This window comes from Eubalaena glacialis, chromosome 3 (genome assembly GCF_028564815.1).
Source record: "Eubalaena glacialis isolate mEubGla1 chromosome 3, mEubGla1.1.hap2.+ XY, whole genome shotgun sequence".
NCBI classification, from domain to species: domain Eukaryota; kingdom Metazoa; phylum Chordata; class Mammalia; order Artiodactyla; family Balaenidae; genus Eubalaena; species Eubalaena glacialis.
In genome coordinates this window covers 23507763-23579851 of record NC_083718.1, presented here as the reverse complement: position 1 = coordinate 23579851, position 72089 = coordinate 23507763, and the positions used below count along the sequence as shown (strand labels likewise).

Here is a 72089-nt window from a genome sequence, read left to right as displayed (position 1 = left end):
CCCTGATTCCCAGCAATTGTTAAATTAAAGAAACACCCCTGTGTATGATGGAGCATTGCTGACTTCTGATGGGTGTTCTGTTTGGTCCAAACTTTAGACTGTGTGGCACATTTCTAAGAGTGCCGGATTGGGTAACTGCTTTTCCTGTGTTCTTTTATGCACAATATATAGCTTTAATGAGAGTGAACATTTGTTTGGAGGACTTGCTGTATGTCAGGAGCTGTGCCGAGCGCTTAATGCATTACCCCTTTTTACCTTTTTAACAAGCCGTATGGGGTAAGTACTATCATTATCCCCATTTTACAGCTGAGGAAATGAGGCACACAGAGGCACTGACTTTCCCAAGGTCACGTGCCTGCCAGGTGAGAAGCTGGGAGTCTCAGTTCAGGAAATATGTCTCTGAAACTGATCCTCTTGCCCATTGTGCTATGCCCCTCCCCCAAATAAATACCTGGCCAATAGATTTTGCAGGGAAAACGCATCCAAACACACATTCTCCTAAGCAGCTGAATTTTGAAGTGTTTTTTCCCCCATTTTTTTTTTTTATTTTTTTAAAACTCTTTATTTCCATTCCATCCATTTGGCTGAACATTATGAGTACAATATCTGCCCTTCTTGTATTCCCCTCTCTTGTGGAAGGCATCACTATCCAGTAACCCAAGCCAAATCTCCTTTGTCATCCCACCACAAACAGTCATCAAATGCTAACAAGACAGCTTCCTAAATCTCTCTGGAATTGATCTCTTCCCCATTAGAGTTCCCTTTTGCAAGTCCATGTCTTCATCATAAGTCTGACATGTGAGCTCTTAATTGCTCTGCCACAGTTTTCTCTTCTTCAGTCAGTGGTAACAGCTTCAGGTCTGTTTGCTTTTGTAGTTCTTGTATCAAGGTCATAGTCTTATTGAAAGTAGCACACATGTGGCTCTTAGTCTCTTTATGCTCGACAGCGATTGGTTTAAAGCGTGCATGCAAAGTTTGATAGCGAGACTTTATTGCTGACAATTCCTTTAAGGGTGTAACAGGATTTTTCATCAGTTCCAGCTTATCGACCTCCGCCTCCATGTTGAATAGTTGACCTCCCCCATTTTTTAATTGTGGTAAAATATAAATAAAATTTACCATTTTAAGGGACTTCCCTGGCGGTCCAGTGGTTAGGACTCCGCGCTTTCCCTACTGGGGACGCGGGTTCAATCCCTGGCTTGGGAGCTAAGATCCCACAACCCTGTGCAGTGCGGCCAAAAAAAAAAATTTACCATTTTAACCATTTTAAGTGCACAGTTCAATGGCATTAAGTATATTGACGTTGTTGTGCAACCATCATAATCATCGTCCGTCTCCAGAACATTTCATCTCAAACTGAAACTGAACACTCACTAAACAACTCCCCATTCCCGCCTCCGCTGGCGTCTGGCAACCTCCATTCTACCTTCTGACTCTATGAATTTGACTAGACCCCTCGTCTAAGTGGGATCACACAGTAGTTGTCCTTTTGTGACTGGCATATTTCACTTGACCTAATATTCTCAAGGTTCATGCATGTTGAAGCATGTGTCAGAATTTCCTTCCTTTTTAAGGCTGAATCCTCTTCCCCTGTATGTATAGACCACATTTTGTTCATCCATCCATCTGTCCAGGGACAGTGGTTGCTTCCATGTTGCGGCTGTTGGGAATAATGCTGCTGTGAACATGGGAAACATGCTGTGAAGCATGTTTTTATGAAATTGATCAAGGAAATCAAGGCCTCAGTGGGGGTTCCCGAGGGCCGCGCTGATGGGGAGGAGGTGCTGTCACCTCACCTCACCTTGCCCCCCGGCTCCTCTGCCATCCACCACTGCCCTTGACCATCCCTTTAGGCATCTGCCTCTCCGCCTGGCTGTGAGGACGTATGCTGGGTTTTATTGTCTTATTCCACTGCTTTACTGCCTCTTCCTGGCACCTGAAAGCCCCCGTTCCCCCCGAATCCAGGCAGCAGGGACCCTAAGAGCAGCACAGGATCTGGGGGTTCCATGCTGAGAGGTACCTGCTCCGGGGCTTCTGAGTGGCTGCTGCTTAGGCTGCCGGGACGGCTGGCCCAGCCCTCCTCATCCCCAAGGGGGCGCCACTCAGGGAAGACAAAGAGGTCCACTTACCCCCGGTCCTCCATCCAAGCCACCCCTGTTTCCTTTCCTGGCCTCCGTTTTTGTCTTCTCCTCTCCCCAGAGCATGTCTGACAAGTGGGGACAAAGCAAGGGGAGTTTGAAGACTTCTGACAGGCACAGTTCCTAGAAACTTAAAAAAATATATAAAATAAATATTCCAGGAGGACTTCCCAGGTGGCGCAGTGGTTAAGAATCCGCCTGCCAATGCAGGGGACACGGGTTCAAGCCCTGGTCCGGGAAGATCCCACATGCTGCGGAGCAACTAAACCTGTGTGCCACAACTACTGAGCCCATGAGCTACAACTACTGAGCCTGCGCTCTAGAGCCCGTGAGCCACAACTACTGAGCCCGTGTGCCACAACTACTGAAGCCCATGCACCTAGAGCCCGTGCTCCGCAACAAGAGAAGCCACTGTGATGAGAAGCCCATGCACCACAACGAAGAGTAGCCCCCGCTCGCGGCAACTAGAGAAAGCCCGTGCGCAGCAACGAAGACCCAACGCAGCCAAATAAATAAATACAAAAAAAATTAGGAAAAAAAAAAAAAAGGTTCCAGGAGATACTGTTCTGCCCTAACAAAAGAGTGTCTCAGGTGCGGGTCTCCAAAAGGTCACCAGGTTACATTACTCAGCGCTGGGTGAGGAAGTAACTGAATGGCAGGGGACTGGCTGCAAAGGGCCACCAGTCCAGGAAGGGAGACTTTTCTTTCTCCACACTTGCTATTCACAGGGCATCTTATTACACCACCACCGCATCTGTCCTTGTGAAGAAAGGACGGCAAGCTGCCTCCCGCACCAGGGCAGTGTGTTCAGTCTTTCACTCCCTTAGCATTTGGGGAGCACCTGCTATGCCTTGTTCTAGGGCTGGGAAAACAGACAAACTCCCTGCCCTGCAGGAACGACTCTAGCTTGGAAAAACTGATGAATGGAGTGACACGGGCAGAAAGGGCTCTGGAGAAAAGGAAAGGAAGTATGGAGTGGTGGGGAGCTGTCATTTTCAACGGAGTGGTCAAGAAAGACCTCACTGGGAAAGTAACATTGGGGTAAGACCTGAAGAAGAGAGAGAGAGCACCCGGCAGTGCTGGAGAATGTTCAGGCAGAGAAGGCAGCATGTGCAAAGGCCCTGCGGTGGAAGCCAACAGCTAGGAAGCCAGGGTGGCTGGAGCTGAGTGGGCAGAGGGGGGATGTCAGGGGATGAGGCCAGTGAAGGGTGTGGGCGTGGCCTTCTGCACCACTGTGAAAGAAGGGAAGCCACCGGAAGGTTTGAAGCAGACACATGACATGAGCTCAAGTTTTAAGAAGAGAACATCAATTGGTGGCTGTGTGGAAAGCAGCCTGCAGGGCAAGGGCAGATGCAGGGGATCAGTTACAAGGCTGTTACAATAATTCAGGCAAGAGATGGTGGCAGTGAGGGTATGAGAAGTGGTCAGATTCTGGATATGCAGCATTTTGGAGGTAAAGCTAACAGGATTTCCTGACAGGTCAGATATTTCTATTTTAACACAGAATAGAAACAAATAAAAGAGCCCTGGATTCGATTTCAACAAGCCTGGCTTATAGTTCTGGCTCTGCCTCCTGCTAGCCATGAGACGACGATAAGCAAATCAGCCGCTTAGATCCCAGCTTCCTTATTTGTAAAAAGGAAGTGAGAAACATCTGCTCCTTTACCCAACAGGTTTTTTTGAGAGGATCAAAAGAGAAACTGAGGGTGACCACTCACTGAAAGCTACAGAGTGCCATGCTTCTGCCAAATAAAGAAACCTGATGATTTGTTTCAATGACAATTATATTTCTCTCCATCAGTGCAGTCTTTTACCTTGGGGAGGTGGTGCCAGAGGGATCAGCCCCCTCTCTCTGCCTCCTCTCTGGGTGCTGGTGTGCTGGGGTCGGGGACCTTCCCCTTCCTATAACCTACCAAAAGTGCCATGGACAACTCTGCAGGTTGTGCCCTGTCCAAGGGCTCCTGGGTGAGATGCGGTGGGTGCTGAAATCCAGCCTGTGTGTGCCCTGCTTCAGACCTTGTACCCTGATGGGGGGCTGCATCTGCCCCAGGAATGTTCCTTGTTTTGTTTTATTTTTTTTCTCTAATTTGCACAAGACAGAGGACCAGGCGGCCCCAGCTGCCCCTAATTCAGCAGCTGAGGCAGAGAAGGAAAGATGCAGGTAGGGGATGATGTGGTGAGCTCATATCTTCCCTGTTAGAGTAGTTTCTGTGGCCAGTCTTACAGGAGAAAACATGCTCTGGGGAAATCTTTTTTTTTTAAATAAATTTATTTATTTATTTTTGGCTGTGTTGGGTCTTTGTTGCTGCGTGCGGGCTTTCTCTAGTTGTGGCGAGCGGGGGCTACCCTTTGTTGCAGTGCGCGGGCTTCTCCTTGCGGTGTCTTCTCTTGTTGTGGAGCACGGGCTCTAGGCGCGCGGGCTTCAGTAGTTGTGGTGCACGGGCTTAGTTGCTCCGCGACATGTGGGATCTTCCCAGACCAGGGCTCGAACCCGTGTCCCCTGCATTGGCAGGTGGATCTTAACCACTGCGCCACCAGGGAAGCCCGGGAAGTCTTTTTAACTTGGATTGATGTGGGTTGCACAAGGCAAAATTGGGCCTCTGGAATCATTTGAATGCTAGAGAAGGAAAGGAAAAAAAAGCAACTGAGGGATCCTACCACTGGCCCCTTTCAAAGTGGTGCCACTGTAGAGAAAAGATGGAAACTTGAGATTTAGGCGGATGTGTTACACTACGTCCCACCCGATCGGGTGCTTAGGGTGCCGAGGGCCTGATCCCACCTTGTCCTGACCCCCTGCTTTGACCTCTCACCTTCTGACCCTGAAATTCAAGTGTGGCTCCCCTTTGGCATGATCTGTGCCCATCCTCTGGCTTGGTTAGCAGCTGGCTGCTCTAGCAGGCAGGCCTGGTGTCCCAGCCTGGCCTCAGGCCATGGTGAGAGGGCTGCACATTTTCAAGGTCATTGTCTCTCCTCCAGGTTCCCCAAACCAGGTGAGAACCAACTTTGGTAGAATGGGTTTTGTAATGTATTGTGTGTAGGGTGAGCCTCTGTTTTTCTCCATCTTTCCTCTGCACGCTTCCCCTGGAAGGAGTACCCTAATTACCCTCTGGAGTAGCACCCCTCCCCCACTCCTAGATCATGAACTTTGGGCGGGGGGTTAAATCCAGCTTAGCAACATGGCAGCCATGGGACTCGCGAGCTTCTCACTGGGGAGGGGTAAATGTCCCAGGCAGAGCAATGACATGAAATGAGCCTTTCCAGAGGATCTTTGGGTCAGACGTTCCCTACTGGACCTAACAACAGGAAGGATGGCCTGAATCTTGAGCTGCTGGGACCTGACAATGAAACCAACCTTCAGCAGAGATGGAGCCAAGAGCTGCCTCTCTCCTGATGGCATCACGTGAGCCGCTGGATCAAGCTCTACTGGAAGTACCAGATCTATCCCTGCCCTTCCCCAAAAGGCACCAATAATTTCCTTTTTTTTTTTTTTGCATAAGCCACTTTTTTTTCTCCTTGCAAATTACTGCAAAGGTCCTTATTGCATAGACCACAGTTCAGAGAGGGCCGCTGCCCATAGCGGTGTAGCAGAGTGAGGTTATATGGGCCACTGTGACCTTCCCCTGACATAAAGCCGAAGGCTTTGGCTGTGACAGTTGGTAAAGCTGGAGTTGCACTGGCTAATGGTGAGCTATGCCTCAGGAGCTTGTCCTGCCTCAGAGGGGACTGGCGGGTCAGACACAGGGGCTGCCTCTGCAGATGACCTGGGCTCTTCCCGGACCATCAGCCTCCCCTGAGGCCTGGCCTGCACTTCCTGTCTCTCCAACTCACCTCTCTGTGCCCTCTGCCCTCTTCCCACCTTTTCTACACCTGCTGAGATCCTGCCCACCCCTCAAGGCCCATCTCGAACGCCGCCTGCTCCTGTCACCCCAGCTGCTCCTGTCACCCCTGCTGGCGTGTCCTCAGCACAGGAGCCCTCTCACTGTGGTGGGGACAGCACTGCATAACAGGAGGGCCAGGCTCCCTTGAGGCAGGAGGGCTGAGGTCTGGCTCTGCAGCCTTCCAACTGTGTGAACCTGGGCACGTCGCTTGACCTCTTTGAATCTGATTGTCCTCATCTGTAAAATGGGAACGACACTCTCCCTTGATAGGACAGACCTTGAAGGACCTGGATGCAAGGTCCCAGAGAGGCAACGAGACTCCTGAGAGAGGTAGGGTGCAGGCAGAGGGGCCCAAATCACCGCTCACAGAGCCCTGTGCTCTAGCGTGGGATGCAGCTGCAGAATGATTCCCGCAGGCCCACCCTCCCCCGAAGTCCTCCACGGGGGCCTGGGGACAGCATGGAGGTGGGCCTAGGCGAGAAGGGTATCTGTGCCCTGAGCTACACACCCCCTGTGGTCGGGCACTTGCACCCCACATTTCCTCCTTCCTCCAGACCTCAGTCGAGAGGGCAGATTCCGTGGGGACAAGGGTGGATTCTTCCCCGTCCTGTGAGCTCGACAGGTGAGCCCAGCCCAGTGGCATACAGGTGCCTCTTTAACTGGATTGAGAAAGTGGAGTGTTTCCCCTCCCCATTAAAAAAAAAAAAAAAAAAAAAGGTTGAATTAAGCAGAGCTCCAGGCAAATGCAGAGGCTGAAAACAAGAAAGGTCACATTGTTTTTCCTCAGGTACAGCCCTGCAGTCTCAGCTCTCCACCCTGTTGTGGGTTCCTTCACTCATTCAGCTTTACAGAAAGGGTGTTTCTAGAATTCCTACTCTGAGGGAGGCTCCTGGGGCACAGAGTGAGGGGGCGCAGATCTGTTCTCAGGCTGGGCAAACAGCGGGCACCCAAGGCAGAAGGCCTCAGGCACCGTCCAGACAGACGGAGGGGCTGGACCCCAGAGGCCGGCCAGATGCCAGACCCTGCGAGGGCTGACCCTGGCCTCCCCCACTAAGCTGACTCTTCCTTTCCTCCCTAGAGTGGACAGACAAGCTGCAAACCAACTGGGTTGAGCTTCCTTCTCCTTAAATCTCTGGCAGGGACAGGATGGAAGGTGTGGGCTGGGAAGGAAGAGAAGCCAAGGTCTGGCTGCAAACCTCTGAGCACGGCGGCAGAGGGGCCAGACCCTGAGGGAGCAGGAGGGCAGTGCCCTTCACATGCTTATCCTGCTGTCGGATAATAGCCGAATGCTCAGGTCCAAGTGCCAGAGAATGAGAGGCTTTTGAGAACGGAGAGCTGTGAGAAATCTCCGAGTCAGATTTACACCAGGAGAATAAACTTCTGGGAGAATTGCAAGACCCTTAACCAGGACAGCTTTGCAAAAATCCCCCAAGCCTCGCATTCTCTGCTGTGTGCTTGGTTCAAGGTATAAATATTCACTGTGATTCAGTCAGATGAAGCAAAGAATAAATATTATTCTGGGCTAAAGGAATAAAAAGTCCAGAGGCAAATGACAGAGATGTGTCTAAGACGGCTGAATGTTTTCCTTGAACATTGTGGGTTTCCAAAGATCTCTTGATCCCAAAGAGATGCTTTTGGTCAATAAAATACTGAATAAAATGTATCATGTTTCCAGAACCAAGTCCAATTCCATTGGGAGGAAAAACGAAATCAGACCACATGGTGATGCTTTGAATACTGGGAAGAAGGCCCGTTATAGTGGGTACTGTTCCGAATCTTTGGATGAGAAGGGACAGAAAGACAGACTGACCAGCTGTGACTGCCCACCACTTCACCGTGGTGTGTGCTCAATTCCAGACCAGCCTCTAATCTGGAGAGGGAGGTCAAGGCCAGACCAGAGGGCAGCAGACGAGGGAGGGGCAGTGGAGATGCCTCACAGCCCCAGGGAGACCCTGGGTCCTGGGAGGGCAGGGATTAGTGTGGAAATGGGGTGACAAGGAAGGAAGGAAAAGGAGAGAAGGCAGAGAGAGGAAAGCGGCCTCTCCCTGTTCTAAATACCAAGTGCAGTAGGAATCCTTCACAGTTCAGTCCCGGCCCCCTCCATTCAGGGGGCTGCTTGCAAGGATGCCCTCCCTCCCACCCACCGCTTGCTGGGTCTGACTTGGATGCCCCCCTCTGGGCCCCATTGTCTGTCCCACTGGGCTGTGGCCTGGCCCTAGCACAGTGCTTGCAAACCGCAGGTGCTCCGGAGGTGATGTCTTGAATGAGTGAACATCTGTCCGCTATCAATCTGCAAGATGCCTGAAGCCCCTTCTCCAGCGTCCTGAGGCGGGTGTACCCTTTACTGCGGGCTCATGGTTCCAGGCACTGTGCAGAAGGCCTTCCAAGCAGTGCCTCAGGGGTGCCAACTATATCATTTTCTTTCTGGCAACAATATTTTGGATCATTAGAAGTGTCTTTGAAATGCAACTTTTTAATTACAGAACGAATACTGCCCCTGGGAAGGGGCCTTTTCCCAAACGCTCCAGGAACCACTTGGCAGGATGCCCTTCCAAGGGAAGCAGAGCCCAACCAGTGCCTGTGGCTGTGACAGACCCAATGTCCTGTCCAAACAGGAACCTGGGCCCAAAGAAGGGCTCCTAGGGGAAGAGCAGAGGCCCCCTGAGGCAGAAGCCCCCCTGCTCACCAGCTCCCTAGCATCCCCCCCACCCCAGGAGGTCCCTTCGGCCATATGCCAAAGGCTGGGAACTAGGGTCTCTGCAGACATAGTCCCCTCCACCTGTACCAAAATATTCCCTCCACTCCATGCAAAATGGCGCCATCTTCCTGGAGCCTTAGGGCCGGTGTGTGTTGACATCTGTCAGCCCAGCCAGCAATGGCTTTCCCATGTGTCTCAGGCCCGGTCACACACATAGTTCTTCTCTTTGTTCTCAGGAACCAAACAGAGCCAGGAGGGCCAAAGCTGGGAGAGAGCTTCCGGAAACATCTGCGGTGGCTGGACAGAGGTGAGCCGTGACCCCGGCTTGCTGCAGAGCTCTGTGTGGCCTTTGGAGGCCAGCCTGCCCCCAACCCCTGAGAACTCCACATCCTGGGGTTTTCCTGGGCTGACTCCCTGTCTTGGGAGCTGGGTATTTATATTCATATCCCAAATGCTAGTTAAGATCAAACTGACTCTGCTGTTCAGTCTGGGGGACCGCAGTCTGGACAGGTGACACAGCCTCTGCCAGCCCTCCAGGGGCACCAGCCTGCAAGGGCTTCTCTCGGGGGACTGCCAACGTCATAGCCTGCCTTGGGGGTGTGCTTGGAAATTAGTTAAAGGTGTCTAATCTTTAAGAATGGTGAGAAACTTGGGAGGAACTATGTTGACAGCTGACACTCAGACATTTCCTCAAATAAGCATGGTAGAACCACTCCCAGTCTTGCTTTTCCAGTCTTATTTACCTGCTGAGCTGGGGGTAGCAGGCGGCAGAGAGCCGCAGGGAGGCTGTTTTCTCTCCCCCTTGATGGGTCCCTGAAACCTTGGGAGCCAGGGAGGTTCACACTGCCTGTGCCCTCAGGATGCCTTTGATGTGACTGTCAGAGAGTATGTCTTCTTGTGGCTCCATCAGGATGTCCCATTTCATGAAACTCCAGTATTTCTATCCTTAATTGGCATATCCTCACTGAAACTCTGTGGTCTCTTCTCAAGCAATTTTCCGATAAAAAGTTTTCCTGGCTAGCCTGTAAGCAGTATTTTCCAGCATTTGTGTTAGCACCGATCCAGGTGGCAATTTTCAACCATCTGTGAGACTACCTGGCAGGTTTACAAGATCAAGCAAATCCACAGGCTTAAACAGGCAGGTTGGCTCAAGCCACTGAAACGCCCTGAGACATGGGGTGGGGAGGGACAGGGCACCCATGTCTCCTCCATCTCCTGTCACCACTGACCCATGTGCTTCTCACTCAAGTCAAACCATAAGGAGGGCTGTTAATTTTTAGAGAAAATCAAACTATTTTTTAAAAAATCAAATTGCATTCTTGTAAACACTCTTCTGACTATCCCATTCTGATGGGACAGGGTTACACTTTGGGGACTCTTTATCAGGTGCCAGGACCTGGGTGCTTCTCTGGAGGACAAAGACCCGCTCCCCTCCTAAGCTTCCAACAGTAAAGGCTCCGCTTCATTGCCGACTTTGACCCATCAGCCTCCTCTAAGATAAGCTTCCGGGTTTTCACGTTGCAACACACACCAAACCGCAGAGGTTATGACTTCTCTGTGTTTCTCCTCTCGTGAACCACCAGGCAGGGCAACAAGCCCTGCCCACTTCCTGCTCACGTGTTGGGTCTGCAACGACCTTTTATTCCATGAAATGAAGTCAAGAGCAAACCCTGGACAATAGCCAGGAGACTCTGTGAGGTGGACACTCCAGCCTGGTCACCAACTCAGAATTGCCTTATCTTCAGAACAAACTGCAATTACTTATGTAACAAATCCCAGACAATCTCATAAACTGCAGGCTTTAGGAATGAAATATGGATTAACTCTACTCTCATGCATAAAGATGTGATCTTCTATCTCTTGTATTTCTTTTTTTTCCCCCTTGGTGGTGCAGCTGAGGCTCCCAGGGGAGGTATAAAAGAAAGAGCTTCTGATAGAAGCAGATATGGAGAGTTTGGAGGCTGGGTTTTTGTGACATCAAATAGCCCTGCAGGGGGCTGGTTTTTTGCTGTTACAAAGAGCACAGCCTAAAAAGACAGCTGCGCAAACAGCAAGCAACTGATTGGGTGTGTTCACCACACTGTGCACAGCCCTGGTTGCCAGCAAAGGGGATGGATAATGAGGTCACATGACAAGTCCTAGCTTTCCTGGTGCCTACAGTTCATGAGCCAACACCCACATCAAGCCACCACTCTCACTGGGTATATAATTACTGGTTCTGAGGGGTGGGGCAGACTTACCACCAGGGACATCTTGTACCCCATCCCAACTCTCTGGGAACCAGCTGGGATTTCAGCTGCTCTTGCCTGGCCTCTCTTAGCCCCTTGTAGGTAACCATGGGCTCTGAGTCACTCTTGGTTTCTCTTCCCAGCTCTTCCCACTTACTCCTTGTGTCAACCTGGCAAGTCAGTCAGCCCTTTTTTTCAGTTTCTTCACCTGCAAAATGGGTATAATGTTCCCACCTCATTGGACTGTTGGAAGGATTAATAGAGCTATCTGCACACAAGATCCTGGCACTTAGTGGAGTTTTATTTTTATTTATTTTTATTTATTTATTTTTAAAATAAATGTATTTATTTATTTGGCTGTGTTGGGTCTTCGTTGCGGTGCATGCGCTTCTCATTGCGGTGGCTTCTCTTGTTGCGGAGCACAGGCTCTAGGCGCGTGGGCTCAGTAGTGGTGGCTCGCGGGCTCTAGAGCGCAGGCTCAGTAGTTGTGATGCACGGGCTTAGCTGCTCTGCGGCATGTGGGATCTTCCCGGGCCAGGGCTCGAACCCATGTCCCCTGCATTGGCAGGCGGATTCTTAACCACTGCACCACCAGGGAAGCCCTGGAGTTTTAATAAGTGTTAGGTAGATCATGCATCTTTGTATTCGCAGATATTGGCTGGCCTGCAGTGGGCTGCTGCATTACTGTGCGCAGGACAGAGGGCAGGTCCAAGCACTGGCCTAACTCTTCACATTTCCCTACTTTTTTCTCCCCTCCAGTGTATCCTTTAAAATAATCACGCCAGGATATACAACCCCAACTCCCACCGCTGAACACTTCTGTGGTGTGGCCCTGCATGCAGCCAGCAATCTGCCACCTCCCTCCCCAGGTGAGGGTACAGCACGCTGAGGGGCAGCGCCACTGGAGAGTGACTTGGGCAGATCCTGATAGTCAGGAAACTCTCCGAGCCAATAGGTCCACGTCACCATAGCAACCACGTCACCCCTCCAGGGTGGTACATTTTCTTCCTCTGTTCTTCTCATTCTTTCTTACCCTTTTTTTGTTCCCCCAAGTGTTTTTGTTTGTTTGTTTGTTTGTTTTGTTTTCTTATCCAGCCAACAAATCTTTATACCATGAGCCTATACCAAGGCTAGGACACAAAGACCACTAACATGATGAAACGGTGCACATCTTCAGTTTGGAGTTAGAGGCCAGCACACATATCACGCTCACTGACGTGTGGTGATACCAGTTACGAGGGGGGACATGCTGCATTAAGTCTTTGTTAGCCAAGACATTGCCCTTCTTCTGGCCTCATCCACACGTGACAGCCCTCCATCTACACCTGACAGCCCTCCCATCTATACTTGACAGCCCTCTGAGGGCTCTGGCCGGTCCAGGCAGGGCACTCTGCAGTGCTCCCAAAAACATTTTGATGGACGGCCTTTTCCTCCTCCTTGGGACAAAGATGGTGCCTCCAGGTCCTGTCATGCTGGAGTGATTCTCATGTGAATCAAGCCTTTTTTGTTCTTCCTATTTAGAAACTTGAAACAAAACAAAGAGGGTCAGATATTGTTTTATTCTCTCTGAACTCCTTAGGTGCATGACAAACAGAGAAGTTTCCAGCCCCTTTGCTTTCGGTTTCATCTGTTCACTGCGATAAGGTTCTAGAAGGGTTCCTGAGCTGTGCATCACTTACCCGTGGCAAGAACCACACAGACAATCCAGACTTCTGCCTTGAAAGTGAACCTGGCAGTCCATCAACTTCTAGCTACTTTTTAAACTTCCTCTGCTCCATCGTCTTGGTTTGTGGATTATAAATTGTTCTCTTCGTGGAAGAAGTAGAAGCAGAATTCTCCCCTGCCACAGCTGGCCGAGGCAGAGCCAGTAGAGGGAGCTCAGGGATGTCATTAATTATTAATTAAGTGTATTCAAAACTTCTAACACTTGGCACATGGGCAACGGGAAAAAACATCGAAAAATGATCCAAACCTTACCGACAGGGAGAGAAACTCGTCGTGAAACACAGCTGAGCTTGTGGCCAGACAAAGCAAGTTCATGTCAACATGGGCATCGATGGCCATGTGATTTTCAGGAGCCCCAAGTCGGATTGCCGACCCTGGTGTGTACCACGTCCCATGTCCTCCTCTCTCTACCTGAGGCGAGTGCTTTCTTTCTGGACCCAGATCATCAATCCTCAGTGAACACCGACCTGTTGGTAAGCTCTTAAAGGCCCTGGTGTGAACTCAGTGAGTATTCCTTGCCAAATCAACTTAAAGGCAGAGGACGAGGTAGAGGCCTTGGTTTGTATGTGGTGGGCAAAGAACATGCTCAAGTAATTTGAAAGACTTTCTTCATGGTCCCTGGCATTTTAGAATCACCTGGTGGTTGCAAAATCACCAGCAGTACAAGTATTTTGGGCAGGGGGAGGATATTTTTGGATTTGAGGTATTTCCAAACTCTAGGAAAGACATTTTTCCAATTTAGTTACTCTAAGCTGTTTTAGGGATGCCGAAGAACTTATCTGGTTATAAAGTAGTCAGTCCAGTGTCACTGGTATCAGGGATTGGGTGATGATCTTCCAGCCCAAAGTGTTAATTCAGGGAACTGGAACCTCAGTCTCCCTTCTTGTGGGAGGCTGTGTTCTGAACCATAGCTAGCTGGCTCCACTAACTTTTCCAGGCCGTCTAATTCCAGACTGCCATGTGGATCCTTGTTGGAAAGGCTTGTTCCTCAAAAGCAGTGTACTTCATCCCCCTTCCTGCTATGAACTTATATCTCATTTAGATAAACATAAAAATTCCAGGCACTGCTGGAATTTGTTGTAAAATTTGTTTTAAATTTTGTCTTCAAATTTCTTCCATCGTAAGAGTTTCATACATATTTGCTGAATGAATGGCTTAATAAATTAATGAATCAGAACTATTTAGTGATTGCTTATTGTTAAATTTAAACCTCACAACTGCGCTGTAAACGATGGGTATTATTTTCCCCATTTTATAGATAAACAGTCTGAAGATAACATTTAAGGGCCTAAGGTCTGAAGTGTAGGTGGGGAGGTGAGGATTCAAGTGCAGGTCTCCCCGTCTCTGAAATCCACATTCTCTGTGGGACTCCGTCCTGCCAAATCAGTAATCCTCTGACTCTTTTAATCATGGGTCTTTGGAACTGAAAGGAAACCATGCTGCCTCTTAGTTATCATTTCCCTGTGTATATTCCAAAGGGTGATGTAGCACTGGACTTTAAATGCTTATGTGTCCAAAAAGTTTACCCTGCAAAACATGTACAGCCAACATGCTTTTACACTTCTCTTCCCTCCTCGGAAACCGGGCTGGTTAACTGTCACTTCACCGGCCTCTACTGACACATTCACCAATGAAAAAATGTTTCCTTGCTTTGCAAAGGACAGTCCCATGAAAGAGGAAACATGCTGAAGCTCAATTCTCCTCCTCCTTGAATTAATTATCCTGAGATGAAAGTAACTTGAGGCAATAGGTTGCTTTTGTGTTAATTAACTCTTGTTAATATTTTATATTTTAGCTCTTCTCAAGTCATATTTTCCTAAGGAAATGGGAAGAGTTTGTCACTTACTTGCAAACATTTTTCTTGCCTTGGCCTAAAGAAGTTAGAAAAATTTTGATCTATACTATATACAACACTAACTGGTATTGTACTTAAAAAAATGCATGACACAAATACCTCTTAGTCTCTTAGCGCAATAATTTTTAATCTAACGGGCATATCCTGAATCAAAATTTCCAGGGTGCCTTGTGTGGCTTGACAAACCATATATGATATTATAAAAATATTTAAAAATCATAAATATTTTTAAAATTATTTATTTATTTATTTATCCCACGAGGTATGTGGGATCTTTGTTCCCGACCAGGGACCTTACCTGTGCCCCCTGCATTGGAAGCATGGAGTCTTAACCATTGGACTGCCAGAGATGCCCCCATAAATGTTTATTTTATTAAAACATTGATAGTACCACCTTACACCCCTTAGGATGGCTACCATCAAAAACAAACAAACCAAAAAACCCCAGAAAATAGCAAGCATTGGTGAGGATGTGGAGAAATTGGAACGCTTGTGCCCTGTGGGTGGTACACTGCGATGGAAAACAGTCTGGAGGTTTCTGAAAAAATTTAACATAGAATTACCATATGATCCAGCAATTTTACTTCTGGATATATACCCACCCCCCAAAATTGAAAACAGGAAGTCATATACCTCTACACCCGTATTCAGAGCAGCAATATTCACAATAGCCAAAAGATGGAAGCAACTCAGGCGTCCATCGATGGGTGAATGGGTAAACAAAGTGTGGTATATACATACAATGGAATATCATTCAGTCTTAAAAAGGTAGCAAATTCTGACATATGCTACAATGTGGATGAACCTTGAGGACATTATTCAAAGTGAACTAAGCCAGTCACAAAAGGACAAGTACTTTGTGAATCCACTTATATGAGGTATATAGAATAGTCAAATTAATAGAGACAGAAAGTAGAATGATGGTTGCCAGGGACTGGAGAAGGGGGAAATAATTATTTAATGGGTACAGAGTTTCAGTTTGGGAAGATGAAAAAAGTTCTGGAGATGAATGGCGATGACAGTTGTACAACAATGTGAATGTACTTAATGCCACTGAACTGCACACTTAAAGATGGTTAAGATGAAAAGTTTTACGTTATATGTATTTTACCCCAATTAGAAAAAGAAGCAAAAAAATTTGGTAGTATTTATAGATATTATTGAATATTATTAATGAGCAAAGGATTTTCAAAGTAACTGACAGGAATTTATATTGCCCTTTTGGATATAATAAAGAATAGGAATTCCCTAATTTGACTTTATGATTTGAGAACATAAAGAAGGGCATCCTGTTACATGCATGGTCAGCACTCTAGGACTATTTCACAAGCATATACATTGTCTAGTAGGCATATGGGAAGCAAAAGTGTGTTCAAAACATAGACCATTAAAAAAAAAAAGGAATGTAAAGGGACCTGAGTAGCCTGCGTTGGCCAGTGGAAGGAGACCCAAAGGAAACTGGGGCCTCTCTCCTCTGATCAGGATTGGTGTCTTGGCCTTGACTTGTGGAGCAATAGGAGTTCTCTCTAGGGCCAACAGAATGAACACAGAGAACATCATGGAAAGTAAAACAGGAAAAAGAAGTGGAAATTAAAATAAAAGGAGGGCTGTATATTTGTAGAAATGACATTTTTGATGGGTGCTGCTGTTATGCTATCTTGAAGGTTAATGCTATGGGAAGGCTTATAAATCTTGTACTTTTGGTACTTTACAAATGGAATCATTCTGAATGGTCCAAGATAAACTTTCCTTTGTTACAGTACATAGACAAAAGATTACTTTACTGAGATTTCAGAAATCTAAGTATGTAAAAACTGTACTCATACAGGCAAAAACGGCATTTTGTTCCACAGTGTGACTTACCCTGGAGAAGACTCCAGTTCAGAGTACCATGACCTGCTTTGCTATAGCAGAGGTTATCTCTGGGATCCTAGCCTTCTGTATCAAACATAAACAAGCAAAGAAATATCTTAAGTAACTTCGTATGAAGATGCAATTCTTTTCTGCCAAACTATTCATGTCAAATAATATTTAGAGTTGTTTAATGGCTATTCAAGCTGATTCTGTACAGCTTTCAAATACATCTGTATTGCAATTACATTTCATCTATTTTAATAGATATAATATCACATATATTGTTCGTCATTTATGTAGGTGTGTGTTCTGAATAAAAAAATACACTACTGTGCTCCGAATAGGTTTTAGGTTGTACAATCAGTTAGGATGCACTTGCTCAAGTAAAATGAAGAAATTTAAAAGAATTCTGCAAATCGGATTTTAAACATTCATCTCAAATATTTTATATCATCGCCCTCAAACATGTTTTATATCATCGCCCTCAAACATGTTTTAAGCAGATTTAATTGCACTGGATACTGTAGTAAATATACTACAAAGATTACAGTGACCCTGCTCTTGCTGTCTCAAAGTGAATTTTCTAAGACAGCCCCTTAGAAGAAGGAAGGAAGAGGAAGACATACAGGCAATTTTACGGAGTCCAGAATTAGGGCATCAGAATTAAGAGTCATGGTGGAAAGGATCAAAGTGGAGACCAGGGCAAGTTTGCACACCAGGTGTGCTCAGAGGAGCATAGTCACAGGGGTTCTGTGACCCCAAAATGTAGACAAAAAGCCCACGAGCCGTATTCTGATCAGCTTGTGAAGTGTCCAGCTGATATGACAGTGGGGTCATATAATAACTTGGAGTTAATGGCTGGGAGAACCAGGAGGCTGCCCCGGGGACCAGGGGGACTCAGGCGGTAGGAAGAGCAGATGCTCTGGAATCCTTAGACCTGGGTTAGAATTTCCGCTCCAGCACTTATTTGCTGGGTGTGACTTGGTGCAGGTTTGTTGACCTGAGTCTCAGTTTTGTCATCCTAAAAATGGGGATGATGATAACTATTTCACTGAGTTGATTTGAGCCATAAATAAGATAAGGAATGGAAGTGCTCTCCACACAGCAAGGTCTCATTAGACATTAGTCCCCTCCCCACGTTGTCCCTTTCTCCACCACCTGGATGCCAACTGCAGGTGCTCCCCAACTTTTCCTAGAGGGCGTGGAGCAGTTTTAGTGAGAGCGTCGGAGCAATCACTGAAAAGAAGTGTAAGTGGTGAACAGTACCACTGATGGCTAAGGCTTAGCTTTGGCTAGAAGCGAATCAACATGGCAATTACATATTACATAAACGAGTACGCTCTGTTCTACACTTGAGCCCCCAGTCTGCCTCAGACAGACTCTGGGTGGGAGGCAGGGGTGGAAGGCTACCCTCAGGGACTCACAGTTGTGCAACCCCACATGAAACAGTAGGTTCTTAATTGAAACATATTCTGGATTAAAAGAGATGAGGGCGCAGAGATCAAGACCAAGGCAGAGGGGAATTCCCTGGTGGTCCAGTGGTTAAGACTCTGCGCTTCCAATGCAGGGAGCACGGGTTCGATCCCTGGTCAGGGAACTAAGGTCCCGCATGCCACACAGTGTGGACAAAAATAACCCAACCAACCAAACAAAAAAAAGACCAAGGCAGAGGGAAGAGCAGCCAGCATAGTGGATGGCAATGGCGAGGAAGCAGGACCAGTGGCGGGGCAAGGGAGGCACAGAGGGGAGGGCAGTCAAGCTGTGCTCCCAAGGCAGAAAGCTTCCTCATCTACCCTAGTTAGTGGGAACAGTTAGTGCCAGCGAAAGTTCCATTGCTTCTTGCCTTAATGCAGCCTCGTAGAAGCTTAGTAACTAGACCAAGTGGGAGAGGATTTACTTAGTCCGGCTTTTAGAGGAGCATAGATGACACAGTTTCATAATTAACTAATCATTCATTTCTTTAATGGGGAGAGATGCAAAGAGGAATAAAATATGGTTCCTGCCTTCCAGGATGCCCATAGCATCACGTGTATGTGGGAAGTGCCATGCAGACAGAGAGACAGGGGAAGCTTTGCTGAGGATGAGCAAGAAGGCCATTCTCAGAAGAAGGGAGAAGGCATTCAAGCAACATGTCTGTGGCCCCATTAGAAATTCTGTAGAAATGGAGGGTGAAGTGAGTGGGAAAGGTAAGATAGGCATAAAAAGGAACAGAAGGAGCTCACACCGGCGAAGATCTATGAGGGCAAGAGTTTTTGAAGCCCTTTCCTGTATGTCATGCTATGAAGTATGAATTTTCTGCTGCAGAAAAATAATTCAGGACTCCCAACACATCGAAACAAATTTTACACTAATTTTTAAAAAGTTATTAAAAAAGTTATTAATCAGCAAATGTTAAAAACAAAATGTTTGAACAATAATTACTTTCTGAACAAAGGATCTTTAAGTTTTAAGATTAAATCTGGTGAGTGGGTTAGATTTTTTTCACTTAGAATAGTATAGACCAAAGACTGAAGGTACAGCAGTCTTATATTTAAAAAAGCACTACAGGAGGATTCAAAGGATTTAGATACTTAGATAAAAAACAACAAATGCATTAAAATTTTATTGACGCATATGATAGTCCAGATCCTCTGGAAAGCAGAGCCAAATAATGGGCACAACAGAAGACAGCACACTGCAGTTCTTGTATTTCATACGTAAGGTTGGTTTCCTGGCCCCATGTGTGTTTTTTGGCTGTTTTAGTGGCAGCGCCGATGGGCTTTGCTTCTCCACTACTCCTTTTCCTTGTAAGTGTAGAAGGGGACCGTGCCACTCATGGCCACTTTAACACCAATGCCAAGACACAGCTCTTCAAGTGACTTTTTATATATTCTGAAAATCCACAGTTGGCTAATTGCGGTTGACAAGCATCTCTCTGAGAACTAAACTGGGAAATTCTCCACTCTGAAATGTACATAATTTTTGGTAGTCTCTAAAAAAAAGAAAAAGAAGAGGAAAATACCAACAGTTCCTTTACTGAGAAAGTAGCCCAGATATTCATCTGATTTTTTGAAATATGCTCTAATCCACTAACTAGAAATAAACAATAATTATTGTTTAGTTTCTCTGATGTCAAAAGCAGTTCTGTTTTAAGAATGTCTTTTAAAATTTATAAGGTAGAATGTTAACTAAGCTAACTCTAGTGATTTACGATCTTTTAATTTCATTTTGTTATGATGAGACTTTATAAACCTGACCTTTAAAATGAAGTGTGTGTGTTTTTTAATGAATCTTCTTTTATTTCATAAGTGGAAAAATCCAGGAAATGTGTACCTCAAGGGAAATCCAGTGAAATCTTGGTTCTGTGTAGAAGATAGGAGAAAAGAATAATGAAGCACTTCATGGCTATTAGGAATAGTTACTATCTTAGGTCCCCACATACCCACTACAGTGTTTTCATTTCTGTGTCATTTGCTGCAAAAAATGAGGTAGCACTAATACTATCTCACCTTAAGGGCTAAGACAACTGAGGCTGAGGGCTTTGCCAAAAATCACAAAGGTTTTCTGACTTTGAAGTTCGGTGTGCATTCCTATAGCTCAGATTTCCACCCAGGGCAAATTTGATGACAATGACAATTTGATTTCAGAATTTGTTCTAGGGAAAGGCTCGGATGAACTCATTCACACTGGATGTGAATGACAGAGAAAGCTCAATGTATTTTTTTTTTTCTTATTTTTGTAGTAGTAAACCTGGGTGTTTTGTAGTTATATAAGTGTGAGAAAATGAGAGCTCTTGCACCCGAAGCTGGGCTATAAATGGTAACACCTACTTATTATAATTTAATGGATAGTGCTTCCAAAATAGAAATTCACTTAAATTTACCTAGTAAGTTAGGTTAACCTAGTAGTTGGGTTAAGAAATACTTTGATTAAAACCACGCTTTGATTAAAACCTCCATGGACTGCTTTAAACTCTTGACCTCAAAGGAAGGAAACAAACTAACCAATAATGATAACTTGGAGAGAAAAAAAAGCTTTAGGATCCATAACAGATTCGGAGTTAACAATGTAATGATTCAGCATTTTGGAGGCCAAGTAAAACCAGACTTGTGGGATGCACGTCAAGTGGCATCTCACTGTGTACGGCACAGAATTTTCTCTTCCACGCCGCACGTTGTTGAATATCTTCTACCATATCTCTGCAGAACCTCCACTTAATGTTAATCGCCCTCCTCACAGCAGTCGGGCTAGGAACGCTGCGAGCTGTAGGGAACCCTTGGACATTCTTCACCAACCCCCTCCCACCCACTGGCCCCACTGCCCCCAAGCTGCGGTCCAGGTCAGTCTCTACCGACGTGCAGCCATCGCCAAGACAAAGGAGCCCCAGATTGCCTTCGTAGCCACTGCTTGCCCTGGAGTCTTCTGGTTTTTTTGTTTTTTTGTTTTTTAACACGGTAAGGAGAGCAGTAATAGTGTTTTAGCAAGAAGTACTTTCGGTCTCGGTCAGTTGATCTTTAGTTATCACTATGCAAATTTACTTTATAGCCCTTTTATATCTCCCGCCAAGCCACTTCACACACCAATTTCCCTACTGTGCATAGCCAGACAACTGTGGTGAGTGCCGGGAGGGAAAGGGCGGGGAATGCGCGCGGTCAGCGAGCTACAAGAGCGCCTGGGCGGCTGAGATAAGGCCCGGTCAAATACGCCTTCTGGGCCGCACCACGGCCAGACCCGCCGGGATCCTCTTCCCCCATCGCGGGCCTTGCCGCGGGGTGGGGCGCGGCGGGGCGGGGAGGACGCGCCATGTCGCAGAACCAATCGACAGCGCCGGGCACTATTCAAAAGGCCGAGGGGCCAATGGGAGCCCTGGAAAGCCAGGCTGGGGGGCGGGGCGAGGAGAGGGCGGGGCCGGGGAGGCGCGCGCCCGGGCTGCGGGACCGCGGGGCGCGAGAGCGTGAGAGCCGGCAGTGTCGCGCGCGCGGAACCGTCGCCGGGTTTCTGCTCCGCAACTCTCCCGGAGCTCTTCGTGTTCCCGCCGGAGTCCGGAGCAGGTGAGCGCCCGTACCCCCGCCCCGCTCCCCGCGGCGCAGTCTCCGAGGGGCCGGGGGGAGGCCCGCGGGGCGGGCGCGGCGGGTGGGCCGGGGTCCCTGGGCGCCGGGCCTGGCGCCGCGGCCTCGCCCTCCCCTCCTCCGAGTCGGTCCGGGCCGCTGCTGGCGAGGCTCAAGGTGCGCCCGGCCCGGCCAGCTGCGGAAATGGAGCTGCGGTTTTAAATTGCAGACGTTTCCCTCCATTTTGGACGCGCCGCGTCGGAGTAAAATGATGTTGGCTGGGGAGGATGTGTGGGTGGGTGACCCACCCCGGTCCCTTTGTCCCCGCCCTGCAGCACCAAGTCGGCTCCGAGCGCCTTTTTGACAGATTAGCGGGTGGCTTGGTGGGCCCTGCTCTCGGGGAGGCGGAAAAGGCGCGGCAGCCTGGCGGACGGGGAAGTGGGGTTGCAAAGTTGCCTTTAATTCTTGCTGGTTGTCACTGGCCTTGAGAGTCGTGGCCGTCTCTGTTCGGCGACTCTCCAGTGCTGGCTGCGCGCGTTGCATTCCCTCGCCCGGTGTTTCCGCACACTCAAGAAACGGGTACTTGGGCAGGTTTGCGTGCTCCAGCTAAAGCTCGATCCTATTTTTTCATCTTTTTAAAGGCTTTAAAAAAATTCTTCGTAATGACACCTTCCGACACTCGCAAGGGACACTTAGCGCTTGATGGCAGAGGGCCTGGTTCCAGGCGGTTCATCAAAATGATTGCACGGTCTGGTCGGGAGTTAGGCTGTGGATACTCAGAACGACCCAGTAGATACACTGGACAGCGCGTGGACAGTGCAAGGGTTCAGCCTGGAGCGAGCGAGCTTGCTCACCTGCTGTGACGGGCATGCACCCAGCCGGAGCCCAGCTAGATCTACGCTCCTGGTCCCAGCCCTCAGGGACCTTGCAAATAAATACGTGCAAATCTGTAATTACACTTCGTAGCAACTGCTGTGGAGGAAAGGGTGTGTGTGTGTGTGTGTGTGTGTGTGTGTGCGCTAATTTAGACTGGGCACCAAGTCCAGTTTAAGTTTAGTTTCTGAGAGCTGTCTAGGGAGGAGGGAAAAGAGTGAGTAGGAGGGGAATTATTGTTACCTTCAGTTCTTTATATTGCTTAGGGGAAAAGTCAGGCCATGCCGCCTCTACAGCCAAGAAGGTGGCGTTTCTTCTGCATCCTGCGACAGGGGCAGGAGGTAGGCCAGGGGTTCCTGTTTGGGTTTTGCCTGGCAGGCCAGCCTTGGGCCCAGGTGTTGAAGAGGGAAGCTGTCAAACTTCATTTGAGCTTCCCTTTACTCTGCCACGTTTAGACTAACTTGGGAAAGTGAGGAAAGATGACCAAAAGCCTCTGTAACAGTACAATCAGCAGAGAATAGCACATTCTGTTGTGCTGATAAACAGTAACATATTGGAGCTGATGTGTGTGGGGATTCCAGTGCCAATTGACACTGAAGTTAGCAAGCATGTGGCTTAATAAAGAAAAGCCTGAGGGTCCCCATGTTTCCACTGTTAGTGGGGAATGAAGACATTGTGTTCAGTAAACAAAATCTTTCTTTGCCAACCTACTTTGCTAAAACCTCCCTTCTGAGGGAGGCCTATCCCTGCATGTTTTGACACCATCAGGTGAGCAAAGTGATGTGCACAAAGGTCCTGGGGCTTTTCTGTCCTACCTGGCTGATTCACTCCTGCAGAATTAGGATGTGATGCACGGTGTGACACTTGTGTGTGGATCTTGTGCAAAGTGGAGGTGCACATAATGTCGGTGGTTTCACCTTTTGGGACATTTGTGTGTGAGATAGTGGGTCTCCTAAGGAGCGTGCTGGTTTGTTCCTATTTTTTCTTTTTTTCAGCCATTATATGAAAGAGCGTTATCGAGTCCTAATTCCTAATTCTTTTTTTTTAAAAAGTTTAGAGACATAACAGATATCCACCAGCTATCTTAATTTGTTTAACCCCAAATATTTAATTGATAACAGAAAAACCTCTTTGGCATTGACCTGTGTCCGGTATTGCACAGATACTGTGTGTGTGGTGTAAAATAGGTACAACGGAAAGATGCCAATAAATGAATTTTCCAAAAAGGACAGAATCTGCTCAAGGGCCTTTTAAAAAATCTAGGTGGCCCCCAAGTCCTGAGGGCCTGTGTTTCAAAAGTTTATAAAGAGTTGTTTGAAACTCGGATGGCATCTTCACGTAGAAAGATGTAATTGCCTTCTGCCAACCCTGGTTGACAAATGTCAGAGAACTAGTACTAATAGCAGTGGTTTGATTTTAGGGGGTCCGAGGAGAAGGAGGGGGCACGAGAGAAGGAGGGCACATTTCCTTCCTCTTTCTTAGTGTTTGGAGGCTCGGAGCTAAATGTTGAAATAGGCAAAACTTGCTGTTGTCACCTTCCTTTTTTGTGCCCCTCCGCCGGGTCCCAAGGTGTTTACCTCTCTCTGCTTCCCAAGTGCCCCTCACGTGACTCCTCAGCCAGGTGTGACTTCATCCCCAGAGTGTCTGGGGTCCTCCCCGTGCCCCGACCCCCCGACCCCCCGACCCCCCCAAGCCCAAACCTTCTCATTACCCCAGTGATGCTATCTCAGGTAGGTTTGGGAAGAAAGCCATCTCTTGTACCTAATGTGTAAATGGACTGACATCCTCTAATCACCACCTAAGTCTTTGTGTTTTCTTTCATCTACTGACCTAGCTCCTATCTATCTAAGCAAGTGAAGCTTGTGAAGTTTTTTCCTCAGGCGATTAACAGTGAAGAAATGTGGTGCTTGGGAAAGACTTTTTCTCAGGAGGGGCGTGGTAATCTTTCTCCTTTCTTAACTCTGGAGAGTCTTCAGAAGTTCTCAAGCGTTGTTTTTGTTGACAGGAGCCGGGTGAGGAATGTATCTTTATATGCCCAGAGGATATTTCGGGAATTGCTTAGTTGGTGGGATGAGGGTGATGTAGGGAGAGATTTTTCTGTCGTACTGTCTGCTTCTTAGACGAGGCCCAGCTAGTTCAGTTGGTGTTGGAGCTGTCGGCAGGCGCTGGTTTTGTCCTGTGGAAATGTGAATCTGCCGGTCCAAAGAGGGAGAAACATTACTACCTAAGAGCTTGAAGCACCCAGCAATCAGTTGATGTTTGAAAAACAGGCCTCATGTAAGTGGCAATTCCTGCAGATTGCTTGTGGCTTCTTAGAGTGTTGTTTTTATACCAGGCTTCATGGGCCATGTTTTGGTTCAATGGAGAAAAAGGTTATAACTGGGGGTTGATGTCTGCTGTAGGCTTTTGAAAAAAGAGCTAGGATGCTGGCCCAGGTATGTGGTTGGCAGTTACTTGGTGTGCATTTGAGACTTCAGCTGTAAGACTTGAAAGCTTGGTGAAAACCCCAAATTTGCTATTCATTTTAGATTTGGAGTTATATTTTTCTCCCTGTTGGTTGGTTATAGCAATGCTAATTACACAGCCTTGATTCTCCTAGTCTGTTGCATAGTTTACTGTTTTTAATAAAGGTAATTTGTTAAAAATTAGATAATACATCTTTAAAGCCTTTGTAAGACTACAGTCATCCCCCCTTATCCGCAGTTTCACTTTCTGAGGTGGTCACCTGCGGTCCAATAATATTAAATGGAGAATTCCAGAAATAAATAGTTCATAAGTTTTAAATTGTGTGTCACTCTGTGTAGCGGGATGAAATCTTGGGCTGTCCCTCTCCGTCCAGCCTGGGATGTGAATCGTGCCTTTGTCCAGCGCGTCTTGCCCATTAGTCACTTAGTAGCCATCTCGGTTATCAGATCAGCTGTCGAGGTATCACAGTGCTTGTGTTCCAATGACCCTTATTTTACTTAATAATGGCCCCAAAGCACAAGAGTAGTGATGCTGGCAATTCAGATATGCCAAAGCCGTAAAGTGCTTCCTTTAAGCGAAAAGGTGAACATTCTTGGCTTAATAGGGAAAGAAAAAAAATCCTATGCTGAGGTTGCTAAGACCTATGGTAAGAACGAATCTTCTATCTGTGAAATTGTGAAGAAAGAAACAGAAATTCCTGCTAGTTTCGCTGTTGTACCTCAAACTGCAAAAGTTACGGCCACAGTGCGTGGTTAAGTGCTTAGTTAAGATGGAAAAGGCGTTAAATTTGTGCCTTTAAGATATTTTGAGAGAGAGACCGACCACATTCATATAACTTTTATTAAAGTATATTGTTATAATTGTTTTATTATTAGTTATTGTTGTTAACCTCTTACGGTGCCTAATTTATAAATTAAACTTTATCATAGGTATGTATGTATAGGAAAAAACACAGTATGTATGGGGCTCTGTACTATCTGTGATTTCAGGCATCCACTAGGGATGCCTGGGGGTCTTAGAATATATCCCTCTTGGATAAGGAGGGGACTACTGTATATGCAAATTTATCAATCAGAAAATGTGTGTCCTTTGTGAGATTGTGCCTTGTTAATTAAAGAAGTATAGTTACTGTAGGCGGGTAGCGTCTTGCGTGGTGCAAATCATTTGGAGCCTTTATGTTTTGTCATATTTAATCCTTAGTGTCATTTCCGTGTACAGTGGCTGTATAAAGTGATTCCCAGTGAGATATGGTGTAGCAGAAAGAACAACCTCTATGTCCTGACTCTGCTACTTCATGCCATCTGTTTCTATGCCCTTGAACAAAACAGTTAACATCTTTAAGCTTCAGTTTTCTCACCTTTAAAATAAGAGTTGTTCACCCTCTCCTCTAGAGGCTTTTGTAGCCTGAAAGTCTTGACCAGTTAAACATTTTGGAAAGTTGTATTTTAGTGTTTAATCTATGAAAAAAGACAAATGTAAGTGTGTATGCGCTGACTCTCTATTTTTTTTTTTTTTAAACTATTCAGACTGATTTTCAAAAATGCCAAGTAGGAAATTTGCCGATGGTGAGGTGGTAAGAGGTCGATGGCCCGGGAGTTCACTTTATTATGAAGTAGAAGTTCTGAGCCATGACAGCAACTCCCAGCTTTACAGCGTAAAATACAAAGATGGAACTGAACTTGAATTGAAAGAGAGTGATATCAAGGTAAGCACTCTTTGGTTTACAGAGCATGTTTATAATAGTTGGGAAATCACTGTAGGTGTGGTTTTTAAGCTTTAGAGCAGTCAAGTCTGGCTCTCTGCAGGCATAGGGTCACTCTCCTGCTTTAGGTCAGATCCTGTTTTTTGGCTTTGGGAATGTATGAATGAGGCACAGTGCCCCTTCAGTCTGCTGAAGTCAGACACTTACATCGTCCTCTCCCTGGTTTAATGCACTCTGTCATTCTGTGACAGTTTGTCGTGCGTGATGTTGGAGCACATCAAGGGTAGGGAAGGGCACTGGGTTTTGGGGAAGGCTTTCAGAGCTGAATGCTGAGGACAGATAGGGAAAACTCAGGTGATGGGGTCGGGGGGCTTCCACAGCGGACAGCATGCCAAAGGCTTGGGTTGGGGGACACAGACGACCAATGCTGAAAGGGTGTGGTGGGCGAGGGCCAGAGGAGGGGAAAGAAGGAGCCAGAACTGGAGGGGTTTGGGCTTCATCCCAGACACCGAGGATTTAATCAGGAGAGTGACATTAATTAGATTTGAGTCCAAGGCTTCTCAGCCTATCTTGTGAGGACCTGAGCTTGCAAATATCTGGTCCATGGTATGGAAGTATTTACGTAACATATCGTAATTACTAGGCAAATGGGAAAAAAAAAAAAAAGGTAAAAAATAAAAACCCTAACTTTTCACTGTCAGATTCAATAGACATAATATTACTTTGTCAAAATGCTATAAAAATTGCTGCCCACCTCGTCTCAGTTTCATTCCTTGCTGCAGGTCAGTAACAAACAGTTCTTGAGCCTACAGCCTATGGATCACAGTCTGAGTGCTGTAGACCAGGGGTTGGCAACATTTTTGAGTAAAAGGACTTGGAAATATAGTTCGTGCACTGCAGGAGCAGCTCTGGACATGGCTGTGTCCCAATGCGATTTTATTCTTGGACACTGAAATTTGAAGTTCAGATGATTCTCACATGCCACCAAGTTTCATTCTTCTTTTGATTTTGTTTGCAGTCATTTGAGAACTGTAAAACCATTCTTCGCTCCTGTGCCACCCAAAATGGGTGGGAGGGATTTGGGCTGGGAGGTAGTTTGCCTTCCTTAGGTCTAGGTTCCTGGAAATATTGGGAGTAGGTGAGGGCAGGGTAAAACATTGCTAAGTAATCTAGTCTTGGACTCATTTTCAAGATCTGATCGTGTTTTTTTCAGAGTGAAACCGTGAGACGAATTTTCTTGTTATTGTTTGTGTGCTAATTTTTTTTTTTTATCCTATCATCTCAGTTTTAATCAATGTTATTTGTATCTCTTATATATGTTATTAGGAAAATGTACAGCTGCTTGGTTTAGAACATTCATTTCCTGGCAATACCTTCAAAGAAGAGTTAGGGTGGAAAGGCCGCTTTGGTCTCAGGAGAGACGGGTCATTATAGCTGAAGTTGTTATTGGCCTCATCTGATGGATGCTCAGATCCCACGAGTTCCCAGGGTGGTTTTAGAGTCACTGGCGCGATCACTGCCGTTGCGGCCCTCTGGCGGTGTGGGTCTGCGTGTGTTATGACTTACGGTGAAGCTCTGCCTTTTCTCCTCCCTCTAGCCTTTAACCTCCTTCAGGCAAAGGAAAAGCGGCTCAACTTCCAGTTCTCCCTCCAGACGCAGAGGGAGCCGCTCCAGGTCGCGCTCCCGATCCCCTGGCCGGCCCCCAAAAGGTTCCCGCCCATCCATCTCAGCTTCGCACCAGGCTGACATTAAGGAGGCAAAGAAGGAAGCAAGGAAGGAAATGTTGGAAGTTAAACTGACTCCGCTGGTATTGGTACGTGTGTTTGGGAGATCTCCAACCTTACATAGTGTTTAATCTGCTCAAATCATGTCTTCCCCTTTATGTGTACTCAAGTGATTTGCAGTTAATAATATTAAAGATTACATTAAAAAATGAATGTTTGGAAGAATAGAAGGTATAATGCTTTTAAATACCATGAAAAAGAACATTTTTAAGTTACGAGTGCAATTTAATATTGTGGGTTTTTTTAAAAAAAAGCAGTGTTTAAATTTGAAATAGATGTAGATTATAGATTGAACTGAATAGTTTTTATGGTGAATAAAAGTTCATGTAGAAAATAATGAGACATAACTGTATCTTATAAAAACATATTCTTGCTGTCTTAATATCATTGTACTTGATTGCTTTCCCTTTTCAAAGATGATACTTTTAATGGAATTTACTTTCAGAGTTCAAGATTGGAAATATTAGGGTGTGCAGAGCCTGGAGGACCTTGCACAATGAATATTTTAGATAGTAGACCAAATTGAAATTATAAATAAACAGAATTGAAGAAAGGTCGTTGTTTATTCTGTTCACTTAATATTACCTGTTTTCTGGATAAAATGCACACAGATTTTTGATAACCTTAAAAAACTGGATTATTACGTAGTGTTTTGTAGTCAGATTTTTAAATTTTAAGATGTTGGGCATAACCTTCTGTGTTGTATTTTCCTGCATCACTTTTGTTGTTGTATGGTATTATTTGGATTATCATAAATTATATAGAGGTAATGTAATTGTTAGCTCCCTTGTTGATAGACATTTAGCTTTTTTTCTTTCTAAGTTTTCATTATTATAAACAAATATTCTTACACAACATCTGATATATCCTTAGGATAAATTCTTATAAGTGGAACTGCTCGGTCAGATGGATAGAGCAGATTTGAGGCTTTTCTACATATTGCCAAATTGCTTCAGGAAAGTTGATACCAGTAGGAGTAGGGTATGAATGACCATTTTCTCATTCTGAGTATAACAGTTAATAGGTTTTTTCTCTTTTGTTTTGTTTTTTTTGGCCAGTATGATTGTCAGAGATTTTCAACTCACCGTTTTAAATTGCATTTTGATAATTACTAGTGAGTTTGAACATTCTGTTAGTGGCTCTTTTTACCAGTCAGGTGACTCAAGGTAAGGAACAGATGCTGTATGCTTTCTGTCGCATTTCATTTTTAGCTTTTAGTGACCGTTATATTTTTTACAGTGTAACCTCCTTATAGTCCTGGTGACCCAAGAGCCGCAGACTGGCTTTGCTCCTCGCCCGTCGAGCCCTAGGCTCACTGTGGATCCATCACTGAGTTGAGGATGGGGTGACGTGTGTGAAAGACTGTACTTAGGCTGCACGTAGCTTTGACATCACATCATCGTTATTCTTTTGGACTCCTAATTGTGATCTTTGCAATACCTTGCCTCACTGTGTGAATACCCTGTCAATTTGCAGTCAGTACAGTTCAGGGTCAGCTGACTAGCTATGTTACAGGATTACATTTGTGGTTGCTGTGGATTACACATTGGACCTTTGAAAAACTGAGAGTGTAGTTTTTAGGTGGGTCCGTTTGCTGCCAAGTGGCTTGTTGGCACTTTGGTAAACTTAAGTATATGTTGAATGCTGTCACTGCTCAGTTAGACCTTGATTTGAACTAGAACGTGATACTATATTAATGCTGTCTTTTGACAGCTGGCCTCCCAAAAGATATGTCTTTTTAATTAATCTGTCAGTGACTTTAAAGGAGCAAAGTTACCTATTTCAGCCATACATTGCCTGGAAAATGTTTTGTAAGCGAAAGTCCTTCCTCTGTACAGTAAATAAGAAATTCCCTCCACTGCTTGAAGAGAATGACATTCAAGGAAAGAGACTGAATTGAGAAAAGAGACATTAGGGAGAGAAAATGTAAGGTTAAAGAGAAATAAGGCAGATGAAATTCAGAAAGTAGGCAGTTTGTAGGTTACTAGTAATACTCCATAAGTAGCCACTATTTCTTAATTTCCTGTTATTAGCTGTTTGGGGGCAGTGAATATCTTTTCCTCTTTTTTTTTTTTTAACCAATTAATGAGCTGATTTACAAATTTTTACTGTATCTGCCTCGCATAGTGAATATTATTAGAGCATCTGTTATCGAACAGTGAAATTATAAGATTTAGTCTAATTTTGTTTAAAAGATGAAAGATCTTTTGTGGAAGCCTCTACTGTAAGAGCCAATCTTTTGAAGATTGGGAAATTCTAATCAATTTTATTCCATTTCATTTTTAACAGAAGTGGGCTGAAATTCTTCAGCATTACGGCTGTGAAAATCTTTGGTTGGTTTTATTGCTTGGTTTCACAATACTGAATTTTTACCATCATGTTCCTTTTTACTAAGTTATCATTCTTATGGTTAAAATGTTTTATATTCTTCAATTTAGAAGCCATTTGGAAATAGCATCAACAGATATAACGGGGAGCCTGAGCACATAGAGAGGAATGACGTACCTCACAAAAACGCGCAGGTACAAAGGGGTTCATTCTCCTCTCAGGTAATTTTTTTCCTTGTTTAAGTGACTTTATCTAAAGAAGCACATTGAAAACCATAATTTTCCTTAGACTCTTTTCTAAGATTCTGTCCTTAAATTAAGACTGAGTATAATTTAACAAATTTATTCTTATTAGTGTATATGGTTATATTAAGATGCTGAATTAGTTAATGTGGTAGCATTAATGATACTTACTGACTACAGATATTTAATACTTTTTATTTTTTAAATAGGAAAAATTCCCTTTGTCACAAGAGAGTTGTTATATACCTACACAGTATAGCCTTCATCCAAGAAGAGAAGAGGTCAAATTAAAAGAAATAGATTCAAAGGAAGAAAAAATTGTTACAAAAGGACCTACGTCGTTGAGAACCTTTGAAGTGACAGCCACACAGCAGAAGGACTTAGAATTTGGAGGAGTACCTGGTAGGCATCAGAACCAGCCTAGGGAGGGCAGGCAGGGTGGGCAAACGCTAGTCGCTATAAAGTGAGCAGGAAGGGGCTTTCTCTGAAGAAATCTGAAGGCGGCCAGGTAGTGAGCCAGGTGGGAGCCTGGGGAAGAGTTTTCAGTCAGAAGGAACAGCAGGTGCAAAGGCCTGAGTTAGGAGCATTTTTGAGGGTTATCATAGAGTAGAAAGGGTGCCGTTGTGGCTATGTTTAAAACTTTTAGCAATCTTTTAATAGGTTTTGAGCAAAGAAGTGCAAAGAAGTGACGAAAGGAAGGTTGGTATGACTGTTGTATATAGGAAGGACGGTGAGCTATTCGTGACTGGGAAATCTGCTGATAATCAGATCTCAGTGACAGGGCCTGGCTTGGCAATAGCACTGGGAATAAGCTGCATGCATCCAGTGGGTGCATGGTGTCTACCCTACCTGTTAGACAGGTTGCTTTTGAGGGTCAAAGATCTGAAGCATTCAGAGGCTTGGAGTTATTAAGTGGGGGGAGCTGGTGAGGTTTTATGACTTAGTAAAAGAAAGTACTTCTTGGTTAAATGGTTCAAAATCCTGCGTGGCTTAACTGCTTTGTATTTTGGAAGTTATAACTCTTGGCTAACTGAATCTGTTAAAGATGGTGTCCGGCATCACTTAAAAGTCTGCACACATGTAATGTGAATGTGATACTATTTTAATTGTTAGAAACTTAGGGGTATAAAGTTTTTTGTTCTTTAAAGATTAGACCGATAGTTTCTAGATGTTCCAATCTTCAGTTTGCTGGAGTTTCAACATGTTTGCTCCCATAGTGGTTGGACTTTAAATGTTTTAGAGCTTGGTTTCCGAAGTGGAATTTAGCTCATCAGTGCTGGGCATTTGCTGTTTTACTACCTTCATGCCTGTGGTTGCTTTCCCACAGGATGTGACAGGTAGAGTTAAGACTTTCTAATGATGCATTAGAAATTGGTTTCAAACAGCTAGCCAGACTTGAGTTCTGACCTTAGAAATTCAAGTGAGTTTTGAAAAAAATGAAATAACCTGGATTGAAATTAGAGCCTTGAATGTTCACTAATTATTTGCAGGTGTTTTTCTCATCACGCTTGGCCTGCCTGCTTTCCTCTTCCTGTTGCTGTTGATGTGTAAACAGAAAGAGCCCAGTCTTCTGAATTTCCCGCCTCCTCTGCCAGCTTTGTACGATTTATGGGAAACCAGGATATTTGGGGCCTACCTCCTCTGGTTTTTCCTTCAGGCTCTGCTCTACTTACTGCCGATTGGGAAGGTAAGGGTTTGTTGGTGGGGCATATGGTATTATGAGATTTTCTTCCCCTCGCTCCCGTGTTTATATAAAGACATTTATAGTAGTTTTAAGGTTAAAAGCTGTCCTTGGTCATAACTACCCAAACTTACTTAGTTTTAGTTTGTTAAGCCTTTACTCTTGTATTCTGTAACACATGCTTATTAAGCGAAACTTAAAGAATCTGATTGAGGGTTCTTGTGTAACTTTCCAAACCAAATAGAGAAGAATAAGCCATTTTGCAAAATAGCCTGACTAATGGTAGAGGTGGCTGGGAAAAAAAAAATTCCCTCTCACTATATGTCATTTCAGATGCAGAATTTTAAATTACCGGTTGATAAGCTACTGAGCTCAATGGACTTTAGTCCGTTATCTTTTACTTTTTTTTTTTTTTTTTTTAATATGATGAGTTTCTAATTTTCATCTCTTTCAGAAATTTGTTGTCTGGACCATTGAATGTTCTTTTCAGACTCATGCAGTGTCTTTAAAACCTGTCCTCATTGCTAAGTGTAGTTTTTTCTTCTTTCATTAGAATACTCTACTTGGATATATTTAAAAGAACATGAGATTCCCTAATCAATAAATAATTCATTTAAAGATCTTGTTCTTAGAGCTTTGCAAGTTTGCCAACTGTCTGTAAACCAACGGATCAGTTTTATTAGGAGTGGCAAATGCCAGTGATAGGAGGATAGAGCTGCAGACTTTAAATACTTTGGAACCTCACCATAACATTGGCTCTAGAGAGGATTCTTGTGATGTGAACCTTCAGGTATTTTTGTGATAAGGCTCTGGAGTAAAAAATCACAAATTCAGATAAACTCAGGTAAAGCTAGTTCAAACTAGTCAATATTTATTGAGAAAAGCGGTTTTGATGGTTAAAATATATATATATGTCTGTATCTATATATATCTATATATATATATATATATAGCTATGTATCTATTTTTTTTCCCACAGACTAAAACCCAACACAGTAGTTGTTAGATACCTTTAATAGATAAGGATCATTTGAAATTAGCATGTGGGGTTTTGTTAATCCTGTAATCTCAAACAGATACTACATTTCCCCTGGGTTCCCTTTCATAGCTAATGAAAGGGTAAAGTAGTTTGGCCCAAGACAAATGATAACATATTAGTATTTTACAATTTATAATGAATTGCACCATTTCTGAATAGTTATTTTGGGGAGTAAAATGTAGCTGCCATTGGGCAAGTGGACTTTTTATTTTAACTCATCCTGTTCAAGTAGTGTGTTTCTTGAGTACCTTTTATATGGGGATGCTATGCGTAATCCAAATGAAGAGATGAAATGGTCCAGTGGACGTGCTCTCGGTCTCTTATTGGAGATAAAAGAATCACATGAAATGATTGAATAACTAAGTGAGCGTATATGTATAAATAGCAGAGCAAGTAAGTATATGAGTCTGTATCATCAAATAACACATGGGCCTTGGGGATTGGGTAAGTGGGGTTGAAACCAATTGAAAGGATGACACAAATGTGAGATAGTGGAGTTGTGTTCTGCTTTGTAAGCAGTGGGGAGTCATTGAAGAGTTTTGAGCTAGAGATCGCCTAGATGTACAGGTTTTTGAAAACACATCTGGTCTTGTGGTGGGACATGGGATCATTGGGGGAGAGTGGCTATTGCAATAGTCTCAGTACACGGAGAAGTCATTACTAGATTTGTATTTGAGATAAATTCCTGAAGGTGGAATTAACTTTACCAAAGGGCATGTCATGAAGATGTTTGAGACTTGTTACTAAAGTTTCCTACCAAAATATGATCCTCCTTCTTGGGCATGTTGAAATTTAGGTGATTTTACAAGACATATATATCATGGTAAAGTGTTGTGCTTTTTAAATTTTAAATTAAAAAAAAAACCTTTTCTTTTAAGGTTGTAGAAGGAACACCTCTTACTGATGGAAGAAGACTCAAGTACAGATTAAATGGTGATTTTTTTTTTTTTTTTTCAAGACTCAAATTGATGACTTGATAGCTCAAACTTTTGGGTGCTGTACTCTTTAAACTGTCAAAGCTGATTATACCAGAGCAGTAAATAGTAAATTTCTCTCAGTAGTCCGAAGAGCATGCAAATAAACTGCTCGCACCTGCAGCCAATATGTCAAAATTATGCCATGTTAAGTAACAAGCCACTCAGTCACTGTTTTCCACTCTCCAGTTTTATTTTCTTAGTAGCATTTATCACTCACTGAAGCAATTTTGACTATGTATTTTATCATCCCGAGTCATCGCCATGGCCTAAGAAGTTCTGCACTGATGTGGGCTTCCTGGCCACTCCTGCCCTCCGGAGCTCTTGCTCATTTGCTCCAGCCACTGGCCTCCGGGCTGTCTCTAGGCTACATTCTCAGTGCTTTTGCCTGGAACACTTTCCCCCAAAGTGTCAGCTGCTTCATCCCTGACGTGTCTCTGCTCAGAGGAGCCCTCAGATCCCTTTCTTTCCTTTACCCTGCTTTATTTTCCTCTATGACAGGTCTTCCTGACATCAGTGTACTTGTCTCTTCACTGGGGTCTCCCCACTAGAAGGTGGCTTGTGGGCAGGGACTTGGCTGTGTTCATTGTGGTACCCTTGGTGCCAGCAAAGGGACTGGCCTGTAGGAGGCGCTTGTTGGTAGGAGCCCTGAGTGGATGGAGTGGAAGTCTCGATGAGCATCTCAAGAAGTGGGCATTGTCCCTCTTGACGTGGGCACCTCCTGGGGTAGGAGTGTGTGCTGAGTAAGAGGAACAGTCCACCTTTGGCACGTGAAGACTTTGATGAAGTACAGTTAACCTGCTTTTAAGAAATATGTGTATAGTGTAGTTATCCTTAAATGATTTTCCATTTTAACTAGATTGGGTAGACTGTTTTCCTTCTCTTGGGAATTATATTGTAAATTTTAATTCTTGGCCTGTTTTAATCCTATCGCTTCTCACCTTTCGAACTGTGGATACTTTTTTCAGTGACTCATCTAGCATCCACTGTATCTGAAATCACTCGACTGGGCTCTAAAAGGGAAGCCAAAGGTATTTTAGATGACTGCCTCTTGTGCCAAGTGGGTAAGGCGTTGAACCTAGCTCAGCGCCTGACCTGTGGTAGATGCTTAGCACTGACTTGCTGCTACTGTCAGATACTTTGTTTACTTTTACCAGATTCCTTGCTGCTGGAACCAGGTTTAGAATCTCCAACACACCCTCTCTCCTGCGCCTTGCGGCCTCAGTGAGGCCGAGTCTGGGGAGGCGTGGGGTGTTCCCTTTGGGCCGTCAGGGCTGTCGCTGTTCGTGTTTTGTGGGCTTCTCTCTAGGTAGCCACTTACTTCTCGTCTAAGTGCTCTTCTTTTCTGTTTTTGCTTCCCTTTGAGGGCGTGGCTCACTCGGAGGCTGAGAACAGTAGTACTGGGCTCGGGGCTGTCGGAGCAAGCAGGCAGTGGCTGAACTAGTTGCTTGATCCCTCCTTTGAAAATTTCCTCATCTGGTTCTAGTATTATGAGATTTTACCATCATCAACTAAGGAGAGTCCTAAGACATTTTGAATAATTTAATCCACGTAGGCTAGAGAGCAAGAAACTGCTTCATCTACCATTCTTTTTCTTTAATATTCATAAATTTTACGAGCATTAAATGAATGCTTTACAAAGTTAAAGAAAAAGTTTAAAAAGTTAAAAGTTACTCTTTGGAGTAAACCTGACAATGTGGAACATGTGGATTTAAATAATAAATTAGAGATGACCATTTGACTTTACAAAAGCTTTGGCTTTAGAATTCTTATAGAAATAACACCTACGTCTTTTCTGTGTTAGACTGTTTTTATCCAAATGTGATTTGACTGCTTACTCAGAGAACAGTTTTTGCAGGCACTCAGCTCCTGAAAGGAAAACTGTTTCTTGGGTCCAAAGAAAAAGCAGCCAGTACACTCAGCTTCTGTCTGTTGAGCCATAGCAGGGCTAGCTCGGAACAGGGGTTCCTCCTGTGGGGCCTCGTGGGTGCTTTTGACTTTGGAATGAACATCTGTAGGCCTGGCAGTCCCTCCCTGACATCCCCACTCAGCTGGTCCCCTCAGTCTCCTGCCTGGCCCTGGGGAACATTTGGGTCGTGGCCTCTTCTTTGAGGGCAGGGTCGTGAGGTCTTTGTTTGGGAGATAGAGTACGACCAGGATCCTTTGAAACCCTTATTGATAAGTTATTTCGGGTAAAAATATTTATAATTTATAACCACCAACATTGCCCTAAAGGCTTTAAAATGTGTGTTTGGCCCAGCTCTGTCAATAATTAGCCATTTGACTTTGGCCTGAGGGGTTTGGATTTTGTGAATTTTGAGGTTCTTTTCAGCTTTTTTTTTTTAAATTTATTTATTTATTTATTTATGGCTGTGTTGGGTCTTCATTTCTGTGCGAGGGCTTTCTCCAGTTGTGGCAAGCGGGGGTCACTCTTCATCGCGGTGCGCGGGCCTCTCACTATCGCGGCCTCTCTTGTTGCGGAGCACAGGCTCCAGACGCGCAGGCTCAGTAATTGTGGCTCACGGGCCCAGCTGCTCCGCAGCATGTGGGATCTTCCCAGACCAGGGATCGAACCCGTGTCCCCTGCATTGGCAGGCAGATTCTCAACCACTGCGCCACCAGGGAAGCCCCTCAGCTTTTTAATAGTGAATTTCTGTGCACTTCTTTTCAGCTCTCTCTTCATTAAAAGCAGATGACTGTTCACAATGAAAAGTAGTAACTTAAGTATGTTAGAATATTTCAAAAATTGTGTGCGAGATACGGCATCTGTATTGAAGACTGCTAACCTCAGGGGCCCTGCTCGTTCATGTATTTGTGTGTGTGTAGCCGGAATAATGAAACTAAGATTTTAAAAAATAATGTTGCATTATTTTATAACGGTGTAAATCTCATGTGAACCCTGGGTTAACATTAATTTTTTGCCCTCCCCCCCGCTTTTTTTTAAGGATTCTACGCTTTTATCCTGACATCTGCACTCGTCGGAGCATCTTTCTTCTGGGATGTAGAGCTTTATTATGTGTACAGTCATTTCCTTCAGTGTGCATTTGCAGCCACTGTTTTTTCTGTGGTCTTGAGTGTTTATCTCTACGCCAGGGCTTTGAAAGCACCCTGGGATGAACTGTCGCCGGCCAGCTCTGGTGAGCAGTGTTAGAATGTGGGTCCCACAAATGCCTCCCACAAATGCCTCCCCACACCCTCACCCCACTGGCCCCCCAGCATCTGTTTCTAGGCTTTCACAGAATTCTCTTCTAGCTTCAGTTTTTGAGAGATGACGAGAAATAGGAAAAAAAAAAAAAGGTGAAAAAATTTAGAGAAAAATAAAAGGCAGAAAATCTGATTTTTTCCCACTCGTGCTTTCCTATTTGTTTCTTCTTCCTTTTTTAGTCACTTGATGACAGTAAGACATTTTAACAACTTACAGCATTTTAGTAACATTAGTATTATAACAATTTAGGACAAATATTTTTTGTCCAAAATAGTAAACATCCTTTAAAAAAAAAACAAACAACAAATAATAGAGATTACAAATTGGTTGATTCTAACCTAAAGTACTTAAACATTAAAAAAAATTAAGTGGATTATTTTTAAAATTGTGAGTCTACATTTAAAAAAGCTCCAGTTCCCTCAAAATCTAGGAATCTGGCGCCATAGGCCCCATGCCTAGAGCAGCATGGATGTTTCCAGATGGGGCCAGCATCCCCTGCCCCCTGTGTCCTCATGGCCCCTCTTGGCTCTCACCATCATGCCTTTCCTCACTGGCTGTTTGCCAGGCTCCTGGAGGTGATTGAATTGTGACCCTGGAGAGCGGATAGCAGTGCAATTTTAAAGCCTCATAACTGGGTTTGGAATACTGTTTGGATAAGGACTTTTCCCTTCATAGGAAATGCTGTCTATGACTTCTTCATTGGCCGTGAGCTAAATCCTCGGATTGGTACTTTTGATCTCAAATACTTCTGTGAATTGCGCCCCGGATTGATTGGATGGGTATGTCCGTTTTTTTTTTTTTTTTTAATTTCAATTCAGTAGTACAAATTAGTCTTGCATTTAGAAAGGATTGTAGACAATGTTAAAGTAAGCTGTGGGTGGTATGTTTTTAGGAATAATCACGGCATTGCATAAATCTGTCTACTTAAAATATTTTCTTGCTGTAAATATAGTCCAGAGGGTTAAGATGCCCTGTTACAGGTTACTAAACATTAAAAGAGTTTGTTTTATTTTGATTATATCAGTTTATGTTTACGTAGGAAAATCATAGTGTATGAATTAAGAAAAAATGTATTTTCCTCCCCTTTAAAAAAATGTATTTTGACTTAATTTTAGACTTGTACGAGAGTTGCAAAAATAAAGAGTTCCTTCATACCACTCTCCCCAATGTTAACATCTGGCAGAACCATAGTATAGTTATCAAAAACAGCAATTAGAAAGAAAAAAACCCCACAAATTAACATTGTTACAGTAGTATTAATTAAATCCCTAGACCTTATTTGAGTTTCACCAGTGTTTCATGCTGTTGGCCTTTTCCTGTTCCAGAATCCTCTTCAGGGTCCGACCATGCATTTATTTGTTATTTGGCCTTAGTCTCATTTAGTCTGTAACAGTTGCTAGTCTCTCCTTGTCCCTCATGACCTTGACACTTTTGAAGATACTGGTCAGTAATTTTGTAAGAGTGTCCTTCAGTTTGGGTTAGTCCAGTGTTTTCTCATGATTGGAGTGAGTTATACGTCTTTGGCAAGAACACCACAGAATAAGTGTCCATCTCAGTGCATCTTATCAAGGGACTCCTGAGGTTGATATGTCTTATCACTGATGGTGGCTTCTCGGTAAGGTGGTGTCTGCAGCTTTCTCAGCTGGGAAGTTACCACCTTTCTCTCTGTAGAAACTATACCTGCCCCTTTTATTTCAGGTGGTCATTAACCTGGTGATGCTTTTGGCTGAGATGAAGCTACAGAATCGCACTGTTCCATCGCTAGCAATGATTTTGGTCAACAGTTTCCAGCTCTTGTATGTGGTGGATGCTCTCTGGAATGAGGTAATCAATTTTAAGAGCTTTGGAGTCAGACGGCGTTGAGTGTGGGTGAGTGACCTGACTCCTCTGAGCCTCAGCTTCTTACACACAAAGTGAGGAGAATATACCCTGCCTGCAAGGCTTGTGAGGATTAAAGGAGATGTGGATCCCTGTGACGCATTGAGCTGACACACAGTGAGCACTGACAGAGGGTAGGTGTCGAGAACTTTGGTGATACTTCCGTGTATATCAGCTGCTCTGTCAGGTGCTAAATATTTAAGATCTGTGGATCTTGGCTTTGTGGGTGTGACCGATTCATATAAATAAAACTTAATTTATATGAATTATTAACATTAATTTCTTAATGATTCTATCAGATGAAAATGGATGGACAGATTATCATCGAATTAAGATAGTGTTTTTTGGATTGTCAAGGGGAAGATAGTTCTTAAATAAAGGGGGAGATGTTTTATTGTTGGTGTTTCAGAATAAAAGAGTAGCTCTAATCAGATGGCTATAAAACCAGAAATCATGATACATTGAGGAAACCAGTTTAAATAAAGCTAATTTCCTAACACTTGGCTTTTCTCATACGTTGATACATCATCAGTTTTTTCTGCTACTCGAAGACTGGCAAATGTTTGCTACTCTCGGTCTCACCTAACTATATTCCTCTTGAAAATAATTTCTTCCTTCGGTCTGTTTTACAACTGTTTTATCATTTACTGTTATCTTTGTCATCATCTCCTCCAAATTCCAAGTTGAGTTTTCTTTCAGTTTTAAAAACAAAATTGGCAGCCCTATGTCATAATGTTCCAAAATAAATTTTCTTGGCAGTCTGTTGACATTTTGAGAGAAGGTCCATCTCCTTTAAGGTGTTTTTTAAAAAACTGTCTTATTTGGTCATATTCAGTCAAAATGACTTTGAAAGCTTGATATTGATTTGTCGATAACCTTCCTTTTCTTTGGGAGGAGATTAGGACCTCTTTGAGGTAAACAGACCTCGAGTGCAAGTAGCCACATTTGGATTCTTGTTGAGCTCCTGCCACTGAACACAGACCTGGGCTCAGCCTTAGAAGCTGCAGAGATTGTGGGAGCATCTGATACAGAGTCCTTTGAAAATTCCAAGTCTACTCAAAATTCAACTTGCTTTTGAAATTAAAAAAAAAAACCAATTCTTGTAAATGCACTTAGTCTTGCCAGTTGTAGGTCTTTCTTTGATTTTGTAATAAAGGGCTCCTAAGAAGATGGTAGGTTACATTTTACAGGTCAGATGATATTTCCTCTGTTGCTTCATCACCTCAGAGATTTTTTTGTTTAACTTCCTGTCTGGAAGCTTTTCAGTGATGAGTAATTCTTCCTTCTAGTTTTCTGTCGTGTCATGGTAGTCACTTTTGAAGTGACTTAGAAATTCATATTTTCTAGAGATTTAAACAAACATTGATTTCTGTTAATTAACAGAAAATGTTTGTATTTTAAGGCAAAACTGTTAAGGCAGTTTTTCACCAGAGGTAGTGGATTACAGTTGGGAAGTTATTTTTTTAAATATGTTATCAGTATCTCAGCCAGATTATAGTAGGCTTCTTGAAGAAAGGACTTGATTTTACGATTTTCTTTAGTATCTGGCACACTCTTGGGCAATTAGTAGATGCTTAATAATTTTCTTATTACATTGGGTGATAGAAATTCTTCTACGTGTTGATGTGCCACACCTTAGAAAATGGAGAATACGAACTTAAATATAAATGACCCTTCCTGTGAGCCTCCGCTGGCGGTCCAGCAAATCCCCTGAGGCCCCAGGAACTGGGTAGGGCTGAGGGTTCTGCCCCTGCTGGCACCAGCTGTTTATACCTTGTCCCTCACTCACTGCCCACTCCCGTGTGCCCTGTAGTTATCACTGGTCTGCTCTTGTACCTGCTCCCGTGTGCATACGAATTGGCGCTCTTGACTAGAGGGTGAACCAAAGGGCCTGGAGTTGTTACATCCATTTTTCTGTTCCATGGTCCTTTTGCTTGCTTTCTGGAAAAAAATGCATTTTGGAGATTATCACTCTTTTTCTTTAACCTAGAATATTGATATTTTTTAAATTTTAATTTTATTGGAGTATAGTTGATTTACAATGTTGTGTTAGTTTCAGGTGTGCCGCAAAGTGATTCAGTTATACATATATTCATTCTTTTTTAGGATCTTTTCTCATATAGGTGATGTTCCTTGTGCTATACAGTAGGTCCTTGTTGGTTTGATTCTTCAGCAGAGCTTACTTATACTTGCTAATTTTCCTAGTCAGCGGTGAGTACTAGTGTCAGAGGCAGATTAGAGATGCCCTTGGGCAGGGCCGTCTCCACTTCCAGAGCCGGGCCTGCAGGTTTCTGGTCCAGGGGGATCTGGCTGCTGGCTTGCGCTGACCAAATCCCCAAGAGAGTGCATTCAGGTCCTGATTTACCCTGAGCAGCGAGGCAAGCATTTTCCCATGTTGCCGGGTAGTGTGGAAAAGCTACACGAAAAGCCAGATTGCTATCAGAAGTTAGGTTGGTGCACGTGTGCTGGGTGCTGGGGTGGCAGGTGGAAACCCGTGGTCCCCGCCTTCCATCTTCTAGTCTAGTGGCGAGAGGCGCTTATTTACAGGACAGTTACACGGTTGCTCCAGGCTTCAGCGGGTGGTGGGTGGTGGCATCTGAGAAGTGCCTTGTCTAGGGGGAGGGTTGAGGAAAGCAGCACGGGTGAGGCTTCAGCTGAAGTTGGAGCGGGGTGTTCCAGGCAGAGGCGTGGAGGCACAAGGGGCGTTGGGAGCTCTGTTGTTTCAGGATCGTGGAGGGAGAGGGTAGAGCGACAGGAGAAGAACAGAATGATACACGTGCCAAGGGAACCAGATCCCCACTCCCACTTTAAAACGGTTTTGGTTGGTGTACTTTCCCTTAGCCCTTTGTAAATTTGACTGTAAACTAGAACTTTATTTGAATACTTTAAACATAGAAGTTTTTGTCCCCCAAACTTTAAAAAAAATTTTCCCCCCTCTCCATACCCTTATAGGAAGCACTGTTGACAACCATGGACATTATCCATGATGGATTTGGATTCATGCTGGCTTTTGGAGATTTAGTGTGGGTTCCATTTATCTACAGCTTCCAAGCCTTTTATTTAGTCAGTCATCCAAATGAACTGTCTTGGCCGATGGCTTCTCTAATCATTGCTCTGAAACGTGAGTATTAACTTCAGTCTCTGTGTATTAAATATTGTGTGCTGACTCTGCTGTGCTGTGATATCTACATATTTATAGCATGCCCTTTTACTTATTTTTTTTTTATTTTTTTCAAGTCTGAATGGCTCTTTTTATTGTAATAAATGGATAAATAACCACTTAGTTCCAACAACCCAATTAAGTACTAAGTAACCAAGTTCATGTTTATAAAAGGGACAAATAAGGCAGAGTTATGTAAAAGAAAATGCTCTTATACACTGGGAGCAGCTATCTAGCAATAGGACACAACTACAGATCTTATCAGAATGAGGTGACTGAGAAAAGCAAGGCTGATGGGAGGGAAGAACAGAAGACACAGACGTAATAAGATATCATCTTAGGTAGCAGAAGGCATCTGGAGAATGGGGCTTGATGCTAGCTTTGACACTAGCTGTGTATTATGGTACAGGTTACTTGTTTTCTCTGATCCTTGAGCTCTTTTGGAAAATCAGGATTGAATTTTAGTCTTTCCTGGACCTTTTTTTTTTTTTTTAACATCTTTATTGGAGTATAATTGCTTTACAATGTTGTGTTAGTTTCTGCTGTATAACAAAGTGAATCAGCTATACGTATACATATATCCCCATATCCCCTCCCTCTTGCGTTTCCCTCCCACCATCCCTATCCCACCCCTCTAGGTGGTCACAAAGCACCAAGCTGATCTCCCTGTGCTATGATGCTGCTTCCCACTAGCTATCTGTTTTACATTTGGTAGTGTATATATGTCCATGCCACTCTCTCACTTTGTCCCAGCTTACCCTTCCCCCTCCCCGTGTCCTCAGGTCCATTCTCTATGTCTGCGTCTTTATTCCTGTGCTGCCCCTAGGTTCATCAGAACCACCTTTTTTTTAGATTATACATATGTGTTAGCATACGGTATTTGTTTTTCTCTTTCTGACTGACTTCACTCTGTATGACAGACTCTAGGTCCATCCACCTCACTACAAATAGTTCATTTTCGTTTCTTTTTATGGCTGAGTAATATTCCATTTTGTATATGTGCCACATCTTCTTTATCCATTCATCTGTCGATGGACACTTAGGTTGCTTCCATGTCCTGGCTATTGTAAATAGTGCTGCAATGAACATTGTGGTACATGACTCTTTTTGAATTATGGTTTTCTCAGGGTATATGCCCAGTAGTGGGATTGCTGGGTCATATGGTAGTTCTATTTTTAGTTTTTTAAGTTACCTCCATACTGTTCTCCATAGTGGCTGTATCAATTTACATTCCCACCAACAGTGCAAGAGGGTTCCCTTTTCTCCATACCCTCTCCAGCATTTATTGTTTGTAGATTTTTTATGATGGCCATTCTGACTGGTGTGAGGTGATACCTCATTGTAGTTTTGATTTGCATTTCTCTAATGATTAGTGATTAGCGTGCCCTTTTAAATGGCCATGATTGGCTCAAGTTTGAAGTAATCTGTGATGGATGAGTTGAGTAATAAAAAGATTCTTGCATCTTACAAAGAGAATGGATGTTTCTTTCTTGGGTTCTTCAGTGGTTCTTTAAACATAATTTTAAACAAACCATTTGGTTTTAAAATTTATTAAATTTAAAATAATAAGTTAATTTAAAATTTTATTTTCTTAGTAATGATTCATTTTTTTCTGTTGAGTGCCTGCTTTTTCTGGTAGCACCTTAAAAAGTCGGAAGATTGGTCTTGCCTTCCTAGAGCTTGCATTCTAACAGGAGAAATAAGACACTCAGACACTGCATTGAGGGGTAGGAAGAGTCTAGAGGAGGGACTTACAGACCAAATATGATGGGAGTTTAAGGTAGAGAGTGCGTCTCTCTGGGGGAACATCAGTGTAAACTTATTGGAGGATATGGTGTAGTGGGTAAAAGTGGGATGGGGAGGTAGATATATCGGACAGAGGGAACCACTCGGCCAGGGTGGATGGAGGAGAAGAGTGAGGAGTACACTTTGCCCGGGTGGTCGTGGGTTAGCTTCAGGATGGCTTTTCTTTTGTTTTACTGTTGGTTAAACACCTCCGCCAGAGGGAGGGCAGGGAAAATTAGCACTGGACTTGAAATATTGCTAGTTTTGCTACACTAATCAGTATTTATGGTAGAAGAAGAAATTCAAGCTATTGGTTGAAATTAAGATTTAGTTTCTTCATTGGTTTGGTTAAACGTGCCTGTGTGTTATTCAAGACAGGATATGTATATTTTACAGTTAAGCTAAAAATAGGGAGTAGAGTTATTTCTTACTACTTTATTGAGGACTGATAATAAATAGTGATATGTCAGGGCCTCTTAATTTTGACATTCTGGAACTTGAAATAAAGCTACCAACTTGGAGGCTTACAGTGGGATTCGGCATATATTTACGTGCAAGTTGTCCTGGTGCAGATTCTGAGCTATAGTTTTATTAATAAAGCATTCATGTTGTGGCCAGTAGGTATCATAAGTAACAGGTGAACTCCAGTATTGACTTCATTGTAATGTGGGCTGCATTAGATTTTATTAATGGATGTAACTATATTTGTTAGTTTTGCCTTCAAGGTAGATGATGAAAGCTGTACGATAGTGAGCTATCAGGATCATATCTTCTTTTGACCTTCTAAGATTGAGAGGTTTTGAATTGTTAAGAAATCAAACTATTCTGTACTTTGGAAATTTCCTTGGAGCACAGGAATAATTTCTAAATGATATTACAGATGCTTTTAAATAAAGATTATATCTAAATTGTTAACAAATGAAATTTTTAAAAAATTACAGTGTGTGGATTTGTAATCTTCCGATGTGCAAATTCTCAGAAAAATGCATTCCGGAAAAATCCCACTGATCCAAAGCTTGCGCGTAAGTATTGGTTTATATTTATAGTATTTATACCACATAAAGATTTTATGTCTGTTTGTCTAGAGATCATTAAAAATGTATTTTTATTTTTGTATAGATTTAAAAACCATTCATACTTCAACAGGAAAAAATCTTCTCGTTTCTGGATGGTGGGGTTTTGTTCGCCATCCCAATTACTTGGGTGATCTCATCATGGCCCTGGCGTGGTCCCTCCCATGTGGTAAGCATTTAAGAAGAGAACTGATTTGACTCTTTCTCCGGCCACCACAGGATGTGTGTGTGCTCGTTGGGTCTGGGTGTCGCCTGTTGGAGGTTTGGGTTGCCCGTTCCCCATCTGGGTGCTGCGCTTCTGTGTATCCAGCACCTCATTCATCCAGCGTCTGAGGGGAATTAGGAATTCACAGAGCCTGAAATTTTACTCTAAACTTCTGCAAGCAAAATTTTAAGTTTTAAACTGTGCCTGGTAGCTTTTTTTCTAAGAAGAATATGTAGAAATTAACTTTTTATTTGTGACTCAGTGTACGTAGATTCTGAAAAACTTCGGTTCTTAAGAAGAAGAAAAGGCACACTCTGATCTGTTTGTGTTAGTGTCAGCCCATACCCTGCAGTGCTGTCTGCCCTGCCCACCCTGCCCCGCACTGGTGGCCTGCCGTCCTCTTCCTGAGCACCGGCGGGGAGGAAACGGGGAGATTTGCGTTAAATACAGAGGTTCTGATTATGAAGGATTGTTAGGGTGGATTAATCACTGTTCTCTGAATAGCTCTTAATTCAAATACTACCTCCTGCCACACCCTAGTGGGATTTTATGAACTGGTTTAGTTGTTTCCCCCCATTGGAGAAAATGAAGTAACGGGATGGTCCATTTTTAGACGATTTGGGGACCAGCAGGAAACAATACTGTGTAGTTGTGTAGCAATAATAAAAATACCTAGTACTATTTACTGTTGCTGTCCCCAGGTTTCAATCACATTCTGCCTTATTTCTACGTGATTTATTTCACCATTTTGCTGGTGCACCGGGAGGCTCGCGATGAACACCACTGTAGGAAGAAGTACGGCCTGGCGTGGGAGAAGTACTGCCAGCGTGTCCCGTACCGCATATTCCCATACATATACTGATTCTGGCCTAGGCGCTGTCTAAATGCTCCTGCAGTTTTGGCTTCCATTTGCAAAAAAAGAAAAAAAACCCAAAATGAACCTTTCGTTGCACCGACAGGATCTTTAAGTTTCTCTTTCTTTTTGAGGCAGGACTATAGAGCCAAGTAGTAAGTCTTTTAATTTAACCATGTTTATTTTTATTAAATCATAACAATTAACATAAGGAAAATATAAATAAAGACGTTAGAATTTGCATTCTAATAGGAAATTTTCAATCCTTAAAAATCTGAAAACAGAAAATAGTCTTACAAATGCACTGAATACTGTTGATGTTTAGGGTTTTTGATTACCTTTCAAAGTTTGATTCTTTTGTCCAGTTGGTTTTTCTTAAATGAAAACACTGTTACATTTTAAAGTACATTTATGTTTTATTGCGTTAAGAGAATAGAATTTTCATTTGTTTCCCTTTAAATCATTTACTAGCTATGTGATTTGAAAGTAAAAACTGGTCCTCTCTGTTCAATGCTGTACGGGAAGGGGGATGATTGATAGTGGACACTGTTTAATGAAGACCATTAGTAGTGGTTTGCTTAACCTCAACTTGTAAAACTGCATTTGAAACTGTAAATACATAGCTTTTATGTAATATATGGCGACTTCAGATTTTTCTGTATAGTATTTTGAATGTGAAATAATTTTCGGGACTAAGTATCTTTTTAACAAACATTTGCAGTATTTTAAATTAAATTTTGTAAAGTACTACATGCGAATTAAACATTTTGAAAGAAGTGGAATTCATTTAATATTTTATGAAAGATGCTATTAAGAGTAGGAAGGGTATTTTTCCTAATCCAAAGTTTGTGAATTTGGCTTTGCTACCTCAATTGCAGGTGTTTGTTTGCCTTTATAAACTGTTGCAAATAGAAAAATAGAATAAATATATATTTTTGGAATAACATCACTATTTAAACATTTTTACACAGAGTGATGTTTGAAAATTTGCCATTTCTGAAAGGCTAATATTTTTATATGTTTTTGACTTTTTAAATTAAACTGTGTTTTTGCTACTGTTAGTTCAGGCAGTTTATACTGTATTTTGCATAGCCTTTGTATTTACAAAACTCTACTCCCTGTAAAGGAGTGTTGTATTCATTTTTAGAAATCTATTTATCTAAAAACAATTTAAGGGAATAGTTTAAAATCATTTCTTTTAGTTTAATAGCTGTGCATAAGGTAGCTTTAGCCATTAGATTCTACTTAAGTTGATGTAGTCTCATATTAATTGTCCTATAATGGAACAGTAGCAAATTCACTAAGGTTTCGTATTCAGAGTTAAATTGTTCTCCAGAATCTTAAACATAGGGGAATCTAATAAATATAGTGTATATGTTTGGGTTTTTAATTATACATTTTATATATGAGCCATTTAGATATGCAGTGTTTGTTCTATGCTGCAGTTCGAAGTGTATATAACTGAACTTATGTTAATGTGATCATGAAGAACATTCCGCATCCTCTAGTCTTTAAACATCGTTTTGGTGAAATTTTCAGTGTTTTATTAGTACTGATGTATGCAAGCAGTTTTTTAATGCTTGTCTCCTGGCATCAAAAAATGGCGTCCCAGCCTATTCTATACTAGATTCACCAATGAAGCTTTAGGGGAGGAAGAAGGACCTTTAATTCTTTCCTTGGTAATGAGAAAAGAGCTGTTTCCAACACAGTGCTGCAGTTTCTGGATATCAGCTGCAATTTGTTTTTAATTTTGTTTTTGACATGTTTATTTGACAAGTTTTATAATGAAGTTTTAAGTTGGAAATAAAGTTGAAAATAAGATGTTGCTTTGATCACTTTGGAGTCTGTTTTTTTTTTTTTTTTTGGCCTGTAACTCTGGGATCATTGGGACCAAAACAGGAGCCTTTAGATTACCACTCCCCACCCCAACCCCTGTTTTTTTCTAGGTTCCTTTGGGCCCCTCCTGGACCACAAGGAATCCAAAAGGGAAACTGGGACCCCTGGCAAACTGCTGTTTGCATCGAGGCTCTCAGAAGTTGGAGCTTGAAAGGGGTTAGTGGAGGGTCCCAACTCCCAGACATTGGTCATGGATTTAGTATTTGCTCTTTGAGAAAATAGAGGAATGATCAAAAGTATCATAGACTCAGTAATACTTTCAAATGAATTTGTATTACTCACAAAAGCACCTAAGTGCATGTGAAAGATAGTACATGTGTGTGAGAGGCATTTGTGTGTCAGTGAAATGAGATCAGACACTTTCATGTCTTCATCTCTCTTCCCAGTGTGACATGGCTTTGCAGAACGTGGGTGTTTCGAATATGCACCAACACCAAGTAGGCTAAAAATATCACATCATGTGATTCTTATCTTGGTCTTATTTTTGTACTGTTTGAGGAAAAGGCTTTGCTTATTGGTGGTTTCCATAACTCATGGACTGTTTTGTTTTAGCAGATTGTGGATAATTCCTAAAACTATTTTAACAAATGAATTGGACCAAATAAGATCCCACCTTGTATCTTTTGTTAAAATCCTATGTTTTATCATTTTCTTATTGATTCCTAAATGACAGGGGCTAGGTCTTTATAATTCTTTTCTATAGTGCTGTGTGTAATTAGATTCTCAGTGTATGTGTTTTTGATAATGTGACTTTCAGATAGTACAATTTCCTAGACACAAAAGTAAGTAGACGTTAATATTTTGTTCATGGCTGTTACAGAGTCTAGTTCTGGGTGTGAGCCCCACCCTCCCTACCCCCCCTTATTACAGACAGAACGGATTGTTTGATCTTCATTTGTGGAGACATGGGATTTGTTTTCTGCCAGTGGACCCATTGCTGAGGTAATGTGACAATGAACATGGCTTTGAATCCTAGCCCTGCTTCCTCCTGGCCATGTGAGCTTGGGCAAGTCAATCTCTCTGAGCAGCATTCTTCATGTATAAAATTTGGTTGATATACCACATAGTACATAGGTGGCCTGAAGATAATATAGGAATTTTTATGATTACTCAACATAATTGGTGCTCAATAATAAAAATCTACCTACAGAAACACATTTTGACATTTATCCAATTTTCTGACTTCTCAGCATTGAATTCTCAGGGTTAGTTTTTCAGTGGAAAGAGAAGGTCTGGTGAAGTCAGAACATGACCATTTCTTTAAGGGAAGAGCCTCTTTTGTCTCAGAAGTGTGCAGTCAGGCCAACAGTGTCATGTTCTGTGTTCTCTTAGAGCAGCCTGGGAAAGTATTCCAAAGAACTACTCTTCATGTATATGTTTTATTGTATATAATTGCAGAAATCACTTTTTGGAATGAAAAATTTCATAAAAACATGCCCTAGTATCTTGCCAGTTGCTGTAGTTTTCCCTTTTAGAAAAGTCAAACCCTCTGCTTTCCGGGACGTGCTCCCTCACCTGAACTGGAGCCCACCCACAGGGACATTGCTTAGAATGGAAGCAGCTGAGCACTTCCTCTACGTGTTGAAGTTTTCATGTACAGATGGAAGGAAGAGACAGCCCTGTCTAGTCTGGCTGATGATACAGATGTTTTCATGAAGGATGTACATGTGAATGTCTTGAAACATGTAATTCTGGTTAGGAGTCAAAAATTACATGGTTTGTTATGGAAGTTTATTTTTCATTCTTCTCACACAGCAATGCAACTTGCATTGTGATCCGGTGACTAGGAGGTTTCTTTGTGGATAAATACACGGACGTTAAAAAATTTGAGGGTAAGCCAGCAGCTGTCAAAATACTGGCTCTCTCAGGTGTCTGGTAAACTGGGCATTCAAAAGTATAGAGTTCTGACTCTGTTTGCTTAGAAGCATTTGGTCTTTCAGCAGAAATCTGAAAAAAAAAAAAAATCCAACAGTCAAATTGTATAGTTCAAGTAAACCCGTGGCTCACATTTTTTTTTACACTAGATTTGGGAGGTTTGTTACAAATTGAATACTTTTAACTTTAGATGATTATGTGGTTATGTAACTGCATATGGAAATTATGCCTGAAGAATTTAATATTTTAAAGAGTAACTAGTATGGCTTTATGGTACATATTCTTAAGAAATCACACTGGATGTTGGCATAGCATCTATTTTAGATTTTAGCAGTATTTGGGGCTATTTTACCTGTTTGTAGTCTGAAGTGTATCAGCCAATCTCCCTAGTGAAATCATAGGAATGGGAAGTAGAAGGAAGGAATGGTTTGTATTACTGAGGGAAAACTCAGTGGTTTAAGACTTCGTGATAAACATTTGGGTGGTTACCTTTGTTGGCAAGAAGTATATTTCAGGAAAATCACAACATATCTCACAAGGCAGCGAGTCTTCTAGTATTTTTTCTTCATGATTCCACCTTGCCCTCTCAATGAATAAACCAAAGACGTGAACTCCAGTGTGTGTGGGGTCTGTGCCCTAAGATCAAAGAGAGGTGTTAGTGGGTCCCAGATAGGACCTTTCCTTTAATAGAAGCTGCATTTGGAGGAAGGTCAGGGAGGAGGTCAAAGAAGAGGAGGTGCGCTTCTCTGCCATTGCCGTGTGGGACCACCCCATCCCAGGCCTGTTTTCCCAGGTTCTAGGGTGAGTACTTCATTCTTTTCCTACTCTGAGAGCATAAACAATTTGTAGTCTTTTGTCTATATATGATGATCCGGGATTGACAAGTATTTCAAATACAGTAAAACTCCAAATTTCTGGAATTATAATCCCTTAGGCCAGTGCTTTAAAAGAGAGCAAAAACAGTTACAGAACGAGTCAATCTTCTAGCAAGATGGAAGAGTAGCAAGACCCTGCGCTCACCTCCTCCCATGGCCACACCATATTTATAGAGCAAATGTTGATGAGAACGACCTGAGGACTAGCAGAAAAGATTTTCCACAACTCAAGATACAAAGAAGGAACCAAAATGAGACAGGTTGGAGGGACAGAAATGCAGTACATAGGTAAGACCCACACCCCAGGTAGGCAGCCCACAAATGGGGGGATAATCACAACTGCAGAGGTTCTCCCCAAGGAGCGAGTGGTCTGAGCCCCACATCAGGCTCCCCAGCCTGGGGGTCCTGCACCAGGAAGACAAGCCTCTAGAACTTCTGGCTTTGAAGGCTGGTGGGGCTGATGTATGGGAGAGCCAGAGGGCTGTAGGAAACATAGACTCCTCTCTTAAAGGGCTCATGTAAAATCTCACACGCTCTGAGATCCAGCCCAGAGGCAGTAATTTGAAAGGAGCCTGGGTAAGACCCACTTGCTGATCTTGAGGAACCTCCCTCAAGTGGAACTTCCCCTGGGGACATAGGTGCTGGTGGCAGCTATTTTGGAGAGCTCTCACTACCATGAGGGCTCTGGTGCTGGCAAGTGGCATTTTGGAGTCCTAGTAATAGCTTATTAGTGGCGGTGGCTTACCTGCCCACCAGCAGACTGCCCCAGGACCCAGACCCGTAGGCTTGGGGCCAGTTCTGCCTACCAATGTGCCCAAAGCAGTCAGCCCCACCACAGTAGAAGGGCCCAAGTGGCCACCTAGGGTGTACCCCTAGAGAATACAGCTCTGGTGACAAGAGGGGAGCGTGCTGCTGCACCCCATAGGACATCTCCTACATAAGTGGAGATGTCCCACTGATTTGTCCCGGAAAAATCCCACTGATCCAAAGCTTGCGCGTAAGTATTGGTTTATATTTATAGTATTTATACCACATAAAGATTTTATGTCTGTCTCTAAGAACAAGAAATGTAACCAATCTACCAAATGCATAGAAATTAACACGGAGAATTAAGCAAAATGAGAAGACAGAGGAATGTGTTCCAAATGAAATAACAAGACAAAACCCCAGAAAAAGAGCTAAATGACATGGAGAGACGCAATCTACCTAATAAAGAGTTCAAGCTAATGATCATAAAGAGGCTCAACAAACTTGGGACAAGAACTGATGGACGCAGTAGAAATTTAACAAAGAGTTGGAAAATATAAAGGAGAGCCAAACAGAGCTGAAGAATACAATAACAAATAAAAAATACCCTAGAAGGAATCAATAGTAGATTAGATGATGCAGAGGAATGGATCAGTGAACTGGAAACAGAGTCGTGGGAAATCCCCCAAGCTGAACAGAAAAAAGAAAACAATTTTAACAAATGAGGATAGTTTAAGAGACCTCTCACATCAAGTACAACATCAAGTGTACTAACATACATATTATAGGGGACACAGAAGGAGAAAAGAGAGAGAAAGGGGCACAGAACTTATTTGAGGAGATAGAGATAAGAGCTGAAAATTTTCCTAACCTGGGAAAGGGAGCAGACATCCAGGTCTAGGAATTTACAGAGAGTCCCAAACAAGATCCACCCAAAGAGATCCACACCAAGACATAATGCAATTTTAATTGCCATATTAATGGCAAAAATTAAAGAGAGAAAGTTAAAAGTAGCAAGGAGAAAGCAACTGGTTATGTGTACCCATTAGACCATCAGCTAAATTTTCAGCAGAAAAAACTGCAGTCCAGAAGGGAGTGGCACAATGTATTTACAGTGATGATAGGAAAAAAATCTACAACCAGGAACACTGACTGGTGATGCTCTCATTCAGATTTGAAGGAGAGATCAAGAGTTTTACAGACAAGCAAAAGCTAGAAGAGTCCATCACCACTAAACTGGCTTTACAAGAAATGTTAAAGGGACTTCTTTAAGTAGAAAGGAAAAGACCACAACTAGAAATATGAAAATTATGAATGAAAAGATCTCATTGGTAAAGGCAAACATACAGTAAAGATATTAGCAGAAGAACCACTTATAAAGCAGGTAGGAAGGTTAAAAGACAAAAGTAGTAAAATCATCTATATCCACAACGCAGCCAAAAATAAATTTAAAAATAAATAGCTGTTTATTACCAAAAAACAAAACAAAAATGGAAACAAAAAAACCCCAAAGTTAGTAGAAGGAAAGAAAGAAAAATCAGAGCCGAAATAAATGAAATAGAGACTAAAAAAATAGAAAAGATCAATGAAACTAAGAGCTGATTCTTTGAAAAGTACCACAAAATCAATAAACCTTTAGCCACACTCATCAAGAAAAAATGAGAGAGGGCCCAAATAAATAAAATCAGAAATGATAGAGAAGTTACAAATGACACCACAGAAATACAAAGGATCATAAGAGATTACTGTGAACAACTATATGCCAATAAAATGGATAACCTAGAAGAAATGTATAAATTCCTAGACATGTACAGTCTCCCAAGACGGAATCAGGAAGAAATAGAAAATATTAACAGACTGATTACCAGTAATGAAATTGAATCAGCAATCAAAACACTCCCAACAAACAAAAGTCCAGGACCAGATGGCTTCACAGGATGTTAAAGAAGAGTTAACACCCATCTTTCTCAAACTCTTCCAGAAAATTGAAGAGGAAATAATGCTTTGGATCTCATTCTACCAGGCCAGCATTACCCTGAAACCAAAACCAGACAAAGATATCACAAAAAAAGAAAATTACAGGCCAATATCACTGATGAACATAGATGCAATAATCCTCAACAAAATATCAGCAAACTAAATTCAGCAATACATTAAAAGGATCATATACCATGATCAAGTGGGATTTATCCAAGGGATGCAAGGATGGTTCAATATCAATCAATATATATATAGTGGACTATTAGCCATAAAAAAAAGAATGAAATCTCATCATTTGCAATAACATGGATTGACCTGGAGGGTGTTATGCTAAATGAAGTAAGTCAGACAGAGAAAGACAAACATTGTATGACTTCACTCATATGTGGAACCTAAAAAAACAAATGAACAAACATAGCAAAATAGAAAGAGACTCACAGATATGGAGAACAAACAGATGGTTGCCAGAGGGGAGGGGGGTAGGGGTTGAAAAGAAAATAAATGTAACTACGTGCAGTAATGAATGTTAATTAGCTTATTGTGGTGGTCATTTCAGAATTCATATTTATCTGAAACCATAAGGTTGTATACCTTAAATATGTACAATTTTTTGTCAATTATGCTTCAATAAAGTTAAAAAAAGAGAAAAGATGAACCATGGTAAAAAAAAAAAAAAGATTTCACTCTGTTCAAACTTTGTCATCTACTTCTACCGTTGTGGCTACCATGATTCATTTAGGCTCTTGAAATTTTAAAAGGTTGGGAAGGGTTCTGTATATCTTTGAATGGTATGAAAAAGGCTAAATGAGTTTTGATAAGTAGAAAATTTAGCCGCTAGCAGCTCCAGTTCTGGGTAACTCCAGTTGTGTGTTAGGAAGGCTCTTACGTCTCTGGTCAGGCAGGTCACTTGGGAGAAGGGATGAGCATAGCTGTCCTAAGCTCAACACTCCAGGCCCCTGGGCCAGCTCTTCTGCAGGTGAGCTGCAGTGTGGAACAGCCAGTGCTGTACTCACTGACATTATCTGAGCTCAACTCTGTGGAACACAACTGTATCTGAAGGTGCAAACTGAACTCATAGAAAACACCTTGAAATTGTCTTATTCTATAAAAGACTCTTACTGGAGATTGCTTTGTATAATGACTTTCACTTCTCTTTAACTCTTATGTAAATCCAAAGTTTCTTATACTGCATTTGCTCTAGTATTGTCCTTTCATATAAATCTTGGAAGAAGTTAATATAATGCATTTGACAAAGTGACTTCCATTTATACTTGACTTGTATCACTTGGCCATGGCATATGGGGGGGGTCTTTCCTCTCGAAAAACTCAAATCATAGGTAATTTGTAAATAGCTCAGATTTAACTCTCCAAAGAGCCACTCAGAATAAATGGAAGTAATCTTACTTTACTTAAATCGAAGCTGGTTCTTGGTATAAGGCAGAAATAACTGAGAACATTATTGTGAGGTTAGAGACAAATGACAAAGTTGGGAGGTCAGCACATACTCCCTTCTCACCCTCTGTGAGGCATAAGAAAAGGCAACAGCAAACACCTGCTTCTCTGCAACATTTGCATGTCCAATGGGCTGTGTAGAAGAGGTTAGGATATGGGCTATCGAGTCAGCTAGACTTGGGTTCAAGCCTTATGATTTGAGCTCTAGTGATCTTGAGAAGGCCCTTCACCCTCTTTGAACCTTAGTTTCCTGATCTATAAAATGAGGATACTTTTTGAGGATTAAATAATACAGATTAAGAGCTTAGCACAGTATCTGGCACACAGGAGGCACTCAGTAAACGTTGGCTAATAAGCACCAGTGCCATCAATCACAGATAGACTGTGATCTTCTGGAGGGCAGGAGCCTTATTTTGGTCATCTCTATATTTGCACCACCTAGCACAGCACTGGACACACACACACACGCACACACAGGTATATGACAGGATACATGTATATATTGCAAAATGATCACCACAATTAAGTCTAGGTAACATTCATCACCATATATATTTATAATTTTTTCTTGTGGTGAGAACTTTTAATATTTACTCTCTTAGCAATTTTCAAATATGCAGTACAGTATCATTAACTATCGTCTCCATGCTGTACATTACATTGCAGGGCTTAATTTATTTTATGACTGGAAGTTTGTACTTTTTTGACCACTTTTACCCATTTCACTCACCTCCATACCCCAGCCTCTGGCAACCACCAATCTGTTCTCTGTATCTATGAATTTGGTTTTTTTTTTTTTTTGGATTCCACATATAAGTGAGAGCATACGGTATTTGTCCTTCTCTGTATGACTTATTTCACTTAGCATAATGCCCTCAAGGTCCATCCATGTTGTTGCAAATGGCAAGATTTCCTTATTTTTTATGGGTGAATAATATTTATTCCATTGTATATTAGAGAGTAGATCCCAAGAGTTCTCATCACAAGGAAAAAAACATTTTTCTTTTTCTTTTTGTATCTATGGGTGTTAACTAAACTTTTTGTGGTAATCATTTCACAATATATCTAAGTCAAAAAGTCTGAGAAAACCATAATTCAAAAAGAATCATGTACCAAAATGTTGATTGCAGCTCTATTTACAATAGCCAGGACATGGAAGCAACCTAAGTGTCCATCAACAGATGAATGGATAAAGAAGCTGTGGCACATATATACAATGGAATGTTACTCAGCCATAAAAAGAAACGAAATGGAGTTATTTGTAGTGAGGTGGATGGACCTAGAGTCTGTCATACAGAGTGAAGTCAGTCAGAAAGAGAAAAACAAATACCGTATACTAACACATATATATGGAATCTAAAAAAAAAAAAAAAAGGTCATGAAGAACCTAGGGGCAAGATGGGAATAGAGACGCAGACCTACTAGAGAATGGACTTGAGGGTATGGGGAGGGGGAAGGGTAAGCTGGGACAAAGTGAGAGAGTGGCATGGACATATATACACTACCAAACGTAAAATAGATAGCTAGTGGGAAGCAGCCACATAGCACAGGGAGATCAGCTCGGTACTTTGTGACCACCTAGAGGGGTGGGATAGGGAGGGTGGGAGGGAGACGCAAGAGGGAAGAGAGATGGGAACATATGTATATGTATAACTGATTCACTTTGTTATACAGCAGAAACTAACACACCATTGTAAAGCAATTATACTCCAATAAAGATGTTAAAAAAAAACAAATCATTGTGCTGTGTACTTTAAACTTATACAGTGCTGTATGTCAATTATATCTCAGTAAAACTAAAAAAAATATTATATTCTATGCATATATACCACATTTTCTTTATCCATTTATCCATCAGTGGACACTCAGGTTGTTTCTATATCTTAGCTATTGTAAATAATGTTGCTATAAACATGGGAATGCAGATATCTCTTAAACATAGGGTTTTTGTTTCCTTTACGTATATTCCCAGAAGTGGAATTGCTGGATCACATGGTAGTTTTATTTTTAATTTTTTGAGGAACCTCCACATTGTTTTCCATAGTAGCTGCACCAATTTATATGCATTTAAATAAATGTTTAAGATCAACATAAGCTACAGAAGTTTTAAAAGATCTAAATAAATATTCATGATTGAAAGTCTCAATATTGCTAAGATATCAATTCTCCAAAAATCAAGACAACTTTAAGGAAAAAGAGAAAAGTTGGAAGACTTTATACTACCAAATATTAAGAATTACTATAAGCTACAGTAATTAAAAGAGTGTGGTGCTGGCACAAAGACAGGCAAATAAATCAATGGAACAAAATTGAGACTCAAGAAATGGGCCCAGGCATATAAAATTACTTGATCTGTGATAAAGATGAAGTAGGGTAAGGATGACCATTTCAATAAAAAGGAAAAGGTGCCAAGTCAATACTTGGATACTCATATGGAAAAAATGACTTTTGACCCCACCTCATTACACACAAACTCAATTCCATGTGGATCATAAGCCTAAATGTGAAAGGTAAAGCAATATAGCTTCTAGAAGATAACATAGGAGAATACTTTCATGACCCTGAGATAGGCAAATATTTCTTAAAAAGGACACTCAAAAATACTAACCCCCAGGGCTTCCCTGGTGGCGCAGTGGTTAGGAATCCGCCTGCCAGTGCGGGGGACACGGGTTCGAGCCCTGGTTCAGGAAGATCCCACATGCTACAGAGCAGCTAGGCCCAAGCACCACAACTACTGGGCCTGCGCTCTAGAGCCCGCGCGCCTAGAGCCGGTGCTCTGTGGCGGGAGAGGCCACCACGGTGAGAGGCCCGTGCACGGCAATGAAGAGTGGCCCCCGCCCACCGCAACTAAAAAAAGAAAGCCCACGCGCAGCCACGAAATCCCAACGCAGCCAAAAATAAATAAATTAATTAGAAAAAAATACTAACCCCCAAAGAAAAGATGGTTATACTGGATTTTATTAAAACAGAGAAAAAGAAGACATCATAAACAAAGTAAAAAGGAAAGCCACATACTGGCAGAAGAAACTTCTGATACATATATCCATATATATATCTGACAAAAGACTTATGTCCAGAATATATAAAGAACTTCTGTAAATCAATAACAAAAAGACAGCTCAATTAAAACGTGGGCAAAAGACTCAAACAGGAATTTCACAAGAGAGGATATTCACATGTCAATAAGCATATTAAACGGTGTTCAACTTCATTAGTCACCAAGGAAATGCAAATTAATACCATGAAGAGATATCAATACATACCCACCAGAATGACAAAAATTAAAAGATAAACAATACCAAATGTTGGCAAGGATGTGGACTAATCTTACACATTACTGATAGGTCTGTAGATTGGTACAATCACTTTCAAAAATGATTTGATAGTATCTACACTTAAGCTAAATATATGACCCTCAATTTAATTCCCAGGTATATATTCAAGAGAAATGAGTATTTATGCCCATCAAAAGACATATACAATAATGTTAAATCACCTTTAATCATAATAGCTCTAAACAGAAAACAACCCTAATGTCCATCAGTCAGAGTACAGATAAGTTGTGGAACATTAACACAGTAGAATACTACAGAGTGATGAAAAAGAATAATTACTGTATGCAAAATAAGGATGAACCTCACAGATGTAATGTTGAGCAAAAGAAACTAGACACAAAAGAGTACATGCTGCATGATCCCTTTAATAGAAAGTTCAAGATAGGAAAAGTAATTGATGATGATAAAAGCTGGAATAGTGATTACCTTTGAGGAGAGCATTAACTAGGACGGGATGTGAGGGAGCCTTCTGAGGTGGTGACTGACAGTAGTCTTATAGCCTGATCTGAGTAGCTGAGTGGAATACTTAATATTTGTGACCTTTACTCTGTATATGTTATACCTCAGTGAAAACAAGCAAAAAGAAACAAGTAAAAGAGCAATAAACCCAAAGAAAGCAGAAGGAACTAAAAAGATAAACAGAGGTTAAAGAAAGGAAAGCAAACGAACAAAACACCATTAGAGTTAATTAATAAAGGCAAAATTTGGTTTATTTGAAAAAGTAAATGAAATAGACAAACTTGGCCAGTTTAAATTAGGAAAAAAAAAAAAAAGAGATGAGTAAAAGGATGTATAATAAAGAATTTGGCTAGCCTATGTCCCTGGTTCCTGGAAGGTGACCTCTAAACCCTTGGAATTTGTTATTCATGGTGGGCTCCTGGGACTACCCCTGAAGGTTTATGCTAATGAGGTGATTGTTGGTGGTCCCTGGATAGTTTATGCTAATGAGATGACTCAGGGTGGGAGTTGGTTATGCCAGAAAGAGCCACTGTAGTATTAGAGGTTTGTGACATTGAGCCAAATGATAGCAGCGCAACCTCTGGGGTTGAGAGAAGACTGAAGATTGGATTCAGCCATGTGAGCAGTGATTCAATCAAACATGGCTACATAATGATACCCCAATCGAAAACTGAACACTGAACAACCCAGGTGAGCTTCCTGGGTTGGCAATACTCCATACACACCTAGCTACACCTCAATACCAGGAGGGTAACACATCCCTGAAGATGTGGCAGCTTTGTATTTGGAACCCTCCCAGTCCTAGACTCTGCCCTATGGACTCTTCCATTGGCTGGTTCTGATTTGTATCCTTTTGCTATAATAAAACTGTAATTGTGACACTTTCCTGAAGCTCTATGAGTCTTTCTAACAAATTATTAAGCCTAAGGGTGGTTTTTCATTTGGTGTGAGGAGTCTTGGGCAGAATTAGTCTTAGACAACTGTGCCCTTAACCTCAAGTTTGGCTAACCCCAGGTAGAGGACAAAGAGTAATTTGGAGGGCATCAAAAATCCTATTCACAAGGGAGCCCCCCTACACTGATGATGGGAATGTAATTTGGTGCAGTCACTATGGAGAACAGCACAGAGGTTACTTAAAAAGCTAAAAATAGAGCTACTATATGATCCAGCAATCCCACTCCTGGGCATATATCCGGAGAAAACCATACTTCGAAAAGATACATGCACTCCAATGTTCATAGCAGCACTATTTACAATAGCCAAGACATGGAAGCAAGCTAAATGTCCATCAACAGAGGAATGGATAAAGAAGATGTGGTACATATATACAATGGAATATTACTCAGCCATAAAAAAGAATGAACTAATGCCATTTGCAGCAACATGGATGGACCTAGAGATTATCATACTAAGTGAAGTAAGTCAGACAGAGAAAGACAAATATCGCATGATATCACGTATATGTGGAATCTAAAAAAATGATACAAATGAATGTATTTACAAAACAGAAACAGACTCACAGACTTAGAAAACAAATTTATGGTTACCAAAGGGGAAACGTGGGGGGTGGGATAATTAGGAGGTTGGGATTAACATCTGCACACTATTGTATATAAAATAAATAATCAACAAGGACCTACTGTATAGCACAGGGAACTGTACTCAATACTCTGTAATAACCTATATGGGAAAATAATCTGAAAAATAATAGATATATGTATATGTATAACTAAATCACTTTGCTGTACACCTGACACTAACACATTGTAAATCAACGATATTCCAATATAAAATAAAAATTAAAAAACTCCTATTCACAATAGCAACAATTACAAACCACTTAGGAAAACAATCTAACAAGAATTTTCTAAGACCAATGTGAAGAAAACAAAACTTACTAAAGAATACAAATGACCTAAGTAAATGGAAAGACAAACCATGTTTCTATTTGGGTTGGCCAAAAAGTTCCTTTGGTTTTTTAAGTAAAAATAAAATACATATTTTTCATTTTTACCAAGAACTTTATTGAACAGCGCATTCACCGTTTTGTTCCACTACCTTCTGTCATCTTTCAGGCAACTTCATAATTCCATCTTCCCAAAACTTTTAATCTTTCTGAGCAAAGAACTGTTCCAGGTGCCTTTTACAGTCTTCCAGGGAATTGAAATTATTTCCATTAAGAGAATTTGTAAAGACCGAAATTAATGGAAATCCCAAGGTGCAATACCTGGTGAATAGGGTGGTTGAATCAGAACTTCCCAGCCAAGCTGTAACAGTTTTTGCCTGGTCTTCAAACAAACATGCGGTCTTGCATTATCCTGATGGAAGACTACGCGTTTTCTGCTGACTAATTCTGGACGCTTTTCTCCAAGTGTTGCTTTCAGTTGGTCTCATTGGGAGCAGTACTTGTTGGAATTAATCGTTTGGTTTTCCAGAAGGAGCTCATAATAGAGGACTCCTTTCCAATCCCAGCATATACACAACATCACCTTCTTTGGATGAAGACCGGCCTTTGGTGTGGTTGGTGGTGGTTCATTTCGCTTGCCCCACCATCTCTTCTGTTCCACATTATTGTACAGTATCCACTTTTTATAGCCCATTACAATTTGTTTTGAAAATGGAACGTTTTCGTTACGTTTAAGTAGAGAATCGCATGCGGAAATACGGTCAAGAAGGTTTTTTTCGCTTAACTTATGTGGAACCCAAACAATCAAAGTGATTAACACAGCCAAGCTGGTGCAAATGATCTTCAGCGCTTGATTTGGATATTTTGAGTATGCTGGCTCTCTCGCGCGTGGTATAACGTTGATTGTTCTCAATTAATGTCTCGATTTGATGGCTATCAACTGGTCTACCCGACTGTGGAGCATTGTCCAGCGAGAAATCTCCAGCACAAAACTTCGCAAACTACTTTGCCACGTTTGATTAGTCACAGCACCTTCTCCATACACTGCACAAATCTTTTTTTGCATTTCAGCTGTGTTTTAACCTTTCTTGAAATAATAAAGCATAATAGGCCAGAAATGTTGCTTTTTTTCTTCCATCTTCGATATTAAAATGGCTACACAAAAATTCACCAATTTTGATGTTTTTAAAAAAATGCACCCAGATATGACAGCTGTCACAATACAATCTAACAAAATTAAGCACTACTAGAGCCATCTTACGGAAAAAACCAAACTTTTTGGCCAACTCGATATTGGAAAAACTCGATTTTAAAAAGATAGTAATTCTCTCCCAGATTTATAGGTAAATGTACTGTAAGCTGATCAAAATCCCAACAAGTTGTTTAAAAAGTGAAATGTGGTTGGCCTGTTCTCAAATTCACCTAGAAGAGAAAGGGTACAAAAGTCAAGATGGTTTTAAAAAGGAACAATGAGTTCATGGATTGGATGACAACACCGATGCCAATACTACCCAAAGTGATCTACAGATTCAACATAGTCTCTATCAAAATCCCAGTGATGTTTTTTATAGAAACAGAGAAATCCATCTTAAAATTCATATGGAATCTCAAGGATAACTGAATAAACAAAGTAATATTGAAGAACAAAGTTTGAGGTCTTACACTTCCTGATTTCAAAGCTTATTACAAAGCTACACTAATCAAAATAGTGTGCAACTGGCACAAAGACAGACAATAGAACAATGCAACAGAATAGAGAATGAACCCAGAAATAAGCATGTATATGCTCAAATGATTTGCAACAAAGGTGCAAATATTCAATGGGGAAAGGACAGCCTCTTCAACAAATGGTGTTGGTTAAATTGGATATCAATGTACAGTATGGACTGTTACCTTACACTATACACAAAAATTAACTCACAATGGATCAAAGACCTAAACTGAAGAGCTAAAACTATAAAACTCTTAGAAGAAAACATAGGGGAAAAGCTTTATGACATTGGATTTGTTAATTATTTCTTGGTTATGGCACCAAAAGCATAGACAACAACAACAAAAAATAGATAAATTGGGCTACCTCAAAATTAAAAACTTCTATACATCAAAGGACACTATCAACAGAGTGAATTGGCAACCCACAGAATGGGAGAAAATATTTGCAACTAATATATCCGATAAGGAATTAACATCCAGAATATATAAGGAACTCCTACAATTCAACAACAATAACCAAAAAATCCTGATTAAAAATGGGCTGAGGACTTGAATAGATATTTCTCCAGAGAAAATATACAAATGGCCAATAAACACATGAAAAGATTTCAATACCACTAGTCATTAGGGAAATGTAAATCAAAAGCACAATGAGATACCACTTCACATCCTTTGAGATGGCTACTATCAAGAGCCAGAAAATAACAAGTATTGGTGAGGATGTGGAGAAATTAGAACGCTGTGCACTGTTGGTGGGAATGCAAAATGGTGCAACCACTACGGAAAAGAGTATGGCATTTCCTCAAAAAATTTAACAGAATTACCATATGATCCAACAGTTCCACTCCTAGATATACACCCAAAAGAACTGAAACAGGGACTCAAACAGATATTTGCATACCCATGTTCATAGCAGCACTGTTCACAATGGCCAAAAGATGGAAGTGACTCAAGTGTCTATGGACAGATGAGTGGATGAACAAAATGTGGTGTTATGGACTGAATATTTATACGCCCCCCACCCCCACCAATTCATATGTTGAAGCCCTAACACCCAGTGTAGCTGTATTTAGAGACTGGGCCTCTAAAGAAGTAATTAAAGTCACATGGATGGGGGTCTTGATCCAATAGGATTAATGTCCTTACAAGAAGAGACATCAGAGAGCTTGCTCCCTCTCTCCACACATGCACACCAAGGAAAGGTCATGTGAGGACATAGCTAGAAGGCAGCTGTCTGCAAGCCAGGAAGTGCTCTGCAACAAGAGAAGCCGCTGCAATGAGAAGCCCATGCACTGCAACAAAGAGTAGCCTCTGCTCGCCACAACTAGAGAAAGACTGTGTGCAGCAATGAAGACCCAGCACAGCCAAAAAAAAAAAAAAAGAAGTAGTTAAAATGGTAAATTTTGTTATGTATATATTACCACAATAAAAAATAGTAAAAACATAATAAAAATTTGATTAAAAAAAAGGAAAAACGAGGACTGACTTGCTCTACCAAGTCTCCACATATAACTTTACAGCTTCTAGACATGTGTGGTGTTGGTCCTGGAATAGACAAATAGATTCCTAGAACAGATTGGAGTTTAGTAAACAACAACAATGGCCTTCAAATCAGTGGGGCAATGGTGGGAGAGTGACTGGGCTGGGGGTGGCCTTGGGCATCTGGCTGTCTGCACACTCACACTCCCCGCCTAAACTGCCTCTGTTCATAATCAGCACGTTGCCCAGTGCCCTGAGTTTCATTGCAGGCTGGCTGGGGGTGTCTCCTTGAACCTAACTGAACTCTGGAATGAGTAGGTTGCTGGGTGGCAGGCAGTTCAGCTGAGCCACCCTCAGGAGAGGTTTGCCCCACTGGTTTGAAATACCACCTTCAAATCCCAACCTAGCAGCGTTCAGTCATCATTTGTGTCAGGGGAGAGTTATAAAGCTCATTTATTGTACTTATTTAAATCTTTTATTCATTTAATTTCTTTATAATTCTTTCCCACCCCCTAGAAGAAGAGTGGGAGAGATGGCATTTGATGGCATTTGGATTTGATGGGGACTGCACCATGCGTTAGTGCCTAGTATAGGGCGGGGCACGTGGTAAATGAGGAACAAAGGTTTGTTGAGGGACTGATTGATGGATTGATCGAATGAACGAATGATTACTCTTTCCAGCTTTTGAAGTACTCCAGTACCTTAAAGGCTCTCCTGACTGTGTTGAGTTTCTTCTGGATGATTATGGAGAACTCCTCATCTTTCATGTCAGTGGTGTCAGAGATCACATGATGGGTAAAAGTCAGGGCATCTGTAGAGGTTCCTTGGGACCTTCCATAGTCTTGAAGCACAGCAATAAGAAAGGCTTTGGAGAAAAACATACACCAAGTTCCTTGTGAGTCTCAGGGATTTAGGGGTTGTGCACATCCCAACGTTTCCCTTGGGAATTAGCAACATTGATATCTCATGGGAAGGGAAGAGTGGAGGAGAAAGAGTAAGGAAATGCAAGAGGTGGGTGTGAGACTGGGCTGGGGGGGAGGAGAGTGTAAATCCAGCTGCCTCGCTTGGGCCTTGGTGATATCAGTCTGGCCAGCAGCATGAGCTTCCTGGGGAACTCAAGTTCTTTTGTAGGACCAGTGCCCCTCCCATATTCAATATGGGTGTTGAGGGGCTATGGGTCCTGGGACCTTACCCACTTTTGACCCAATCTTGGCAACAATCATAGTACCTCATCTTCCTGGCAACAAACATGGGTCCCAGGGGCAAGGCCAAGACCCATGTGTGTCAGAGCCTTTCTCAAAATGACACATGGGTATTGGGAAAAGGAAGGCTCTTTTTCCTCTGGAGTTGCTAAACTGCTTGTGGCCATTTATTGCCTTGGTTGCATGGAGAAAGGCTATGTACAGCAGCAAAAAAAACAAAAACAAAACAAACAAACAAAAATGAGACCAAGATATAGTGGAAACAGAGCTAAGATATGAGGAGGCAGGCTGAGAGTGACATGGAGGATGATTGACTACCTGAATCCAGCCATGCCTGAAGCCAGACCCCCTTGGCTTCCTTTCCACTTATATGCACCTATAACTTGCCCTCTTTTGCTTAAGCAAGTTTGGATTACATTCTGTAGTTTGATATCAAGATACCTAACACAACCCTTAACTGTTCTCCTTGCCATCAGTTCCTCTTTCTCTTGTTTAATCCATTCTGCATAAATTGCCAGTTGAGTAACTCCATTCTACTTTTTTCTTTTTTTTTGGCCGCCCCGCATGGCATGCCAGATCTTGGTTCCTTGACCTGGGATCGAACCCGTGCCTCCTGCAGTGGAAGCACGGAATCTTAAACACTGGACCGCCAGGGAAGTCCCTCAAACTACTTCTTGATCATGTAATGCCTCTGCCTAGAAGCCACCACACCAGTGCACACGCAGTGAATTTTAGTTTCCTTAACTGGGTAATTAGCACCCTGCCAGACTGGCATATCTCCTCTACTCTGCTGCTACCGAAATACCCACTAAGACAGTGAGCCTGACTTAGTGTCTTTGCTCAGCCATCTGCCTTAGATGATCTTTCTCAAATTTCCCTACAATTCTTCAAGGACCAAGAATCTATCTCTACTGGCCCAGACAGAAGTGACCTTCTCCTCTGTGCCCCTCTCAGAAGGCTAAAGGCTCCAGGAGACAAGACCTGGGTTTTGGCCACCTCTGTGCCTGTGGCAGCAGCTGTCACACTGCGGCCCTGTCTGGGTGCTCAGTGACTGCTGGCCGCACTCTGTCCAGCCAGACGTATGTCCTGAGCTCCAGGCCTGTATAACCAACTGCTTACTGGACATGGTGTTGGTGTTCTCCAAACATCTCAAACTTGACATGACTCTCATTTATCAGTTTGCTCCTCTCTCTGAGTTCCCTATTTCAGTCAATGACATCAGCCTCCACCCAGCTTTCCAAGCCAGAAGCCTGGAGTCATGCTTAGCTGCTCCCTCCCTCTCACCCCGTCCTCTCAAACATGGAGTCCAGATGGTTCTGCTTCCTAAATGGCCTTCTAGTCAACGACTTCTCTTCGACGCCACCACCACTGTCCACATCCGGGTCACCACCAACTCTTGATTGGAGAATAAAGCAGGTGCCTAAGTGACCAGGGCCCAGACTCCGGTCCCGAGCTTCTGCAGTCCACCCTCGCCCTTCTTCCATGCTGCAGCCATCAGACCATGGGCCCCTTGCCTAGAGCATGGCAGCGGTTCCCATTGCTGCTGGAGGGAGCGGGCTCCCTGGGAGCTGGCCTGCGCTCATCTCTCCAGCTTCATCCTAACCATTCTCCCTTTGTCGGTCTTTGGCTCTGGTCATGATGAACATTTGGTTTCTCTAATGTGCTTTTTTTCTCTCTCACCTCTGGGCCTTTGAATGGTATTCTCTCTAATAAAAATACAATTCCCAGTTTAGTGCAGTGGTTAAACATGTGAATTTCCAAGTCAGACAGGCTAAATTCAAATCTTGGCTCAGTCCCTTAGTAGCTGTGTGACTTTGGACAAATTACTTAACTTCTCTCTGCCAAGGTTTTCTTGTCTGAAAATAGGGATAATAATAGTAACAACACCATAAGACTGTCATGAGAATTGAATGACTTAATATATCCAAAGTCCTTAGAAGAGTGCCTGGCACCCGGTAAGTAGTCTACGGTAAGTACTAAGGGTGTTAATTACTCTCCTCTTATTCGGTCTCCACCTGGATAATGCTTAACTGGTAACAATCTTCAAGTCTCTTCTTAGAAGTTATTTCCTTAGTGGCCTTCCCTGACCCTTAGTTCTGGTCCCCCTGTTTCAGGCTCCAAGAGTATTCATCTATTCTTACATTCATTCAGAAAGTCATTCGCTCTTTCTTCAAATGTTGAATATTTATTGAGAAGTTTTTTGCTGGTGAGGGCTGCATTAGGTGCTTGGAATACAATAGGGAGTAAAAACAGACCTGGTTCCTGCCTTCATGGAGCTTACAGTCTAGTGCTGCCCCTTTACAACACCCATTATACCCCGACCACACATTATTGTAACAGGCTCTTGCTGGATATCTGCTGGATGTTTGTGCCAAGCTGGTGGGGCCTAGGACCCGGCAAACATTTATTTATTAATTCTTATTAAATGAATAAATGAATGAAGTGGCTGAAGCACAGAATCAATCCCTTGGGTAGGTGCCCATCTCCAGGAGTCCACTCTTAAAATGTAGGCGCCTTTGGGAGGAATCTAGTGTTGTTGGTCTCTGACCTCATAGAATTAACGGCATAGAGATGAGAAAGTGAGACACCTGCTGGGGTGCAGGTGAGGTCTGACAAGGATGTGGGTTTATTTTGGTTCATGAGGAGATGGGGCGAGGGAGGGATGTAGGTGGGGAGGGAGAAGAGAGACTGCTCTAGTGCAGGCAAGAGGTCCTGGTACCTGTTGCGGGGGGGGTGTAGGGATGTCATAGGGGCCTCTAATCCTAGAGGGGAGGAAGACATGGGGGAGTGCTGGTGGAGGGACTGGAGACAGACTTGTCTGGACCAGGTGTCTCTGGTCCTGGTTCTCATGCTCACCTTGTGGAAAGAAGAAAGCTGGGAGCCAATATCTTGCAGGAAATCCTTCAAAGAACTCCTTCTTTTGATCAGTGGGGTGTTGGGGGTTTTGGCTAGGTGATGAGCTGGAGTGCTTCCAAGCTGTGACAAGTCTCATATACCTATTGGAAGGCAGATCACAGGTTGGTGTAGTTAAGGGCATAATAATTGCACATTTTCAGATGATCTGAGCAATTTCTTCCAGCCTCTCCTAGATTCCTCCTTTCCTTTTCATCTCAAGCTCTCCCCCTTCTCTGGACCCTAGTCCTGTACTTTAATGAAAACCAGCTATGGCTTTAAAGCTTTTGAGACCACAAAACACTGGAACACATTGGATTTGGGTAACAAGGGATGTTTTGATTACAGTAGGAATCCTGGCTGGGCCTTGTGGAATCTTGTGGATTGGTTTTGAGTTACTGCCTTCAAACAGTAACACCTACTTATTGTTCAGTGGTGTAAGAGACAGTTTGGTACAGACTTTGGAACTAGATTTTCTGGGTTCAAATCTCAATACCTCCACTTTCTAGCTGTGAAACCTTGGGCAAGTTACTCCATGCTTTTGTATTTCAGTTTCCTCATCTCTAAAATGAGGATGATAAATAATAGTACCTACTTCATATCATAGGGTTACTATGAGAATTGAGTTAGTATGAGTAAAGCACTTCGAAAAATGTTTGATACCCTGTGAGTTACCCCTTAAGTGTGAACTACTCTCATGCCTTTCAAATTATTTGTATTATGTATTAAATACACTTAAAAATTACATGTGACTATTTTTTATTTCTTTTCACATTTCTTCCTGCTAGTGTCACAAGCATAATAGAAAGAGGAATGTACCAGGTTTTGTTTCTACCTCTGTCTTTTAGGGCAGAGTGACCTTGGAAGAAACTCTCAACTTCTTAGGTCTCCATTTCCTACTTCTACACTGAAGATAAAAATCCCTCCTTTGCTTAAATTCACATGTTGCTATGAGAACCCAAAGAAGCCAAGCATGTGAAATTATGCTGTAAAACCATTAAGCTCAAAACAAAAATGAAGAAGAAATGTAAAGCAGCTTTCATACATATGGATGATGTATTGCAGTGTAAGCCATTTTGGCCCAGGTATTAAAGAAATTCAGCCTCTGGATGAGATCATTAACCCAGGAACTTAGGGGTTTACTTGACTTGTAGGCATGTTTCTGTTGGGATTTAGAAACAGGCACATAATTTTTAAAAGATTTGTCTTTGGGATCATTAAGAACATATCTGTAAACTTTGGTGACAGTCTCAATTGCCAGGGATAAATAACTTGGCAAGAGGATGCTGTTTTCCAACTGAAAGTACTTAGTGAGAAATCTGAAGACTAATACCAAGGCAAATCAGCATAATCTTAAAAGTGCTTTGGATAAAACACTTGCAAGTTTCCATCCTGGCTAGTCTTTTATCATTTTTCTCAAGTTCTTTAATCCATCTTCTTTCCTGCCACCCCTCTTCCTACCCACCTTTTCCCCCTTATCTGGGAAGATTACCTTCACAGGCCATTAAGTATAAGTAATCTCAACTTTCTGGCCTTCCCCTATACAAAATTCTATAAATCTCCATCCATTGTCTCTTTTTTCCCCTCTTTTCCTTCCAGTTCTGAGTCAAGTTGATTCCTGCCCCTGTGTTCTGCATAGCTCTTTTGGAGTATTTTTTCTTTTCTGTAGCTTCAGCTTCCCATTTTCCATCCCTTTGTTTATTAACACACTCTTCTATCTTAAATACACAAACCACCTAACACTTAATCTTACTTGTTTGATTCTCAAAAAAATAGCAAACTAAATTCAAGAATACATTAAAAGGATCATAAACAGTGATCAAGTGGGATTCACCCCTGGGATGTAAGGATGGCTAAACATATGAAAATCAAAAAATGTGATATACCACAACATAAGTATGAAGGATAAAAATCCTATGATCACTTCAATAGATGCTCAAAAAGCAGTTGACAAAATTCAACATCTTTTCATGATAAAAACTCTCAATATTTGTTTGTCTGTTGATGGGCATTTAGGTTGCTTCCATGACCTGGCTATTGTAAATAGTGCTGCAATGAACATTGGGGTGCATGTGTCTTTTTGAATTATGGTTTTCTCTGGGTATATGCCCAGGAGTGGGGTTGCTGGGTTATATGGTAATTCTATTTTTAGTTTTTTAAGGAAACGAATGGATAAAGAAGATGTGGTACATATATACAATGGAATATTATTCAGCCATAAAAAGGAATGAAATTGGGTCATTTGTAGAGACGTGGATGGACCTAGAGACTGTCATACAGAGTGAAGTAAGTCAGAAAGAGAAAAACAAATATTGTATATTAACGCATATATGTGGAATCTAGAAAAATGGTACAGATGAACCAGTTTGCAAGGCAGAAATAGAGACACAGTTGTAGAGAACAAAAGTATGGACACCAAGGGGGGAAAGCAGGGGTGGTGGTGGTGGTGGTGGTGGTGGTGGGATGAATTGGGAGATTGGGATTGACATATATACACTACTATGTATAAACTAGATAACTAACAAGAACCTGCTGTATAAAAAAAATAAAATAAAATAAAAATTTAAAAAGAAACCTCTCAACAAATTATGTATAGAAGGAATGTTCCTCAGCATAATAAATGCCATATATGGCAAGTCTGCAGCTAACATCATACTCAATGGTGAAAATTTAAAAGCCTTTCCTCTAAGATCAGGAATAAGACAAAGACTCCCACTTTCACCATTTCTATTCAACATAGTACTAGAAGTCATAGTCATAGCAATTAGGCAAGAAAAAGAAATAAAATCATCCAAATTGGAAAGGAAGAAGTAAAACTGTCTCTGTTTGCAGATGACATAATCTTATATGTAGAAAATCCTAAAGATCCCACCAAAAAAATGTTAGAATAAATGAATTCAGTAAATTTGCAAAATACAAAATTAACATACAGAAATCAGTTGTATTTCTATAAAGTAACAACAAACTATCTGAATGAGAAATTAAGAAAGCAATCCCATTTACAATAGCATCGAAAATGATAAAATACTTAGGAATAAATTTAACTAAGGAAGTGGTAGACCTGTACACTGAAAACTGTAAGACATTGATGAAAGAGCTTGAAGAAATAAATGGAAAGTATTGTGAAAATGTCCATACTACCCAAAGTGATCTGCAGATTCAATGCAATCTTGATAAAAATTCCAATGGCTGTTTTTATAGAAATAGAAAAAGCTATCCTAAAATTTGTATGAAACCACAAAAGATCTTTAATAGCCAAAGGAATTCTGAGAAAGAAGAACAAAGCTGGAGGCATAACACCTTCTGATTTCAAGCTATATTACAAAGATGTAGTAATAAAAACAGTATGGTACTGGCATAAAAATAGTCACATAGAATAGAGAGCCCAGATATAAACTCAGGCATATACAGTCAACTAATTTTTTTTACTTTATTTTTCTGGCTGTGCCGCATGGCATGTGGGATCTTAGTTCCCTGACCAGGGATCAAACCCACGCCCCCTGCATTGGAAGCTCAGAGTCTTAACCACTGGAGCACTAGGGAAGTTCCCATAGTCAGTCAACTAATTTTTGACAAGGGCACCAAGAGCATGAAATGGGGAAAGGATAGTCACTTCAGTAAATAATG

The 72089-nt window shown here is 42.2% G+C and overlaps 1 protein-coding gene across 3 annotated transcripts; it reads left to right on the top strand.

The window, feature by feature from the left end:
- The first annotated feature begins 21294 nt into the window (after positions 1–21294).
- Positions 21295–47659, top strand: LBR (lamin B receptor). Of its 3 annotated transcripts, none has more exons than XM_061185354.1 (14): positions 21295–21406; positions 26269–26447; positions 28042–28257; positions 30667–30750; positions 31008–31200; positions 32289–32485; positions 34397–34451; positions 37438–37629; positions 38373–38476; positions 39396–39521; positions 42528–42696; positions 45462–45542; positions 45640–45762; positions 46500–47659. In XM_061185354.1, the coding sequence occupies exons 2-14, from the start codon at positions 26283–26285 to the stop codon at positions 46658–46660; spliced, it is 1866 nt and encodes a 621-aa protein (XP_061041337.1). In that variant the 5' UTR covers positions 21295–21406; positions 26269–26282; the 3' UTR covers positions 46661–47659. The 3 variants fall into 3 exon arrangements, with proteins under 3 accessions (XP_061041337.1, XP_061041339.1, XP_061041336.1); XM_061185356.1 differs by having other exon boundaries at positions 30667–30777; positions 45667–45762; positions 46500–47657; XM_061185353.1 differs by having other exon boundaries at positions 30667–30777; positions 46500–47656.
- Positions 47660–72089: the final 24430 nt, after the last annotated feature.

Excerpts from the sequence above, each read along its gene's own strand:
- LBR (XM_061185353.1), top strand. The coding sequence starts at position 26,283 with ATGCCAAGTAGGAAATTTGCCGATGGTGAGGTGGTAAGAGGTCGATGG. Across the intron at positions 32,486-34,396 it reads ACTTACTGCCGATTGGGAAG|GTTGTAGAAGGAACACCTCT; the intron begins GTAAGGGTTTGT and ends TTTTCTTTTAAG. Across the intron at positions 42,697-45,461 it reads TCTAATCATTGCTCTGAAAC|TGTGTGGATTTGTAATCTTC; the intron begins GTGAGTATTAAC and ends AAAAAATTACAG.